Source organism: Phyllostomus discolor, chromosome 4 (genome assembly GCF_004126475.2).
Source record: "Phyllostomus discolor isolate MPI-MPIP mPhyDis1 chromosome 4, mPhyDis1.pri.v3, whole genome shotgun sequence".
Taxonomy (NCBI): Eukaryota; Metazoa; Chordata; class Mammalia; order Chiroptera; family Phyllostomidae; genus Phyllostomus; species Phyllostomus discolor.
Window position 1 is genome coordinate 136,431,932 of NC_040906.2, and position 54,360 is coordinate 136,486,291.

The following is a 54,360-nucleotide window of genomic DNA, read 5'->3' on the forward strand; positions in this document are numbered from 1 at the left end:
TACGGGTCAGGGCTGGATCTGATTTCACTCTAATGATAGAATACAGCAATAGTGATGGATATTACTTCTGGGATTAGATTTCAAAGATGGTCTTCCATCTTGATCAGTCCTCCCCTTTCTCTTATTTGTTCATTCTGTGGAAAAACAGCTGCTGTGTTGTGAGATGACCTTTGGAGAAGCCCAATAGAAAGGAATTGAGGGAAGCTTGTAGTTCAACTAAAAAATCCTGCCAATAATCATGTGAGTGAGCTTGGAAGTAGATCCTTCCCTAATCATGCCTCCATGAGACTGGAACCCCCAAAAATAGCTTGACTGTAACCTCATTTAAGACGTAGAGCCAGAGGCACTCTGGCTCCTGGGTGCCTGATGCACAAAAACTGTGAGAGAATGTTATTTTAAGGCACAAAATTTTGGTATGTTAGGCAGCAATAGAGTAAACTTGTTCTGATTAAGAGCCCTTTAGCAATGAGAGCCTTTTTTTTTTTTTTTTTTAGTAGGACTCAAATATTATGCTCTGGGGCCATTTTGAGAGGTCCTATTCCACAGAAGTATTCCAAAGCCTTTATATTCCCAGTCCCTGACCATTTGAGTACACCAATGCCCAGAAAATGATGTAGATCTTTATCTCAAGTCATATCTCCTTCCAGGCAAAGTGCACAAGATAAGGTGGAAGGATTTTTTTCTCACTGCTGCTCCTTTAGGGTTACTGTTAAATGGGGCTCTAAGTGCCAAAGCAGTCCCTTGACGGCTGGGTTAGTTTATTGAGCAAAAACATATGTCATTTAGCTTTGATTTTTTTCCTCTGCTAACTGGTCACAAAGAACTCAACGTTAGGTGTAGATGTTAGCTAAGGATTAAAAGCATGTATGTGAGCTACCTGCTAATGAAAATTGGTTGGTTTTTTACTATGGCACTCTTCTGTATATACCACTTCCTCTTAGTAAAAGAACTTATCTAGAAGGACCTGGTAACTCCTAGCTCATGATGACAAACTCATTGCACAGCCAACTGATGTCTCATGATCAGACATATATAACAAGGGCCCAATAGCCAGCCAAGAAATTTTCTGAAATGAATTCTGAGGCCTCCATTGTGATTCTGTAAAGGCTTCCACAGGTTACATCAAGTCTCCTGATCTGCCACTTATGCTCCCAGCAAATTGGAGCTGTTGGAATTGAAGGTTCCAATCGGCAGAACGCTTCACAGCAGCCTGGACAAGATGGAAAGCCTGTCTTGCTCTGCACTTTACTCAAAACTCATCTTTCATAAGGTCATCTAGTCAATTCTGAGTCCGGTCCTCCCGGGAACTCAGAACTAACGAATAGGGAGTTCACCAAAAAAGTAGAGATTTAAACAGTAAATAACTGGGAACTGAGGGGAAAGAAGCCTATTACACATACAAAAGAGTAAAAGATACTCTATATTTGCTGTAAAAGATCTTCCAACAGACCTTTTGCCTCAGAGGAATAAACGAAATTATTTTGCTTCATCCACCTATTGCTTCATCTACCTTCAGCCATAATTTGGGGATTTAATTAAGACGGGCTTCAGGGTAATTCGGGTCATTCATGACAAGACTGAGCAGCTTCTTGTTCTCTTTGCCTACAAACAGCCTGGACTGAGAGCGTGATTCCTAGAGCGGGCTGGGGAGGCCCCACCCCTCCACGGAGGCTCCGCCCCTCACGGAGGTCCCGCCCTCCTGGCGAGACGCAGTCCCCACCTCTCGAGAGCCCCTCCACTCCAGTAGCGCGGGCGGGGCCACAGTGTGGGCTCCTTCCTGTTGCGGAACTAGGCGTCATGGCTGTATCCGGGCTCGCCGGGTTTCTGGGTCGAGCTCCGGCCACAGCTTGGAGAGCGGCAAGTAAGGCACTCGGCCCAGGAGTCAAGGTTGCGGGTTGGGTCCCGGCGCCGCAACAAAGGCCTCGCGCGGAGAAAGCTGCATGTATCCCTGGGTTTTAAGGGTGCATGGGGTCTCAGAGATTCTCTTTGGTTCAGCTCGGCTACGGCTTGTTAGCTTGGGCAGGTCCGGTCCTCCCGGGAACTCAGGGGTGGAACTAGAGCTCGAAGATCCCCACAGCCTTAGCCAACAAGGATACCTGCTTCCTTCTGGGTCACTGCTCTTACCAGGAAGGGCAGCGAACGTTCCGGATTGCGTATTTGGGAAACTTGTAGAACGCACTACACTTTGATGGAAAAAAACAAAAAACAAAAACAACAAAAAAAAGGAAAAGTGGGCCCTTTGGGAATAGGAATCGTTCTTGTACTTATTTATTTACATAAAAAAGGAATTGTGTAGTTTACAGTACGAAAGAAATGGGAAAAATGCAGAAGTGGGCCAAAGGCAAGTAAGTATAATAAAAATTAGATGGCGCTAGGAATTGTTAATAAAGTATGGGTGATTCTTAGTAAAAACCAATATTTTAATCCTTTTGGGGGGAAAAATTTATCAATATATTACAGGCTTAACCCACAGAGTATGCTAAGCATAGTTACAATTTAGGATATCTGGGAGAAGTTGTGTTGTGTACATGAAAACAGGATTATTGCTCATAGTAGTGAGTCCCAGATTTCTCTGCAGTTTATTTTCCTTTATGTGACAGTGGTGTCCAACCTTTTGGCATCTCAGCGCCACACTGGAAGAAGAGGAGTTGTCTTGGGCCACACATTAAATACATTGCAACAGGAAATCACAAAAATATCTCAATGTTTAAAGTAAATTTACGATTTTGTGGTGGGCCGCATTCACAACCATATTGGGCTGCACGCGGCACGAAGGCCGTAGGTTGGACACCCCTGAATTTTTCTTCTCCAAACATATTATTTGTTAATTATAAAAAATTTAAATGGTCCAGAAATAAATAATATGGAAAGTGAAAGTCCCACATTATCCAAGCTCTAAGGTAGTAACTCTAAAATTTTGTTGTGTGTATATTCGACAACCCTTTTCACTTGTGCTAAAAACTTAAGAATGAAGTATTTGATACCAAAAAATTACACAACACACGTGTAAGTTATGAAGCAAAGCTAACACTTAGAACCCATTCTTCAGTTTAAGAATATTTCCATTGCCAAGCAGCTAGCTCCCTGTGTGCTGCTTCCTGATTCAATTGTATAACTTTGCATGTTGATCTTTATAGAAATGGTTCCATACAATTTGTATTTATTTTACTTCCTTTTTTCAACTGATGGTGTATTTTGAGATTCATCCACATCGATGTTTGAGGTTGATATTAGTTGCTCAGGTGTGAAAAACATACGTTCTTTTCTTCTCAGTGGACATTCAGGTAATTGTACAAACATCAGGTTTGTCTGCTACACATTTTTTATATGCCCTTGTGCAAGGAATGGAATTCCTGGAACATAGAGTATAGGGCTGTTCAATTTTATAATATGATGCCAGGTATAAAGCATTGTCTATTCTTTTTTTTAAGATTTTATTTTTAGAGAGGTAAAGGGAGGGGGAAAGAGACGTAGAGAAACATCATTGTGTGGTCACCTCTTTCACAACCCTCACTGGGGACCTGGCCTGCACCCAATCATGTGACCTGAATGGGAATCAAACCAGTGACCCTTTGGTTCTCAGGCTGGTGCTCAATCCACTGAGCCACACCAGTCAGGGCACATTGTCTATTCTGGCAACTTCTAGCAGTATATGAGTTCCTGTTGCTCAAAATACTTGCCAACACTCAGTATCATCAGAAAATTTAACTTTTGTGTGTCTGTAGGATATCGAAGTAGTGTCTTACTGCAATTTTGCTTTCCTCTGGTTAGAGAAATTAAACATCTTTTTTTTTAAATATGACATTTTATCTTTTTTAAACATTTCTTGAATTACATACTTTCTCCTTTTTTTAGATTTTATTTATTTATTTTTAGAGAGGGAAGGGAGGGAGACAGAGAGAGAGAGAGAAACATCAATGTGCAGTTGCTGGGGGTTATGGCCTGCAACCCAAGCATGTACCCTGGCTGGGAATCGAACCTGCGACACTTTAGTTCGCAGCCCGCGCTCAATCCACTGAGCTACGCCAGCCAGGATGAGAAATTAAACATCTTTTCAAAGATTTATTAGTTTTTTGTGAAATGTCTTTATTAATGGATTGTCTTATATTTTTACATATATTTGAATACTAATTTTTTAGCTATATAAGTGGCAAATAGCTTGGTTTGTGGGTTATTTTTGTCACTCTTAGAGTGTCTTTTTTAAAAACCACATAAGACAGTAGACAAAATATAAAAGAAGAATGAATCTGCATGTATAATCACATACCTTCAAAAGTCTTGGTTCATAATTTTATTTTAATCTTGTCTTGATCCTTTTGTTTATTATCAGTGTCTTGTGATTATTTCTAATAGAGCCTTCTCTACCCTAAAGTCATAGAGAATTTTCTTCTAAAAGGTCTATGGTTTTGCCTTTCATATTTAAACCTTTATTCTACCAAGAATTGATTTTTGTGTATGGTATGAGGCAGGAAACCAATTTCACTTTTTTTCTGTGACAGTAACTAAGTTCATGTATTGGACCTTTCCCTTACTGATGTAATGGCAGCTATCATAAATCGAGTGTACAGATATAGATATGGATTTATTTCTTGGCTTTCTTTTCAGTTTCATTAGTCTGTCTATTCCTGTGCTGATACCACTTGCCTTTAATAACTGCACCTTTGTAATTAATCTTGATACCTAACACGGTAAGTCCTCCCATGTTGATTTTCAGAAGTGTCTTTGCTGTTCTTGGGTATCTGCTTTCCATATTAAATTCTTTCTAAAAATAAATAAATAAAGTTCCCGGTGGGATTTGATTAATACTGCTCAATATTTTTCAATTATTTTCTGATTGATGATTATGTGTAGAGACACAATTGACTTATTTATTGATTTTGTATTCAGTAACCTACCCAAATAACTTTATTTTATTAATTTGCATAATTTGCAGATGGTAGACGTTATTAGGTAGACACTGATATTATTTGCAAATATCTATTTTTTCCTATTCCAATTTTATATTTTTCTTTTCTCTTGTTTTTCTGTCCTTGCTCAAATGGCCAGTACCATGTTGACTAAAATGAAGATAGCAGGCATACCTAGCTCATTCATGATTTTAAAGGGAATGTGTTCATATTTAATTTTGAGAAATTTTACTTAAATTCATTTTTGAAATATGTGTGCCTTGTGTTTAGTGTGTGTTTGTGTGTGAGATAGATAATACATTACCTTTTTTCTTTTGTTTTTTGTTTACTTTTTTGTTTTTTAGTTTGGGATCATTGAAAACATACTGGTCATTTCACATGTCAATTTGATTTCAAATTTGCTAGGGGTAAGAAAATTATCTCATAACTCACTACATTTATATTTGTGTTTACTTTTTCTTGTTTGTAATTTTTCAATTTGGTATATTTAGGGTGATTTTTCTTGATTAAGTTAACTAATGGTATATTTGTGTTGTTGTATTTTAAGTATATTTCATTGATTATGCTGTTACAGTAGTCCCAATTTTTTTCCCTTTGCCCCTCTCTGACCAGTACCCCTCTTCCCTCTAGTAACCCCTCTCACTTAATTCATGTCCATGGTTTGTGCATGTAAGTTTTTTGACTTCTCCCTTTCCTATACTACTTTTAACATCCCCCTATTTTGTTGCTGCCAATTATGCTTCTTGACCCCTGTGCTATTTCCCGCTTCCCCTCCCAGCTGATAATCCTCCAAATGATCCCCATACCTATGATTCTGTTCTTGTTCTGGTTGTTTGCTTAGTATATTTTTGGTTTTATTTTTTAGATTTAGTTGTTGATAGTTGAGAGTTTATTGTCATATTAATGTTCAAAGCTTTGATCTTTTTTTTAATAAGTCCCTTTAACATATTATTTAATAATGGCTTGGTGATGATGAATTCTTTTAGCTTAACCATGTCTAGGAAGCACTTTATCCGCCCTTCCATTCTAAATGATAGCTTTGCTGGATAGAATAGTCTTGGTTATTGGTCCTTGCTTTTCATCACTTTGACTACTTCTTGTCAGCCCTTCTTGCCTGCAAAGTTTCTTTTGAGAAATCAGCCAACATTCTATGGGAACTCCTTTGTAGGTAACTCTCTGCTTTTCTCTTGATGCTTGTAAGGCCTATCTTTATCTTTACCACTTGACATTTTGGTTATGATATGTCTTGGTGTGGTCCTCTTTGGGTCCAACTTGATTGGGAATCTCTGTGCTTCCTGGTCTTGTATGTCTATTTCTTTCACCAAGTTAGGGAAGTTTTCTTTCATTATTTTTTCAAATAGATTTCCAATTTCTTGCTCTTTTTCTCCTCCTATGGCACCCCTATGATGCGAATGTTGGACCTCTTGAAGTTGTCCCCTAGGCTGCTTATATTACCTTCCTTTTTTTGGATACTTTTTTCTTCTTGTTGTTCTGATCGTTTTGTGTGTGTGTGTGTGTTGGGGTTTTTTTGTGGGGTTTTTTTTTCTTCCTTATGTTCCAAATCATTGATTTGATTTTCAGCTTTAGCCACTCAACTGTTCCCTGTAAATTGTTCTTTATTTCAATTAGTGAATCCTTCATTTGGATTCTGATTGGCTCTTTTGTTATGCTGCTGAGGTCCCTACTAAGTTCCTTGAGCATCCTTATAACCAGTGTTTTGAACTCTGGTAGATTGTTTATCTCCATTTTGTTTAGTTCTTTTCCTGAAATTTTGACTGTTCTTTCATTTGGGCCATGTTGTTTGTCTCCTCGTTTTGGCAGCCTCCCTGTGTGTGTTTCTGTGTATTGACTCCATGGTCATGTGCCCTAAGGTAGTAAGTGTTCTGTAGGGTCCAGTGGCACAGCCTTCTCTATCACCCAGCCTGGGTATTTGAGGCATGCTCTTCATGTGGGCTAAGTACACCCTCCTCTTGTAGTTGAGCTTCAGTTGTTCTTGACAGATCAATGGGGGGTTATTTACTCAGGCCAGTCAGCTACAAGAATTGGCTGTAACCACTTATCACCAACCTCTGCCCTCCATGGAGGATCAGCTGTGCAGGGGCAGGGGTGTGGTGCTCTGACATGGTCTATAGATGTCCACTGGGTACACTGGCCCTGGGGTTTCTCAGGTGGTGCAGGCCAAGGTCAGCCCCCACCTGTGTTTTGTCCAGGGCTGCCCTTCCTGAGCTATGAAGCAATCTGAGAAGGCTGCTACTTGTGGTGCTGAGCTTGGAGATTCCCAGGTGAAGCCAAGCTGTGAATCTAGTCTGGCTGCTGTTAGTGCCCCGCCTGGAGCTCACTCAGGCCAGCTGTTGCTTGATTGATAGGATTTAGAAAGTTGTGAAGCACAAGGCAAGGCCAGTCATTCATTCATATGGGAAAGCAGCTTGGGTAGGCATGTAAGTTGGGTGGGGAGGAGTCTTTGGGCTCTCCTAGGTGGGTTAAACAGTATTAGCCAGGTTAATGGAATCTCAAATAGGGCACCAACCTGTCGGCTCCATGGCTTTGCAGGGGAAGGGCTCAAAAAAGAGACAATGGCCTCTGCTTGTCCTGATGCCAGACACTTCAGCCTCTTTCACTATGCCACTGGTGTCCTTAAAGCTGCTAGTCCAGTGCTGGAACCCAGAGGGAGGGAGTGAGTAGATGAGTGCCTGTGTGGGTTCTTTAAGAGAAATTGCTTGGGGCTCCAGAAGTTTCTTCCACCAACTCAATCCCCACTGGTTTTTGCAGCCAGAAGTTGTGGGGACTTATATTCCTGGCACTGGAACCCTGGGCCGGGGGGCCTGGGGTGAAGCTGGGCCTTCTCCCTCCTGAAATATCCCTCCCGAGTTTTTATCTACTACATGTGGGTGAGAGACTAGCCTGTTCCACACCTGTACCCTTCAAACATCTACTAGGATGGATGTGGTTTCTTTAATTCTGAAATTGTTAGACTTCCATTCAGCTCGATTTCTGATGGTTCTGAGTGTTGGTAGTTCTATATTTTAGTTGTAATTTTGATGTGGTTGTTCTATATTTTAGTTGTAATTTTGATGTGGTTGTGTGAAGAGGTGAGCCATGTCTGCCTATGCTGCCATCTTGACCAGAAGCCTGTGTTACTGTATTTTTAATGAACAATTTATGTGGGTCCTTGTAAAACATACATTTTGTTTTATTATTTATATTACACTATTTCTCCTGGTTTTCGTACATTGATTTTATGATATCATTTTTTATTCAATTCATAATTGATATTTCTTGTTTAGAAATATGTCTTTAAATCTTTAAATGTAAGTCTTTAGCTATCATTAGCCAAACATTTGTTTGTCTTTTGCCAGAACCAGGAGTTTGGAGTTACTAGAATTCCATTGCATTTGTTATCTGTGTTTTGCAATTTGTGTTTTAGTTTTTCTCTTAATTCAGCAGCTTTTTCCCCCCTTAAATTCATTGGAGATTTGGGGGTTTTCTTTTACTATTAAACTAGCTTTTTCTTTCATTTCCATTAGAGAATGTGATTTTACTTTTCGTAAACGTTGACATTTTCTGTTTGTCCTTACTCTTCAAAAGAATAATATATAGCTTTGTTTTCAAACTATATCGGTTTAAATTAATCTGTTAGCTCAAATTTAGCATTATGATGATAGGGTTCTCTATTATATATATATTTTCTGTCCTCACCTGAGCACATTTTTTTCATTGCTTTTAGAGAGAGAGGAAAGGAGAAAGGGAGAGGGGGAGAGAGAGAGGTAGAGATAGAAAAACATCTGTTGGTTGCCTCCCCTTTGCTTCCTGGCCAGGGATCAAACCTGCAACCTAGGTATGTGCCCTGACTGGGAATGGAACCCACAACTTTTTCGCCTACAGGACAACACTCCAACCAGCTAAGCTACACTGGCCAGGGCTCTATACTACATTTTTAATTATTTTGTCCAATTTTCTGTTATCGCTTATATTTTACTCTATTTTCCCCCTTACAATGTTTGCATTTTTATGTGATATTTTACAGTCAATATTCATGGTTATTATATTTTAGCACCCTTTTGTCTCATCCATTGTTTTTGCCTCTGCTGTCTTTTCTTTCCATGCATTCATCATATATTTGGCCAAACTTTTAAATTCAAAATCCACTTTGTATTATACATGTACATACTATTCTAAATACAGTGGTACCTCAGTACTCATTGTCACTTTGTTCCAGAACTCGTGACGAGTGCCGAAATAATGAGTACCGAATAAAGCATTTTCTCTTTGTGGGGCAGTGTCATGACTCATACAAGTTGTAGCAGGTGTGACAAGTCCAGAGCAAGTGCTAAAACAGTTTTTCCTTGTCAAAATCCAATGACTACAGTGTTTGACAAGTTCTGAAACTGATGAGTACCGAGGTATGACTGTATTATTATTCTGTTTTTAAATTTAACTGGGTACATTTATTCCTATGTACATTTATTTATATGAGCTTTATAATCTACCTGTGGTTTTAAAATTATGTTCATTCCCTTTTTATTGAACTTACTGGGGGGACTCTGGTTAACAAAATTACACAGGTTTCAGGTACACAATTCTACAACATATCTGTACACTGTGTATGTGTTCACCACCCCAAGTCAGGTCTCCCTCCATCACCATTTATCTACCCTATAGTCTCCTCCACCACCCCCAACTCCCTCCCCTGGCAGTCACCACATTGTCATCCCCGTCTATGAGTTCTTTCTCTTTTTTTTCTTTTTTACCCAATTCTTCCACCCCCCGATCCAACCTCTGCCTCCACAGCTGTCAGCCTGCTCTCTATGAGTCTGTCTATATTCGGCTTGTTAATTTTGTTCATTAGATTCCACATATGAGTGAAATCATGTGGTATTTTTCTTTCTCTTATTTCATTTGGCATAATGTTCTCCAGGTTCATCCATGCTATTGCAAAGGGTGAGATTTCCTTTTTTATGGCTGAGTAGTATTCAATTGTGTAAGTATACCATACCTATTTAATCTGTTCATCTACTAATGGACACTTGGGCTGCTTCCAGATCTTGGCTTTTATAAGTGACACAATGAACGTAGGGGTCCATATATTCTTTTGAAATAGTATTTTGGGTGTCTTTGGATCAGTTCCCAGAACAGGAATTGTTGGATCAAAAGGCAGTTGCATTTTTAATTTTTTGAGGTATCTTCATACTGTTTTCTACAATGGCCGGACCAGTCTGCATTCCCACTAGCAGGGCACTAGCGTTCCCTTTTCTCCATATCCTCACCTGCACTTGCTGTTTGTTGATTTGATGATAGCCATTCTGACAAGTGTGAGGTGGTATTTCATTGTGGTTTTCATTTGCATTTCTCTGATGATTAATGACTGAGCATTTTTTCTTATGTTTGTTGATCTGTATGTCCTCTTTGGAAAAGGGTCTTTTCAGGCCTTTGCCCATTTTTTTAAATTTCTTCTATGAATATGGCTTTACTGGGCTCTGCTTGGACTTGTGGAGGAGGGGAGGGGAGTTGGTGATCTCACTCCCCCCCCCTCCCCCGCCACTTCCACAATGGCTGTGGAAATCACTGTGTTGTTTTAAGACTCCTGGCTACTTCTACCCAGCTTTGCTGAGTTGTGAAGGGAGATGCCTTTTCCTGGAGGGAAACTGCTGCTGCCCCTCATATGGTCCAGGCTACAGTGTGAGGGCTGCTGCCTGAGTCCTCTTCCACTACCAGGATGCTGGGCCTTGCAGTATGCACCAAGCTGGGTCTGCGGTCATTGTTCCTGTCCTTTCCCCCTGCCCTACTTGTTCCAAATTGCCTACCTTCAAATGTCCTGATGCATGGATCTTTCGGGCATTCTTTTTTGTTGAGTAGGGGAGTCCTTCACTGAGTTACAGTTGTTCAACCTGTTGTAAATTTTAGGGGATAAACCAGTGATTTTCAACCAGTGTGCCACAAGAGTTTTTAAAATATGTGGTACCTGACTCTTTAGTCAGGGGTGCTGACCTCTTTTTCCTTAAATTGTCAAATATAAAAAAAATGACAACAGCCAACACAATGGCTGTCCAGTGTGAATAAATACAAATTGTACCTATTTTTTGTCAGGTCAGCAAACGTATATTTTTTGGTGTGCCACAGAATTTTAGTAATTAGTTTACTTTGTGCCATGAAATGAAAAAGGTAAAAAAAACTCTGGGATAAACAGTGGAGTCTTCTCACTTTGCCATGATGCTGATGTCACTCTCCCTTGTCTTCTCTTTGAGGGGAGATTTTTAATTACTGGTTTCCTTTCTGTAATGGTTATTGTAGTATTTATCAGGGTATCTTATCTCTTCTTAAGTCAGTTTTGAAAAATTAATTTTTCTAAAAAGTTTTTCATTTTCTATACTTACAATGTGTAAAGTCGCTGCATTTTTTTTAAATTTGTGCTCTCTATATAGTTATGTACTCTCTTTAGTTTATTTTTCCTTCTCTTGTTTTTTTTTCTTATTTTTCTCAAAAATTTAACAGTAGTTTTAGTCTTTTTGTTTGCTTGTTTAGTCTTTTAAGAGAACCAACTATTGGTTCTACTGACCCTCTCAGTTTCATGTTATTTTCTTCTCCAACTATAATTATTTTCTTTCCACTTTCTGTGGATCCATCTTAAAAAACAACAAAATAGAAATGGTGCATCTCACATGTCTTGGTCAGTTTGGGCTATAATAACAAATTACCATAGACTGGATTACTTGAAAATGAAAACATCAAACATTTATTGCTCACAATTCTGGATGCTGGGAAGCCGAAGATCAAGGTGCCAGTACAACTAGTCCTTGGTGAGAGCCTGCTTCTTGGTTTGCAGATGGCTGTCTTCTCATTGGATCCTCATGTGGCAGAGAGTGGAGAGCCACAGCAGGTTCTCATTTCTCTTCTTGTAAGGGTACTAATTCCACCAATGAGGTCTCCACCCTTATGACCTAATTACCTCTCAAAGGCCCTACCCCCTAATACTATCATATTAGGGATTAGAATTTCAACATATGAATATGGGGGTTGGGAGGACACAAACCTTGAGTCCGTAATGTTGGTCTTTTTGAAGAAAAAAAAAAAAACACAGGGTGCTTTTCATAGAGTGTCCATATGGCTGGATTATGTGGTGGTGGTGTGTGTGTGTGTTTAGTCTAACAGTCTATGCCTTTTAACTAGAGAGTTCAGTCCATTTACAATTATAATTACTGATAGAATTTACTTTACTTCTATCATTTTTTACACCTTCCATTTCTTGTACTTTGTTTAAATTACACATTCTCTTCTATTTTTTTTTTCCTCTGCTGGTTACCTGAAATACCTTGTCATTTACTGGTTACCTTTAAAATCTAAATGCATACTTAAGGAAATCTAATGTTAATTATTCTTTACCCTCCTCCTAAAAAGTATAAAGCTTAAAAAATGTTTTATATTTATTCACCCTCTATCTTTAACAGTGGAGCTGTTAAGTATCTAAAGATAGATACTTTTAGGCTATTTAGCGCACATGCACCAGTCCTTGTGTATATGTTGGGTTGGGACTGTGGTTTTCATAATCCTACAAATCAATGTTATTATTACTGTTTTATACCATCAATGTATAAAGCTTTTATTTTCTGTTTATTCTTATCTTACACTTCTGAGATTGCTTTCTTTTTTAAAGTATATTTTATGATTTTGCTATTATAATTTTCCTAATTTTTCTTCCCCTTTATCCCCCTTCTGCCCTGAACCCTACCACCTTAGTTCATGTCCATGGGTTATACATATAAGTTCTTTGGCTTCAGCATTTCCTATACTGTTCTTAGCCTCTCCCTGTCTATTTTATGCCTACCAATTATGCTTCTTATTCCCTGTACTTTTCCTCCCCCCCATTTCCCCCCCCTCCCCACTGAAAACTCTCCATGTAATTTCCATTTCTCTGGTTCTGTTCTTGTTTTAGTTGTTTGCTTAGTTTTTGTTTTTGTTTTTTAGGTTCAGCTGTTTATAGTTATGAGTTTGTCATCATTTTACTGTTCATAGTTGTTGATCTTCTATTTTGTAGATGAGTCCTTTTAATATTTTATATAATAATGGCTTGGTGATGATGAACTCCTTTAATTTTACCTTATCTAGGAAGCACTTTATCTGCAGTTCCACCCTAAATGATAATTTTGCTGGATAGAGTAATCTTAGATGTAGGTCCTTGACTTTTATGACTTCAAATACTTCTTTCTAACCCCTTCTTGCCTGTAAAGTTTCTTTTGAGAAATCAGGTAATAGTTTTATGGGCACTCCTCTGTAGGTAACTCTCCTTTCCTCTTGCTGCTTTTAAGATTCTCTCTTTATCTTTAATCTCAGGTATCTTAATTATGATGTGCCTTGGTACATTCCTCCTTGGGTCCAATTTCTTTGGGACTCTCTGGGCTTCCTGGACTTTCTGGAAATCTGTTTCCTTTGCCAGATTGGGGAATTTTTTCTTCCTTATTTGTTCAAATAAGTTTTCAATTTCTTGCTCTTCTCCTTCTGTCACCCCTATGATTCCGATGTTAGAGTGCTTAAAGTTGTCCCATAGGCTCCTAAGCCTCTCCTCATTTTCTTGAATTTGGTTTTTTATTCTGTTCCGGTTGGATTTTTATTTTCTTCTTTTTCTTCCAAATAGTTGATTTGAGTACCGGTTTCCTTCCCTTCACTATTGGTTCCCTGTATATTTTGCTTTATTTCATTTTGGGTAGCCTCATTTCTTTGTTCATTTTGCAACCAAGCTCAACCATTTCTGTGAGCATCCTGATTACCAGTGTTTTGTACTCTGTATCCTAGGTTGTCTGTCTCCTCATCACTTAGCTCTTTTCTGGGGTTTTGATCTATCCTCTCAATTGGGCCATATTTCTTTTTCTTGACACACCTGTTATATAAGGGGGTGGAGCCTTAGGTATTCACCAGGGAGGGGCAACCCTCTAGGTTGCATTTGGCTCTGGGGGGGAGGAAACAATGCCACTCCTTTGCTCCACTGTAGCCCCACTTTCCAACAGACTCTCCTGTGAGACTGTGAGTTTCTCTGGCCGTCGCAACTCTTGCAGTATTTTACAGCTAGAGGTTTTGAGTCTTTCGTTTCCTGTTCAGCCAGCCCCACCTCACCCGCTAGTCTGCCACCTTGCCATGGGTCCTCTCTGTTCAGCTGGCTATCGTCTCCTGTCTCCACCCCTCTTACCAGTCTGGGTGAATGTTTCTATAACTCCTTGGTTGTCAGAGTTCCATGCAGTTTAGTTTTCTGGCACTTCTGGTGGTTTATTGTTTTTAATTTGGTTGTTATTCTTCTGGTTGTGTGAGGAGGCAAAGCATTTCTACCTACACCTCTGTCTTGGCTGGAAGTCCTTGAGATTGCTTTCTTAAAGTACATTGTTTAGAAGTTCCTTTGGTGACAATTTTTTGTAATAAAGGTTTCATTGCTCTTTGTATATGTTTTATTTTTAATCTGAAGATTTGGTTTATTTTCTTTCTCTTTTGTTCTTATTTATTTTTAGAAAAGGGGGAATGGCGGGAGAAAGAGAGGAAGAGAAACATCAATGTGTGGTTACCTCTCACACACCCCCTACTTGGGACCTAGCCTGCAACCCAGGCATGTACCCTGACTGGGAATTGAACCAGTGACCCTTTGGTTTACAGGCCGGCACTCAGTCCACTGAGCCACACCAGTCAGATTCTTTTGTTCTGGATAAGTGGTTTAAATGGGTATATCATTTTCTTACAGCTCTATCTTCTGACTTCTGTTATCACTATTGTGAAGTCATCTAATTTTTTTCCTTTATTAATAATCCATCTTTTATCAGGCTGCTTTTATAGAGCTTCCTTTGATATTGGGGTTATTCCTTTCACTTTGTGTGTAAATATGGATTTTTTTGTTTTTGTTTCACATGCTGTTCTTTGTACTTTCTACACAAGAAGATGCCTGTTTGTTGAACCTCTCCTGGTCTTTTTATTATCACCTTCTGGAACTATGATTGAACAAACATTTGTTAGACTTTCTCATTTTATTCTCCACATGATTTAACTTTTTTTTTAAGATTTTATTTATTTATTTTAGAGGGGAAGGATGTGAAAAAGAGAGGGAGAGAAACATCAATGTGTGGTTGCCCCTGCGTGCCCCCTACCAGGGACCTGGCCTGCAACCCAGGCATGTTCCCGGACTGGGAATAGAACCAGCAACGCTTTGGTTCACAGGCCAGCATTCAATCCACTGAGCCACGCTAGCCAGGACTAACTTCTTTATTATTTTAATTTCTTTGTCTTTATACTTTTTCTGTATAGTTTCTTGAGAACTTTATTCAAGATTACTAATTCTCTTTTCAGTAGTATCTATCCTGCTATGTAGCCCTTTTACTGTGCTTTAAATTTAAATCATTATATTTCTAAATTCTGTGTTTTTAAAAAGTCAGCCTAGTCATTTTTCTCAGTCCTGTACTTATTTCTCCTTTTTGGCACCTTTTTTTTTATTTCCTTTAACACATTAAGTATTTTACGTTCTGGTTTTGGTATTTCAGTATGTAAAATCTTCATTGTCTGGCCCTATTCTCTTGTTTGATGATTCTGCTAACTCTTGTTTGTGATGGCTGGTTACCTTGAATGTTTTCCTAGGATTCTGTGAGACTTTCATGAGAAATGTATTAAGAAAGCATTTCTTCTCAGATAATTTGCTCCTGCCTTTGCCACATGTGTGGGAGCACTTCAGTTGTAGACTCAGGTTTCCTTTGCAGTGAGGTGCTCCTCTTGGGGGTTTTCAGACCATGCAGATAGTGTGTAATCAAGCATAAACACAGGTGTGGTCAGCCAGTGCCCTCAAAATATCAAGAGGGGCTTTTTTTTCTTACATCTGCACTCAGCACCAACATTAAGATGGGCATTTTTCCTTCAGTAACTGTTTTCCTCCTTAACTGGAGGTTTTCTTTTAGCTCCTGGCTCTTTGGACCAGCAGCATGAGCATCACCTGGGAGCTCATTAAAACGCAGCATTTCAGGTTCCACCCAGACCCACACAGAATCTACATTTTAACAGGATCCCCCTGGTTATGTGCACATTTAACTCACTTTCTTTTCTCAGAGCATGAGCCTCCTTGAGTCCTGGCCTCTAATATGTTTTGCTTTGCTCAGGCTCCCTGTTGTTCTAGAAGTTCTATACCCCAAGCTCTAGATCAGAAAAAGACACAGAATATCTAACAATTTAAGTGTGTGTTTCCCTCACTGGACTTCTTTTTTTATTATTGTTACTCACTTTCTTAAATGTTCTTCCTCTGATTTAGAAGTATTTTGTGTATTTTTTGACTTTTTAAAGTGTTTTAGAGCTCTACAGTTTTGGCATCTCTAATTTATCAAATTTCCAGAAACAGAAGTTCCGCAAAGTTGTTGTTTCTTTTTCTTTGTTTTTTAATGATGCTTAACTCTTTTTTCCTTTGCTTTTATGATTTCTTCTATTAGCAGGTCATCTATTAGTAATGTATTTTTAACACAATTCTAAGTAGACTTTGAGTAAGACCAAATCCCCCCCTTGAAGAAGACAAAGTGGACTTTATGATGGTGATTTTCTTCTCAAAAGATGGGTTTTGTTTTAAGCTCATCAGCTATTTCTCAAGTAGTTCAGGAGGTCAGAGGTTTGCTGATGGCCAAAAATGTAATACTAACATTAATATAGCTATTGTTGCTTACTACTTACTATTTGAGAGGCAGAATCCATAGGTGTGTGGCTCTTGGGCCCACCTTCACCTCTCTGCTAATCCTTATCATCTGAGAGACCCTTCTTTCTCCTTATCTGCCCTTGAAGCTTCTTGCAGGTGCCTCACTGTCACCATCCCAGCCAGGCTGCTGTGCATGGATTTGTTTCCAAAGATATAAAGCTTACAGGTGCCAAGGAGCACAGTGTGCCCTATCTGGTACTCTGGTACTCTGCACAAATGAGAGGAGTTGTCGTTCACGTTCTGTCACACTGTTACCTGACTACAAAAATAGCTCTGTTTATGTTCCCAGGGTCTCAGGAGTCCCTTGAGAAAACTGCTTTTTCAGCTTTTCCTCCTAGGCCTTCTTTCTGTAAAGTTCCTTCAGAAGTGCCCAAAGTCAGACTGAAGGACCAGCTTCTCAAACTTATACTTTGCTGCTCTTCTCTCTTCCCCCGGAATACACTCATGTTCCTGTTTTTTACCAAAAACCTCATGCATATTGACTTCTGTGTCCTACAATTAGACTCAAGATAATAATGCACTAAATGTGTGCACATATAGACATATACAGTGTGTCATTTCTCTGAACTACCCTTCAAAGTATGTAGAAATACCCCAGTTTACAAATGGGAAAGCAGATTCAATGAAATACAGTAACATTCTCAGGTTCACATTACTCGTAAGTAGTGTGGTTGGCATTGGAACCCATGTGTGACTCTTGTGCCCTTAGTCTGCATTAAGTTTCCATTGTGTTCAGCAGAGGGCCAAGCTGCTTTGACAGGTCATCCAGGGATGCACGTTCTTTTCATCTTTTTGCTCTGCCATTTTTGTAGGATGGTGCCAAGAGTCAGCCAATATGCACTAGTCAAGTTTTGCTAGTTACTTAAAAGCTGTGTATCTTTTGATTGATTGAACATATGTTCTGATGGACAGTGTCTATAGCATATCATTGTTAAATATTTTAAGTATTACCCTGACTGGGTTTTATCCTCTTCTGTGTAGCTGAAGCTGGGTCACTGTTATGTCCTCATTGCAACTCAAGGGAATGGCAAAAGAAATCAAGGGCGGTTAGCTTGTTGCAAAATTGAGGCAACCTAAAATTTGCACACATGACTTTCAGTCTCATTCTAATGGTCACACTTGGACACATGGCTGCTTGCCCATAGGGGAGACTGGAAAATGTGATCTAAATGTGTGGTCAGTTTAATAGCAAGGGGGATGAGTGGGGGTCCTAGAACTAAATGGGAGAAGGGAAAAGTGGCTGTTTGGGATATGCAGCAGTCTCTATCACCTGTATCTAATGTCACTTTTTCAGAAAATGATTTTGTTTATGGTGAACAGAATTACTGTAAAAATAAAGACAGTTATGTACCTGCCTTGTCAGATTATTGAGAGGCTTAGATAAGGTGCCATCTTTTTAGTTGCTAGCACAGTGCCTGGCACATACAGGCATCTAACACATCTGTTACTTTTATTATAGTTAGTATATTTGCATCATTTAAGAGGTAACATTTTTAGCCTCAGCTTTTGTCTACCTTATAATTGGTAGCCAGGGATATATTTTGTTCTACTTTTTTGAATTTTGCATAAATGCGTAGGAATTTTCACAGATTTGGAACATACCCAAATTTATTTTTACACTGATTACTATTTCACACTTTCAATGAAGAGATTTTTTTAAAAATTGCAATAACAACCAAACCTAAAACGAGGTGCTGATTTTATTGCCTTGAGCCTGAGCACAGAGTATCGAGTGGCTACTTGTATCTATTAAATACTTGCTGGTTTTTAGGCCTCTGAGTTTTAATGTACAATAAAACATACTTAATTAGTAACCAGATGCAGAGACGACTCATTAGCCAAAGTGGATGTAAAGTCTGTCCACATTTAGAATCTAATATGTAATTGTTAAAATTCTCCTTTCTGTATATCTGTGTTGTTACTGAGCTATGATGACTTAGCAATCTTTCTTGCTTGCTGTACTAATTAGTAATATACTTATTTTTTAAAAGATGTTATTTATTTTTTAGAGAGAGGGGAAGGGAGGGAGAAAGAGAGGGTGAGAAATATCAATGTGTGGTTGCCCCTCACATGCCCCCACCTAGGGACCTGGCCCACAACCCAGGCATGTGCAGTAACTGGGAATTCAACTGAGACCCTTTAGTTCACGGGCCAGTGCTCAATCCACCGAGCTACACCAGCCAGGGGTAATGTACTTATTGATGAATATTTAGATGTCAGGTGATTGACAAAAGTTTTCGTTGTGGAATTTGTATGAACTTGTTAAATTGGGGTATAAGATCAAATTATGAAGAATCCTGTATTTCAGATAATGTGACTAATTGGTTTAAAAATTCTTTTTTTTTAAATTCTATTATTTAGACTGAGAAAGTCCTTCAGTCTATAAACAATTGTGCATAGTTTATAATCACCAACATTTTGAATATATTTTCTAAATAATCATCCACAATAAACTAAGATGAAATTATTATATGAAATGTAGTGACATGATCAGAAACTCAGATTTGTATGTTTTTCATTTAATTTCCAAATAAAAACAAATGCTGCCTTATAAGACATTACTGCAGGTTTTTCTCGTTAGCCTTTTAGTATATTTAACTAAATATTCTTATGTGAGATAAGGAAAAGAAAATATGCCTTAGATAGTGAAGTGGAGTTGGAAGACAAAATAGTCTGTACTCCAAATAAATATGTAAAATTTTTAATGGATGAGTGTATTTATTTTAATATGTACAGAAATTTTTCCTGGTTCACAGAATTTTTCTCACCGAATTAGTATCATAAATATGAAGTATTTTGGGTGGGCTGGGATGGGGGAAAGGCAGAAAACCATACTTGAACAACAATTAAAATAAAAATTTTTTTAAATGAAGTATTTTATATCAGTGAGCATTTGTATGGAAGGAAACTATATTAATTCTGAAGATCATTATCATGGCCTTATTAAAACATTAGTAAATAAATTAAAAGTGCATTTGCCTGATACGATTTTTTAAAAATTTTAGTCGGCAGGAATAGTGGACCATCATTAGGATTTACCTATAAGAATACTAAAGACAGCCCTGGCTGGTGTGTCTCAGTGAGTTGAGTACTAACCTGGGAACCAAAGAGTCACAGTTCAATTCCTAATCAGGGCACATGCTTGCGTTGCAGGCCAGGTCCCTGGCTGGGGGTGCACAAGAGGCAACCACACATTGATTGTTTTCCCTCCCTTCCCCTCTGTCTAAAAATAAATAAATAAAATCTCTTCATTCCTCCCTTCCCCTCTGTCTAAAAACAAATAAAATCTTTAAACAAACAAAAAACACTAAATACAGTCTCTTGTGACTTTTAGAGATTTAAATACTAAATATTGTCATTGAAAAATTCATACTAAATTATTCATAATCTGGATTTCTGGCATTTTTGGCATGGCTTCAAACAGAAATCAGTATTTAATATATGTATGTACAATTTTGATAGTGGTTAACTAGAGTATTTCAAAACTCTTCTCTTCAAACTGATAACATTGGTTGCCTGCAAGGAAAGGAAATGGCTGTCTGGAAGATACATGGACAGAGGGAAGAAGTTTCACTCTATGTCCTTTTGTACTTTTTTGAACTTTGAAAGATATGAATGTATGCAATAAAAATAAATTAAAGTCGTTAAATTTTAAAAACAGAATCAATGACCAGCTCCTATTTTTCCACTACCCCACTCTACTAGGATCCCCCCTTCTGTGTCATTCTTTGAGGAAAACAAGTGCTTCTCAAGGAGGAAAATCTGAACCTACCAAACAATCCCTTAAGAAGCCAAAGTTACCAGAAGGTCGTTTTGATGCACCAGAAGACACCTCTTTAGAAAAAGAACCACTAACAAGTAAGTACGGTAAAGCTGCTCACATTTCAAGGCTCTATGGTAACCCTCTTAGTACTCTCTAGCCTCCTGTGTACCTCTGCATCTTCAAAATGGACCATAATGCTTTTCCTGTCTCTACTGACTGCTTTGTCTACATCTTTCTTTAGAGTTTCCAGATGATGTTAATCCTGTTACCAAAGAAAAAGGTGGACCCAGGGGCCCAGAACCTACCCGATACGGAGATTGGGAACGAAAAGGACGCTGTATTGATTTTTAAGCCACATATTCTTTAACTTCAGTATCTTTTTCTGAATACACACATCTGAACTTATTTCTGACTATTTTATTTCTGTATATCCTTTAATCTAATTTTTGTAATGTGTTTAAAAGTATATGATGGATTTGGGAGAAAATACGCTGCTCTAAATGAGGAAAGGGAAAATACTTCTGCATTTGCACATTAATTTTAATGTAAAGGTATTGGGGTTATAAGTGATGATTACAACTGTAAACTTCTTTCATCATGTTTTAGTATAAATTAATCAGTTGCTCATAAAATACAAATGTAAATAAAGCAACTTTTTAAAAATGTATTGCCTTGTGCTAGGTAAGATTGGCTTTTTAAATGCAAGCTAAGTAGTGCACTATATTTCAGAAGACCACAGTAACAGAAACTCTTTAGCTTGGAGCCAGATTACTTGGGCACAAATCCTTGCTCTACTACTTACTAGCTATGTAACCTTGAGTGAGTTATTTAACTTCTCTGTGCTACAGTATCCTTATGTGTAAGTTGGAGATAATACTAGTTCCACCTCACACTGCAGTTGAGAAGATTTAATGAATAAATACCTGTAAACTACTTAGCACAGGTATTTAGTACATAGCACATATCTCTTAGTAAGTGTTAGCTATTCTTAAATCACCAATGTATTTTTCCAAGTCTCTAGGCTTCTGGGCTAACAGGTTAAGAAATCAAAATTTGAAATACTTCAGTTGAAATTGTTTTATATAACTATAATATTAAAAAGCCATTCATTGGTTGGAAAATTAGTGATTATTTGCATAGGTGAACTGAGCTGAAATAGACAGTTTGTGAAACAAAATTCAGGTACTGAGGGCAAATATGAGGAAAGCAGGGCATAGAATGGACCGGCTTAGTTTTGTTTTGTTTTTAATTACTTTATTGTTGTTCAATTACAATTGTATGCATTTCCCCTCAACTCTTTGCCCCCACCGCTTAGTTAGTTTTTATAACTCAGTAGTTCCTACCTCTCTGGACTTCGGGTAACTAACTGGGTCAGGAAAGTCAAGTCCAGTTTACAGATGTGGAATGAAGGGAAGATGAGAGCTATTGCACCTCCTTTAAGGTATTTTTCACTGTCCTGTGGCCTCATTCAGCCAGAGAGATTGGGCCGTTAGCTCTCAGGCTACACTTAAATTTGGAAGAAAGGGTTTGCAAAGCCTACAGAAGACAGGATGCAGTGGCTGATAATTGTGTGATATGAATTATAAGTTTAATGAGAAGATTGTAGGGAGACTTGTTTAAGAAGATAAACTTTTAAAAAAGATTTTATTTATTTATTTTTAGAGAGGGAAGGGAGAGAGAGAGAGAGAGAGAGAGAGAGAGAGAGAGAGAGAGAGAGAGAGAGAGAGAGAGAGAGATGTGTGGTTGCTGGGGGTTATGGCCCTCAACCCAGGCATGTACCCTGGCTGGGAATCAAACCTGCGACATTTTGGTTCGCAGCCCATGCTCAATCCACTGAGCTATGCCAGCCAGGGCTGAAAATAAACTTTTTAAAAAGTGTATTTTCCCCAGAAACTAACTACTATGGTAATTTGCACGAGTCATTCCATCTTTATACAATTCTCTCTCTTAGTCAACATTTGTTCTCTAATCTCAGTTACTGGGTATGCTGCTAAGCAATAACCACATTCATATAAATTATGCTATAATTAACCTTCTATTAGCCCAAATTAGTTAAAGCTTTTACTGAGTTAACATTTCAGAAATACTGTGTGAAATCACATTGTATTGCCTAGTTTCGCTTGGATTTCACACTAATCATCATGACATGTGACAGAAAAGACAATTTATATACTTCAAAAACATAATAGATGTAACTGAAGTGTTGTATTAATATAATAGAATTCTTAATCTCTGTTAATAGTAAGATGATTCATGACAGCATCAAATATATAAGTAAAATTTGGTGACGTGAAAACATTTATGGTTTCTGTGACCACCAAACATTAACAGAAAAGCCTGAAGACTTACAAAAGGCGATCTGGTAGCAATGGAAATGCATCCTTCAAATCCACAGCTGTGGGAAGTAGCATTGGCTGAGAACCCCAGCTGCTGCCCCGTTGGATCCACTAGTGTGTATTTGCTGAGGTCGTGCTTCGTTCTTGCTCTTTCTAGCTGATAAATGAATGAGTATGGAGGGACTACAATGAATTAACATGGTGGCCAACACCCCTGATAAGTGGCTTTGGTCCAAGGACTCCGAATTTGCCTCCCCAGAACGTTCTTAGGACTGTGCTGTTGTCTGAGACTCTTCCTACCCAACCCAGTCCTGCCCTCTCCCCTTCACAGGTGTTAGACTCTGCCTACTCCTTTTCCCTTTATAATTCACAAGGATTCCCAGCAAATCTTTTTCTCTTTTAATCCCATTTCAGCATTTGTTTCTTAGAAAGCTCATACTAACTTGGGTAAGTTTAAAAGAACAATTTACAGATTTTTCAGAAGATGTGATAAAACAGAGCCATTGTCATTCTGGCATAGGGCCTGGTGGGTTTGATTTACACATGGGAACAGTTCCAAAAGACAGCTGGAGAAGACCGAATGGAGTGCAAGTGCCTCTCCTTCACCCCAAACAAACCAAAGGAGACTTTCCAGGTTTCATGAGGCCATTATCGCTTTCTGGGTTTTTAATACTAAAGACCTGGTGTTCACCTTTTTAAATCTAAACTGACTCTGTAAGATACTTACTAATCAGGTTAAATATTTATATTGTGATTGGACTGACCAAGAAGAAGATATGGAGCAAGCAAAGTGATATAATTAAAATTCCTAAACATAATAAAGATTCCTCAAGCCAAGAAGAGCAGTTTTGGTGGGCACGCCTCTGCACAAACACTGGAACTAAAGCTGTCTCTGACTTCCCTAAGCTATGACTGGCTACTGTGAATGAAGTATAAATATTGTACAATTCATGAATAGGAGGGTGTGTGAGTATTAAGAAATATTTATGATTAATAAGTATTCAGTATCAGTTCTGTGTCCTCTGGGTACTTTGTTTTAAGTTTCCCTCAAGATTTTTTTTTTTAGATTTTTATTTATTTTTAGACGGGGAGGGAGGAAGAGGGAGCCAAACATCAATGTGTGGTTGCCTCTCTCACGCCCCACACTGGGGACCTGGTCCGCAAGGCAGGCAGGTGCCCTTCCTCAAGATCTTTCATTTGTAGAAATAGATGCCTCTTTCTGACACTCCTATAGACTCTTGGCCTTGGTTCTAACGTGTGCTGCTTTTTGCATCTCCCTCTCCTTTTTCTTCTTTTGGGGGCAATGCCATATATTGTACCTAAACCAGCTTCTCTCTTCCACTCACCCAAACCTCAGTGGAGAATTAAAAATAGAGCCTTCTCTATTTAGGGTTTTTAAATAAAGCTGACGGGATCTATGTCAGTGGCTATTAACTTTTCCACCTTAGGGTCCTTTTATACTTGTATATATTAAAAAAATTTTTGAGGCCCCTAAATTGTTTAGGACACCAAAGAACTTTTGCTTATGTTATGTCTATTGATATTCACTGCATTATGAATGCAAACTGAGCAGTCTTTAAAATATTCATTTTAAAATAACCCAAATAGTAAATCATTACATACTAACATGAGATAACATTCTTTTGAAAAATAACTGAAATTCTCCAAAACAAAAAGCAATTAAGAAGAGTGCAGTGCTCTTTTAATGTCTAACTTAACAGAAGGCAGCAGTGTTCTCATATCACCTTCTGCATTCAATCTGTTGTGATATTGTTTTGATCAATGTATAATCAAGAAAAGCTGGCTTCACACAGATATGTAGTTGAAAAGGGAGGATCTTGCAGACCACTTGAAAGGGTCTCAGAGATCCCAGGGTCCTTGAACCACACACTTCCAAGAATTGCTGAGCTAATTTAAGTAGGAGGGAAGGTACTAAATACAGACTCTTGGGAAGGGCTAGCAGAACAGGCTGAGTCTCCAGGACCCAGCTGCAGACCGACACAAGAGCCCTGGCTGGAGAAGGAAGCTGCTGCCTGAAATCAGTGAACTGTACCTTTGCAGGCAGCAACCTGCAGCCATCACCACCAGCCCCAGAACCTGTTGACTGCTGCTGCTTGTAGGCAGAATGAAGTCTCAGTAGCTCCCTTTCCTGTCACCTAAATCACTTCTGCATCATTGTCATATGTTGATATATTTGATTGGTGGACCCTAAAGTCAGATGTCTGCACCCTAGTCGAGGCTGAGAATTATACTTCTACAGAATTCTCAAGGCAGTGTTTAAGAGATTTTGGATAAACACAAGTATTACTTATTCACTACCATCATCTAAGAAAACTACTAGTTGAGAATCTTACTGGGGCACGTGGAAATATAAATTATATAAATATAGAACTGTACAAATAAGGCTTAAATAATCCCTGAAACATGTTAGATGTCTATTCCTGCTCACTTGAAGAATGTTTCCATAAAGACTGGGCATTTGAGCCTATATTTTTTCTTATAATTTTATTAAATTTATTGGGGTGATATTGGTTCATAGGGCCATACAGGTTTCAGTTGTACAATTCTATGGTATATCATCTGTATATTACATTGTGTGCCCACTACCCAAAGTCAGATCATCTTCTGTCACCATATAATTGGCCTATAATTAATTTTTATGCTTTTCATATAGCCTTGGTTAATGAATATGAAGATTAGTTATATGAAAGTTGCTTAAAATTCTCTTAACATCCTATGTTCTTTAAGATATGGTTTAGGTATATTTAGCCTGTGTATTTCTAGCATAGTCTTAGCAAGTGGAGTCCTGTCTGAAGCCTTGAAACTGCGAGAACTCCTGATTAGCTGTGGCTGGTAAAACGGAGTCATGGACAGATTTGGAAGGGAGTTGTTGACGCAGGTGTGAGGAGATCAAAAACAAATGAGCTTTCAAAAGCAACTTAGAACATTGGAAGCTGAAAACACCTACAAGGAAAAAACTAGGAAAATGTCTTTGCAGGATTGTTTTTAAGTAGCTCCTTCAGAAAAATCTGGGTTTATAAACTGAAAAGTTATAGACTGGGGAGTATAACCATTATCTTAAAAATTGTATATCCTTTAGCACAGGAGGTCACTATATTCAGACTATTTACACCTTTAAAGATATATAAAATTTGGATTGATTTGCCAGAAGAGCTTCATATTTTGCCTCATTCCTAAGTCAAAGACTCAGGTAGGTCCCTTATTTTTGGAAAGGTTACACAAGCTTTTGTTTGGGTAGTTCTCTCATTTTCATGCTGCTGGTCAGAAATGTCAGGACTTCTGAGTGGATTGTCTCACATCAAATCTGAACTCTTGATTTATGAGTCACAGCCCTCTACCATCATCCATGCCTACACAGCCAATGTTTCAATCTGGCAAAACAACCACATTTTTTTGTTTCACAGCTTCACATAGGTTAATGCTAACTAGAATGTCCCTTGCCCTTCTCTGCCAACACATATTTCTTCTCTCTGCCTCCAACCCTTTTGTCAAATGAAGCTAGGTATAAGTTATACAAATGAAGTACCCCCCTCTACAAAAAAATGTTTGACTCATGTCAGACCTTAGTGCTTTCCCAGCTGATTGATTCTGACCTCTGATCGTGGCTATCATCACAGCATCTCCTCTAGCAGGTGCACCACTGGTGCGCAGATCACTACCCTTGTGCGTAGATGTACCATGGTGGTTGTGATTAAGCCCTTGTCCTCTATTCCAGTTTTCTGGGGAGTTTTTCTGTTCTGTAGGGGTTGGAATGCCTAGAACTATTTACATTAGTAAATAGTTCCAACCCTCCAGTGAGGGTTCTGAGTGCAAGTGAAGTTCTGCCAATGTTAGAGGCACTGGTTGAGGTTTGAAAGGGGCTGTGAGGCAGAGCATCATTCTGCTGCCAGCAGGATGCATGTTTGCATGGTTGGCTGGGACCGAGGTGGAGACTTGAATTTACCAGCAGCAGCACTCCAGCCCTGTAGGGTCAAAGAGGCATTGTGGTAGTGACATCCACCACTCCTGATTCCTGGGCTACTATTGTCTTAGTGTATTCTTGTACTGAACCGTTCCCAATTGGAGGCTTCTCATTCCCAACATTCCTCATTTTGGCAGAGGTGACAGCCCCTCCCCACCCCCAAGAGGCCAGTTTGGTCACAGTTTTTCTTGAAGTTATTCCTGCAAGTTCACTGTAGAGTCTGCCCACCTATCCCTTTCAGAAATATTGCCAGCACTTAAATATCTTTCTATTTAAAATAACTAGAGAGGTCTCTGTGTTGTATAGTGAGCTCTGACTGTCAAGGTATTTATCTGTGAGTAGACAGTCATGGCACATCCTGTTCCATTCCTAGACTCTACGCCCTGTATCTGGAGCTACTTGACCCACCCACATGGTTATCCCTACCTCTGCTGATGCATAAGAGGTCCAGAGAGATAGAGAAATGGGAGTGGAAATTATTAAAGAATCAATACAAGACTGTTTAGTAAAATAAAAAAGGCCAGCCAGTACTAATTCCAAGTTATCATGAAATTGCAGATTATAATTGCAGGATAAACAGTATATCAAAGATCTTCAACAGAAGAGAAAAATGTCACACAGAAACAAAGAAAGGGTACCAAGCTTTCCAACAGAACACAGGAGAATAATAGTAAAGCAATTTCATCCGTATTCTGAGGATAAGTGATTTTTATTTGGAATTCAGGGCAGGCTATATAGTCTCACAATCAAGTGTGAGTACAGACTGTATACCCAGTTAATCAAGTGTGAGAATGGAATAAATATAGTTTCATACAGCAAGAGCTAAGAGGGTAGTGGGGGAACAACTTCATTCCCAGGCACCTCCTCTTAGGAAACTACTGATGGATGTGCTTCTCCAGAAAGAGGGCATGAACAAAAAAGTAAGCAAGTGGAATCCAAGAAGGACGAAATTCAACCCAGGGGTGCAGTAAAGGGAAGTTCTAAGATACAACTGAGCCACAGCCAGAGAACAGCCAGTCCAGACAAGAGTTAATAGTTGGGAGGGGTATGAGGGAGAAACGGGGGAAGGAGGGGAATGGAAATGCTCTACTAATGACTCTGATTGAGCATTAGAAAAATTGTAAACATTTGACAAATGGAGAATTTAGAAAATGTTACCAGGTACATAGAAAGTAATACAAATAAAATATGAGACAATTATTAAATTATTAACTCCATGTAAAAGAAAACTGTACAAGAAAGGACATGTTATTCAGAAGGTAACATTATTACATTCTTATAATAGTTATTAAAACTTCTATTGACTTTTTAAAATTATAACTATATGGAGAGGAAGGCAGAGGATGGTGGTGATAGAGTTGAATCTACAACTACATATTAACAGTAAGTCAAGAAATAATTGCTGAAATTGATAAATTCACAGATAGTGATACATATTTAGAAATATGGAGGTAAATACCAGAAGAATCAATGAGAAGAGCTGAAAGTAGTTGCTCTAGGGGTAAATTGGCTGGGCAGGGAATGTTGTTTTTCATTAGAAGTTCTATTTCTTAAAATAAATATATTGTTATTTTTTAAATTTACATAGATTCATTGGGAACATTTAGAAAACAGTATAAAGAAAACAATTATGAAACTTCTATAATCACTTAACCTTTGGTGTATCTTGCTTCAATACTATTAGTATACATATGTTTTTATATAGCTGTTATCCTAACAATTTCTTAGCCAAAAATGATATTTCACTATTTAAATCTTCACTTTCTTAATCACAGATATTGATAACACTTTTCCCTATGTTTATTAGTCCTTTGCATTTCTTCTATTAATTGCTTTATATTGTCTTTTGCTCATTTTCCATTGCACATTGGTCTTTTTGTTATTAATTTGTATGAGGCTTTGTTTTTCAGTTGTGTTTGCTTATGCAGGAGTTTTCATTATATTTATGGAGTCAATTATTTTTTTTTACTTTGTACAACTTGGCCTCTTTGATCTTAATCTATTAATGTTACTTCAGCAAAAGGACATCAATAAATTAATGTCAGAGATGAAGCCTTAAGTTCTGTGTCCTTCCTGGTCTGGCTTTAGACACAGGACCCACCCAGTCCATTCAGGCCTCACTATTCATGGTCTCTCAAACAGGCTTCTCAATATCTTCACACCTTGCTAGATATCCATGCCTTCTGCCTGAGGTGTTCTTTTCTTTATTATCTGCCTGGAAAATAGCTACTGAGCTATACCTTACCTCCTTCACTATCACTGTGTAATTTCCACAATCAACTATTATAGATGTACTAACCTGTTTAATAATTAATTTCAATTCTGTCTTTCCCATTATGTTGTGGACTTCCTTATGTATCTTTGTATTCCTAATATATTGTGTACCCCCAATTGCAGCACAGTGCTAGGTAATCAGTAAACTCAGTAACTGTTTGCTCAGTGTTGAATAATTCAGCAATGTGAAAGCAGATTTCCACAGTGGCCTCCGGAGTCCTGCACCCCATGTACCTGAGCTGTGTAAGTTCAGCATGGATGAAACCTGTGAATGTGATGAGATAGTCACTCTCTTGAGTAGATTACATTATATAAAAAGGGTGATGGAATAGTCACTCTAGTGGTCCTGTTACCTTTACAAGACTCCACTGCAGCCAGCTGGAGGGAGATTCTTCTGCTGGCTTCAAAGAAGGTGCCATGTTATAAGGGTGTCATTGGCTAGGAACTGACATTAGCCTCTAGAAGCTGAGAGTGATCCCTGGCTGACAGGCAGCAGGAAATCAGGGACTTCAGTCCTACAACCTCAAGGATCTGAATTCTGTCAACTACCTGAATGAGGTTGGAAGAGATGCTGAGCCTCCAGTAAGACCCCCACCAACACCTTGATTTCAGCCTGAGCAGAGGACTAGACTAATTGATACCCAGACTCCTCATTCAAGGAAACTGAATAATAAACTCATGTTATTTTAAGCCATTGTGTTTGTGGTAATTTCATATGCAGCAAGAGAAATCTCATACAGTTTTCAAGCTGCTATTGCTAGGGCATTGGCCTTGAACCTTCAAACAATGATTGGGCTGGTTTTAACACTTAGTAGTTTGGGTAACTGGATCCTTGTTTTGGTTATTTGAATGCAAAACTTATCTGAAACTGGCTTTGCCAAACTCTTGCTATTGCCTCTCTCTAGAGAAATTAAGTTACTGGTCTTGGATTCCTTCCTGCTGTGTTCTTTCTACATATATCACTTCTGTTACTTTGCAGTGAATCTGTCTTCCTTTTGGAACCACATTATATGTGAGCTATCACCTACTATTTATTGTAATAACTTTTGTATTCTGCATTAAGCCTACTAGACTGAACTTCCTTCAACAGCCTACAGCCAGACCATTTTCTCTGCCCAGAGGTAGATATGTTTTCTTCTGAGGCTGTCCCTTCTAATACCAGCTGCTTGGCCTGGTGTCCTGGAATTGGACCAGTTGGGTTCCTCAGGTGAAGTAATATAATCTTAAGTCATTCAAAGAATATTTAAATAGTGCTATTTGATTTAACTTAGAAAAAAATAATGAGAAGCCTTTTTGAAACTTTCAATTGCTGTTAAAATACAAATTTTTTTAGGAATTGATTTATTAAATAAAAATGCATTATGTTTTAAACCACCCAAAATACTATAAGATTTGTAATCTAAGGTTGTTAATGTTGGTAACAGACAAGTACCAAAAGGTTCCACTTGAGTTGCAGGAACAGGTGAATTAAAAAGGTAGGTGCTTTCTTCTAGAATTTTTACAGTTTTGGGTCTAACATTTAAGTCTTTAATCCATTTTGAATTTATTCTTGTATGTGGTGTAAGAAGATGGTCTAGTTTCATTTTTCTGCATGTATCTGTCCAATTATGGTATCACCATTTATTGAATAAACTGTCTTTAGCCCATTGTATGTGCTTGCTTCCTCTGTTAAATATTATTTGACTATAAAGGTATGGGTTTATTTCCAAGCTCTCTATTCTGTCCCATTGATCTAGGTTTCCATTTTTATGCCAGTAGCTTGCTGTTTTGATTACTATGGCCTTATAGTATATTTTGATATTAGGTAGCGTGATTCCTCCAACTTTGTCCTTTCTCAGGATCACTGTTGGTATGTATGTAGGACCTTTTTTGGTTCCATATAAAGTTTTGAAAAAAACATAGGCAGCAAAATCTCAGACATAGCTCATAGCAATATTTTACTAGATATACCTCCCCAGGCAAGGAAAAGAAAAGAAAAATTAAAAAATGGGACTACATCAAATTATAAGTTTTTGCACAGCAAAGAAAAACAACAAAATAAAAAGACAATCCACAGAATGGGAGAACATATTCACCAATACATGCAATAAGGTGTTAATATCCGAAATGTATAAAGAACTTACAAAACTCAATGCCCAAAATATAAACAACCCAATTTAAAAATGGGCAAAGGACCTGAATAGACACTTCTCCAAGGAAGACATACAGATGGCCAATCCATATGAAAAGATATTCAATGTCACTAATCATCAAAGAAATGGAAATTTAATGAGATGTCATCTCACACCTGTCAAAATGGCTATCAATAAATCAACAAAACAACTGCTGGTGAGGTTGTAGAGAAAGGGGAACCCTTTTGCACTATTGGTGAGAATGCAAACTGGTGCAGCCACTGTATAAAACAGTATGAAGATACCCCAAATAATTAAAAATGGATCTGCCTTTTCACCCAGCAATCCCACTTCTGAGAATATATCTGAAGGAACCCAAAACACTAATTCAAAAGAACATAAGCACCCCTATGTTTATTGCAGCATTATTTACAATCGCCAAGATATGGAAGCAGCCCAAGTATCTATCCGTAGTTGAGTGGATAAAACAACTATGGGACATTTACACAGTGGAATACTACTTGGCCATAAAAAAAAGTTTTACCCTTTGTGACAGTATGGATGGACCTGGAGAACATTATGCTAAGTAAAATAAGCCAGTCAGAGAGTGACAAATACCATATGGTTTCACTCATATGTGGAATCTAAAGAATAGACTGAACTAACAAGCAAAATAGAGACAGACTCTAGAGAGCAGGATAACAGCTGGGGTGGGCATGGGTTGGGTTTAGAGATACCCACCTTTTGAGCAAAAAGGAAAAAGGACTCATGGACATGGCCAACAGTGTGGTGAATGGGAAGGAGAGGGGCGTATAAGGTGACTAAATGGTAATGGAAAAAAATACAGTGAAAAATAAAACCCAAAGACACATTTTTTAAAAAAATGTTTAGAAGGTAGGTAGGTAGTGGTTAAGGGTGATGAAGTTGGGGCAGATCAAACCAATGTGTTGCTTGAGAGAAGGCAGAAGGGCTGAGGAGGGTTGGGAAGTGTCAAGTTGGGAGGAATTTAACCCAGTAAGAAACTTGGTCTCAAAATGTCTGAGACTCATTCCGGTGGTAACATTGTTTTTACAAAGGTATAGCTGAGCCATCATAAGACCATTGCCCTCGTTTTCTGTAAATGAACCAAACAAGAATTCCAGGCTGTAGAATCGACTTCACTAACTTTTCAGAATCGTTAAATTCACTTAAACTACCCATATTTTTTGCATTTAATTTTATTAAGAAATCTAAAAAGAATTTACTAGAAATTGGAATCAATCTGTAAGTACAGCAAGTGCCAAAATAACAGAATAAAGACTTTTTGCCATGTTTACATCATTTCCAATATTTAGAATAATTAAAATGTAAAAGGTAAAAGTGGTTTTAGAGAAGAATAATGCTGATGTTTTGACACACGGTGCCAAAGCAGAGCTCCTCTCTGGCACAGAGCAGCCCCACGGAGCTCAGCACCAGTTGGGGGTGAGCAGCTGCTGACGTCCTGCCAAGCCCCTCCCTCCCACCAATCCCCACTGCAGGCAGTCAAGCAGGCCTGTCTGCACTGGGGTCAGCGCTGGGAAGACCCTTAGGCAGGAAATGTCATAGCTATTTCCATAATTAAAATATATTTCCTGTTTTTTCCTTCAAAATGTAACTATAAATTTTCTAGAGCAAACTCAGAACCACTTTAAGACCTACATATGATTTAATTTAAGCCCTTAGAAAACTTTTGTTTTCTCCAAACTTTTCCCACTACACCTTATAATATTCTTCACGTTAGAATCACTCCCAAATGGCTGTCTAGATGCATACTTGTCACAGTTTAAGGCATCAAGGTGCACATTAACATGTGCAACTCATTAAAAGTTGTTAATTACTTTTGATATATTCATTGCCACTTGGCATTAAGCAATCTCCTGTGGAAAGCGATCAGACATATCGTCTTCATCATTGCTAATGCTTTTATTATGGAAATTTTCAAAATACACAAAGGTAGAAAGAGTAATACAATGTGTCCCAGTGTAATGTCACCTAAATTTAAGTTATCAATATTTATCAACAGTTGTTAATTTTGTTTCACTTATCCCCTTACATTTTTTCTCCCCTCTGAGATATTTTATGACTAACAACTTTAGACTGGACATGTAACATTTTTACAGACAAGAGTTAAAGCAGTTTTCAGGGGCAGCCTGCCGAGTTGGGGGCTGACACTAGTGGGGAGTGTCAGCAGGAAGGAGGCTGGGATCCTAACAGGTTAATAAATTTTAATTTATATTTTCTGAGGAAAAAAACTGGTAACCAAACCAACTGACTGAAAACCAAAAAGAAAAAAAAAGACTTGTTTTCTTAAGGTTTTGTTTCATGTTAAGTATAGGAAGCTTATATTCATTTATTTTAGACTTAAAATAGCCATAATTCCATTGAGTTTACACACCCTGTTACAAGCAGAATGGTAACCCACCCATTGGTTCCCAGTTTCCAGCCTACTGTTAAAGACCAAGGACAAGGATTTCATGAATTTTAGGAAATACATTAAGTTCCATCTTTTATAATCAAGAAAATTATTATTATTAGCTGACTTCTCTGATTTATAGCTTATTTCCATTTCTTTTCCTTTAGAAAAGTGTTAGTTGAACTTTGCGGGATATTCTGTTCCTGAAATCTCTATTTCTAAATATGCAACTAAACAGTAGTTTAGACATTTCGTTTTCCTATCTTTAAATGTAAGCGTAACCCAAGTGAAAACCTCCTTCTTTCAGTAGCATGTTTGGGGAACGGGGATTTGTCACAAAACAGTGTGAGCCTGTCCTCACTGCAGAGGCATCCTCCTGGCCCTTGGTATCTCACAGCCCTGCCCCGTCCCCGGGGGTATGGTGAAGCTGCCACCACCCCCTGCCTGGTGGAGGGGAGAAGAGAGGGCCGTGCTTCACTGGACCTCTGTGTCTCTTACAGCCCCTGTTGTTCACGGCAGGCTCCCACTGCCGGTGACTGAGACTGTGTTTGGGACAGCACAGAACAGGGAACACGTGCACACTTAATGTAAGTGTGCTTAGTAACTTAGTAACTTAGTAAGTTACTAAGAAAAAACTCCGCTGGGCTTTTTTCTTACATTATTGGTTTCCTTTCATTATTGTGGCCTTGCCAAGGAAGAATAATTTCTCTATCCCTTCCACCAATCCAGTAAGTATTGTGTTTTTAAGGTCCAAGGTCTTTTCATCTCTCTTACTCTGTCAAACAAGTAACTAGGTATTGTGATTCATGTTCTTTGAGGAAGACTAAACAGAGGGAGGAGGGCCCAGGCTTTGGCTTAAAGGAGGAGGAGTGAGGCCTGTTTGTCCCCACCTCAAGCAGAACCCGTGATGGAAACACCTGAGGAGGATGGAGTTGCAGGTACCCAGAGACGAAATGCCACGTGCCACAGCCTTGAAGGCTGTACTCATTTTTTAGGGCTGCTGTTAAGAAGTATCACAAACCAGGTGGCTTAAAACAACAGGAATTTATTCCCTCACAGTTCTGGGGGCTAGAAATCTGAAATCACAGTGTCAGCAGAGCCATGTCTGTGAAACCTGCTGGGGAGAATCCCTTCTTGCCTCTTCCTGCTTCTGGTGGAATGCCAGCAATCCCGGGCATTCCTTGGTTTGCAGGCACCCAAGTCTAACCTCTGCCTTCACAGTCCCAAGGCATTTTTGTTGTGCATCTGTTTGCACCCTCTTATAAGGACACCTGTCATATTGTACTAGGTTGGCCAAAAAGTCCATATGGTTTTTTCCCATAAAGTAAAAAACACATTTTTCTTTTTCACCAATAACTTTATTGATTTGGATATTTCGAGTATGTCGGCTATCCCCTGCTATTGGCTTCTAGAGGGTAGAGGCCAGGGGTGCTGCTAATCATCTTCCAATGCCTAAGACAGCCCCACAGCAAAGAATTATTTGGCTAAAATGTCAATGGTACCAAGAAACTTCACAAACCACTTTTTTTAAAAAATTTTATTTATTTATTTATTTAAGAGAGGGAAGGGAGGGAGAGAGAGACAGAGAGAGAGAGAAACATCAATGTGCGGTTGCTGGGGGTTATGGCCTGCAACCCAAGAATGTACCCTGGCTGGGAATCGAACCTGGGACACTTTGGTTCCCAGCCCGCGCTCAATCCACTGAGCTATGCCAGCCAGGGCTTACAAACCACTTTTGACACGTTTGATCAGTCACAGCACTTTCTCCATACACTGCACAATCTTTTTTTGTGTGTATCTCAGTTGCATTTTTACTTTTCTTGAAATAATAAAGCATAATATGCTAAAAATGTTGCATTATCTCCTTCCATCTTCAATCTTTTTTTTTTAATATATTTTATTGATTATGCTATTACAGTTGTCCCATTTCCCCCCCTTCTCTCCCCTCCACCCTCTACCCCCCTCCCACCCACATTTCCCCCTTTAGTTCATGTCCATGTGTCATACTTATGAGTTCTTTAGTTTCTACATTTCCCATACTATTCTTGCCCTCCCCCTATCTATTTTCAACCTACATTCTATGCTACTTATTCTCTATACCTTTTCCCCCTCTCTCCTCCTCCCACCCTCCTGCTGCTAACCCTCCATGTGCCCTCCATTTCTGTGGTTCTGTTCCTGTTCTAATTGTTTACTTAGTTTCTTTTGGTTTTGCTTTAGTTGTGGTTGTTAATATTTGTGAGTTTGCTGTCCTTTTACTATACATGTTTTTTCTTTATCTTCTTTTCTTAGATAAGTCCCTTTAGCATTTCATAAAATAAGGGCTTGGTGATGATGAACTCCTTTAACTTGACCTTATCTGAGAAGCACTTTATCTGCCCTTCCATTCTAAATGAAAGCTTTGCTGGATAGAGCAATCTGGGTTGTAGGTCCTTGTCTTTCATGACTTGGAATATTTCTTTCCAGCCCCTTCTTGCCTGTAAGGTCTCTTTGTAGAAATCAGCTGACAGTCTGATGGGAACTCCTTTGTAGGTTACTGTCCCCTTACCTCTTGCTGCTTCTAGGATTCTCTCCTTCGTTTTTACCTTGGCTAATGTAATTATGATGTGCCTTGGTGTGTTTCTTCTTGGGTCCAACTTCTTTGGGGCTCTCTGAGCTTCTTGGATTTCTTGGAAGACTGTTCCCTTTGCCAGATTGGGGAAGTTCTCCTTTATTATTTGTTCAAATACATGTTCAATCTGTTGCTTTTCCCCTTCCGATTCTGGTACCCCTATAATTCGGATATTGGAACGTTTAAAGGTGTCTTGGATGCTCTTAATCTTTTCCTCAATTTTTTGAATTCTTATTTCATCATGCTTTCCTGCTTGGTTGATTCTATCTTCCTTCTGGTCCACTGTATTGTTTTGAGACTCATATTCCTTCCTTTCACTATTGGCTCTCCTCCGCGTGTCTTCCTGCATCTGTTTTATGGTAATCTGCATTCTTTCATCTAAATTTCATCCAAAATCAACCAGTTCCGTGAGCTTTCTGATCACCAGTGTTTTGAACTGCGCATCTGATAGATTGGCTAGTTCTTGGTCGCTCAAAAGGATGAGTCCTGGGGGACTGATCTGCTCTGTTGAAAACATAGTTTTTTGTTTTTTGTTTTTTCCCCCATCTCTCCTTTTTTTTTTTCCGGTCTGGTTGCTCTTGTTACAGTGGGGGGCGGAGCCTTAGGTGCTCACCGGGGCTGGGCACCCCAGTCGCTAGATTGTGACGTTATATGTGGGGGCCGGGTGGGCGGGGTATATATGTGGGGGCGGGGTGGGCGGGGGAAAACAATGGCGGTAGTTCCGTTCCCCTGGACTCAGACCCTTGTCTGGGCTTCTGGGCCGTGAGTTCTGCCCTGGTCCACAATCGCTACCCCTCTGGGTCTGCCAGCCGCAGCTTGCGTACTCAGGGATCACCGCTGCCTTCTTGCGCGCCGGATGGCTTTTGCGCTGATTTCGCGCCAAACCTTCCCCCGACCTCCGCGCGCCGCCGACCCGAGCCAGCCCCGTGCCCGCCGGCTCGTCTTCTCCTACCAGTCCTGATGAACGCGTCTACTTCAACTTCTTGGCTGCCTGACTTCCATTCAGATAAATCCTCTGCCGGATCTGGGTGTTATTCTGATAGTAAATTATTGTTGTAAATTATTGGTTTTCTAATCCTGGTTGTGCGAGGAGGCACGGTGCGTCCACCTATTCCTCCATCTTGCCGGAAGTCCATCTTCAATCTTAAGATGACTGCACAAAAATTCACCAATTTTGATACGTTTTTTTAAATGCATGCTGATATGACAGCTGTCAATACAATCTACAAAATTATTTTGAATGAAGTTAAAGACAACTAAGCACTACTGGAGTCATTGTATAGAAAAAACTAAATGAACTTTTTGGCCAACTCAGTATTAGGAGCCCACTCTACTCCATATGTCTTCATCTTAACAAATTACATCTGTAATGACCCTCTCTTCAAATAAGGTCACATTCTGAGGTACCAGGGATTAGGACCTCAACATATCTTATGAGGGAGACACAATTTTGGGGGGAATACACAATTCAACCCATACCAAGTCTTATATGGAGGATGCAGCCACTAGCCTTTGAATAGGCCAAGTGAGTCTCTTCCCAATTTTTTAATTCTGTGTAAGCATTGAGAGAGTGACACAACTCCAGGAGGGGAAGAAAGCCTCCTGCACTTCACCATCCTGAATGACAGGACCATGTGCATTTCCCTGGGAATGACAGGTTTGGTGATTCTGCACCTGAGTGCATGGGAGCACATTCAGATTGCACTTAGTATTGCCATTCATAACAATCCCTGGGCCATCCCCACCTCCAGTCACTTCTCTCTGGCTGCTCTTCCTCTCCAGCTGCCTCATTCTTTCATTTACTTTCGACAGTTGTCAGTGTTCTACCTTTAGAACAGTTTCCTTTCCTTTTTTTTTTTTGGCCATTTGAAAATTTATGGTATATATACACATAGGCAGAAATACTAAGGTCACTTCCTAGTCAAAAGTGCCACCGGCTCCTGGTTGGCAAGCTTACTAATAAAACATTTTGCAGTTATTATTTTTCTTTAATGTCTCCTATACAAAATTTGTAGGAAGGCCCTGGCTGGTGTAGCTCAGTGGATTGAGCGCATGCTGGGAACCAAAGTGCCCCAGGTTCGATTCCCAGCCAGGGTACATGTCTGGGTTGCAGGCCATAACCCCCAGCAACCGCACATTGATGTTTCCCTCTCTCTCTATCTTCCTCTCTTCCCTCTCTAAAAAATAAATAAATAAAATCTTTAAAAAAAATTGTAGGAAAAAATGAACCATTTACCAAACCCTGTAAAATTCAGGGAAAGGGTGGAAAAACATGTTCCTCTCCTCAAAGAATCAGTCTCTAGGGGTTGAGAATATTGGAGGCTGGATTTTTTTCTTCTAGTTATATAAAAATCAAAGAAGTGCCCTATTTCTGCTCAAATTCATTTGAGATATCACTACTCTGACTTTTCCTTAGTTTTAAAATCTGTCTACAATTTTTAAACTCCATAAATAGCAACCTCCCACTCAGAGACAAAATGGAAATTTTGCTACAGTGCTCTGTAATCAAAGCTTCTTCCCGTAGTCGCAGAAAGAGAAAGAAGAATCCAACAAATAAGGCATCAACGGACAAACTATATTAATAAAAATCATATAAATATTATGTAAAAACACTTTAGTTGGGTTTAGTAGTGCAACAAATTATTGATAAAATATTACTAAACCACTTATAAATACTTTTTAAAAATTCCTCTTTGAAACAAAGAGAAAGTGGGGCTGTAGGATGTTGCCTTAACTCTCCCTTAACAGGAAATCATTAAGGTAGTTTTAACAATCTGGATGCTGACCCATTTTACAGAGAAGTCAATTTATTTTTTAAAATATATATACATGTAATTTTTCTTCAGGGCTTTGTGTATTTGTGATTTAATGTCCAAATACATCCATAGGAACAGCCTGAATACAGCCCAGGGAAACTTATTGTGATTTGCGGACTCATTTACCTAAAGATTTATTAGCCATGACCTTTTAAAATGTAAAAGAGGAAAGGATGATGCCCGGATTCTGTTGATTAAGAACGGAGAGCAGAGCACCTGCAATCTGTAGTTGACTCTACAGACCCAAGATGACTCTATCCAGCAAAGCTATCATTTAGAATGGAAGGGGAGAAAAAATGCTCCCCAGACAAGGTCAAGTTAAAGGAGTTCATCATCACCAAGCCCTTATTTTATGAAATGTTAAAGAGACTTATTTAAGAAAAAGAAGATGATCAAAAATACCAACAGTAAAATGACAACAAACTCACAACTATCAACAACCGAACCTAAAAAAACAAAAACAAAAACAAACTAAAGAAACAACTACAACAGGAACAGAATCACAGAAATGGAGGGTTATCTTTGGGGGTGAGAAGGGGGAGAATGGGGAAAAATGTACAGGGAATAAGATGCATAAATGGTAGGTACAAAATAGACAGGGGTAAGTTAAGAATAGTACAGGAAATAGAGAAGCCAAAGAACTTACATGCACGACTCATGGACATGAACTAAGGTGGGGAATGATGGTGGGAGGGGGGTGCAGGGCAGAGGGGAATAAAGAGGAGAAAGAATGGGACAACTGTAATAGCATAATCAATAAAATACATTAAAAAAACAACCTCTAGTGGGGCAGGTGCTGTCTTGAGTAAGGTGATCATGTGTTTGAGGAAGAATGGGGGATGCGGGTAAGTATTTATCTTAGAATCATGGCTATTAGATCCTGACCATAGGTATTAGATCTTGAAGCACAATACTTAGAGCTCTTCTAGTGTTCAGCAGAGTAAGCAGAGATGCAGAGACCAGTAAGTGACCCAGCTGAAGATCACCCTGCTGCTTAGAAGCCCCCAGGCCAATACTCAGGTTTCTTGACTATTTCCAAGTCAGTGCTTTAACACTCCCCCTCTCACCTACCTCATTGCTTCTTCTGAAACTAAATTTAAAATGTCATTAACTTAAAAACGTTTGAATTTGTTTATTGGAGTAGTATAAATATTACTGATGAAATATTTACCTCAACAATTAGCCATTTCAAAGTATAACAATGTAGATGATATTGATAGTGAAGCAAATACCTTTTTAATATTTTTTATTTTTTATTGTTATTTTATTACAATTTTCCCATTGCCCCCCTCCTCCAATCCCACCCCACACTCTCCACTCCCACAGTCAATCCCCACACGGTTGTCCATGTCCATGGGTCACTCATACATGTTCTTTATCTAGTCCCTTCCCCTTCTTTCCACCATTATCCTCCTCCCTCTTCTTTTTACCTTTAGAAGAGAGTTGCTAGCCTCCATTCCAAAAGGTCTCAGCAAGTCTATTTGTTTTCTTAACTGTTTATAGAACTTAAAGAGGTGCAGTCAAAAACAACATTCTCTGCCTACTTGGCTGACTTGATTTTCCTGGCCTCCAGGTTCTGTAAAACTATTACTGCTTAGCTGTTTGGATTCATTTCCCCCACACCATCCGTTACCTTCTGAAAGGCGTTTGCAGTACATCATACTCTTAAAAACAAGAAGTGCAAGCATTGACAGTCTGATAGCCTTACTACACCAAGTTTGTCAGTTCCATAAAGTTTATCAGTTATTTCCTAGTTTTAAAAGGTATTGAATGTACTAAGTTATACATCAGTTCTAAAAGTATTTATACTACCTTACATATTGGTAATTGCTTTTTACAAAACCATGCATTTCCTTTATTTAATTATCTACTCCCAAGCAAACAAACAAATGTACTCGTTACATTTTTGTTGAGTCAAATCAAGCTGTTAACAAGGCAAAGAGTCAAAATGCAAAGTATTCATTGAAAATTATATAAAGCCACCCCTAAAAATATTAGTGCAAATTCATTTGTCATTCATATTCTTGAGAACAAATAACTGGTGAAAATTAATGATCAACTCTTCATTCACCACCTATAATTTTTGTAGTAACTAAATAGTGCAAGCATTTCAACCCCTCACCTTCACCTTCCCGGCACCCATACTAACTAAGGATGGAATTACTGGGAACTGACTAGTGATCATGGGATGTAATAATACAGTGGATTTTCGGAATGGCACATTTATCAGCTTCTCCATGATGACTGATTTTCCTTGGAATTGGTCTCTCTCCCAGGACAAACATGCCATTTGTGGACAGACAGCACTTGGCCGTCTCGTCAACATCAAAGTGCTCACAATAAAGATGCACAAAACTTAACCCAGACTCACTCCCACTCAGGGCTCTTGGCCATTTCACTCAACATCCTTGCAAACTTTGTCTCTTACCTCTGTCGTGGGGACACGCCCCCTGCACACAGGGTCCAGGCCCTGGAGCATGTTGCACCAACATTGTGGGAAGCTCTGCACTTTCCTGCGGCGTGTGTGGCTGCTTCACCTCCTGTCCCAGAGGTGCCACCAGCTCTGGTCAAGTTAGAAGTTAGAACCAGACACTGCCTGTTATAAATTCCAAATACTATCAAGAGCAGAGAAGAATAATTAGCAAATTAAGTAATTTACATGTAGACATCTGTTTATGAAACTTACTCCTTCAGTGGTTATTGAGAAGCAGCTGTACTAAATAAAGAATATGATCTATGCATGAATTCTCCATTCAATTCCTCCAAACCAGGAATTTGGATTCATCGAACTTTTTCAGGAGGTAAGATCTCTGATTAATGTGGAAGTCTTATTTAAGGGAATAAATAACCTGAATGGTATAAGACTTATTGGCACCAGGAATAAACCACAGAATTGCTGCTTTTCGTCTTTGTATTTCACAGGTAAGGAATCTGAGGCTCAGAGCGGGTAACTGTAGAAAACACAAGATCACGCAGGGAATCTCCCACCCTCCAGTGTGAGACCACGGTGACACAACCAACCAAGCAGCCTCACTCGACTCAGTTCTCTTTCATCAGCGTGTCCGTCACCAGGGTCAGAGAGGGGGTGAGTAGTTAGTTATCTACCAAGAAACTGGCTAACCCACATCTCAGGAGCTTTCAGAAACTTGACTGGGTGCTAGTCTATTGATTTTGTCCTGTACTTATGAAATAGCCCCTTTTAAATAAAAGATGGACATATTTGCTTACCAAACTGATACGTAGATTGACTTATTATTTCTGCACAGTTTAGAAACAATGGTGACATTGGCCTTCATTACTCAAGTATGTTTGGGAGGATTCTCGCAAATTGGAACAGCAAATTATCAGTCCAAGCCAAAACATTCATTAACTCCAAGCAGAATGAAATCTCAGTTTGTTAGGGTGAAAATATTAGCTCTAAAACATGATACACTAAAATTAAAAAACAAGAAGACTTCTACTTTTACTTTAAAAAATACGTTTATTTAATTTGTTTAGAGAAAGGGGAAAGGAGGGAAGAGGGGTGGGAGAGAAGCATAGATTCAAGAGAGGAACACTGCTTGGCTCTTGTACATGCCCCGACTGTTACTGTGCCCACAACTCAGGCTTGTGCCTGACCAGGAATCAAACCAGCACCCTTTTGCTTTGCAGGGTGATGCCCAAGCAACAGAGCCACACCAGTTAAGGCTACTTTAACTTACATTTTTGTTTTTAGAATTACAAAAAAGGAATGTTTTTGATAATTTTTCTCTACCAATAATGTCTATACATATGCACGTATAATACACATACTCAAGCGTGTAAAACAGATAAATACACATATATACATACATCAGGAGTAGAAAAGTAATATTGTTTATACATACATATGTATATATGTACATATATATAAGATTTTATTTATTTATTTTTAGAGAGGGGAAAAGAAGGAAGAAAGACAGGGAGCGAAACATCAATGTGTGGTTGCTTCATGCACGCCCCCTACCGGGGACCTGGCTCACAACCCAGGTTTGTGCCCTGACTGGAAATCTAACTGGCACTCTTTGATTTGCAGGCCAGCACTCAATCCACTGAGCCACACCAGCCAGGGCAAAAAGTAATGTTCTTAAAGCTGAGCAGGGAAGTACTCTTAGGCAACAGTACCCTCTACTCCCATCCCACCCACATGTATTTAGTGGATAGTCAGATAGACCAGTACCTGCTGAACTGATAAATAATCCTTGGGTTGGGGGCCCAAGGTCCTTTTCAGATGCCAACAATCACAAACGTTTTTACCAGGATTGCTATTTGTTTGATATTACCACCAACTCAAAAACTTAATTGGCCCCTTCCTCCTTCCTTTGGCTGGGATGGGGGCCCTCAGCTGATGTAGTCAGTGCTCAGGAGGGCTGAAGGCAGGGTAAAAGGAAGCTGGTCAAGGTAGTCTGAGCTCCCAGAAGAGCCAAGGCCAAAGATACCACCTGAATATTTGGAAGTCTGATTATATATGGCGAGATTGAGCAGATTAGTAAATATGTCAAGGATAACAAGGGTCAGGCTTCTTACTGTTAGAGAGAGGACTGACCAATCTGGAACAGGAGAAGGCCAGAATAAATTTTGGAGTATTGAATTGGAATTGGAGGTGGAGGTATCAGTGTAAACATTTGGTTTTCAAGGTAGTTAGGCAGACGACAGGTAGGTATTTGTGAGCATGTCTGTGAGTGTGTACACCTGCATATATCATTCAGCCTTTTCTGCTGACAGAGCCTAGAAGAAATGATACTCCTGTAGCGACAAGCACACTGAAGCCCAGATCTTGGTTTCACTGTACCATTCCCTATTCAGGGAACCAGAGCTTGAATAAATGGCTGTCAGACTGAGGCAAGGAAAGTACAAAATGAGCCTGGAATACCTAGTTTTGCCAGAAAGTAACTATGTGTTCAAAGAATGATAAGCAAAAGGACATAGGAACCAGTCTCAAAGGTCTCCTACTGGCCAATCTGAAACATTTTCAGGATAAATAGTGACCCATGTTATTTTGTGGCAAAACATGTAGAAAAATATGCTACTGTGTCAGATAACTTGGCAAGCAGATGTGCCTCTAGACTTTCAATTTTAGGGAAAGAGATTAGTTAATATTTGGCGCACTTTACAAGTTACCACAAGACCGATGCATCCATAAATGCCTGGCTAGATTATAAGCAGTAACAAAAAAGAGAGAGTCTAGAAATTCAGAACTTGTAACACTGAAAGAAATAATTGCTACTGAACTCCAAATAGTAAGTGATAAAAAATAAGAAACATACTGAGTTTGTGTCAAGGATCAAACCAAGAATGTGGCTGTCAGACCCATGGCCTACACCTCTGAGTGGATGAGGTGGCATCAAATGAATTCTGCCAGTTGGAGAAAAGGGATCAGGAAAAACAGACTCAAGTGTGGCTCCGTAGAATTCCCCAGTGTTAACTCTTCACCACATCAGCCTGATCATGTTTGCTGTCTCTCTGCTCTCTCTGTAGGCATGCACACGTGGCCACACAGACATACTCACCATAATTACTTTCCTGTAACCTTTGAGACATTGCAGACATGGTGCCTGTTATCCCGAACACTTCAATGCTAATCTACAAACACCCCAAAGCTAACACCATCCTAACTGATGAGAGACTGAGTGCTTTTCCCCTAAGATCAGGAAAAAGGCAAGGTTGTCTGCACCTGCCCTTCTATCCAACAGCACTCTGGGAGTTCTAGAGAGGGCGATGCACCAGGAAAAAGTGATGGAAGGGGTAACCAAATTAGAAAGTAAGACATAAAACTACCTCTTCTCATTGATAATATAATTGTGTACTTAGAAAATCCAAAGCAATCGACTAAAAAACAATGAGAACTATTGATAGTTAACAAGTTCAAGGTTGAAGGACACATGATCAGTGTACAAAAATTAATTGTATTTTATATATTAGCAATGAACAAACCAAAATGACATTAAGGAAACAATTTCATTTACAGTAGCATCAAAGAGAATATAATACTTACGAATAAATTTTTTACAGGAAGTAAAAACTGTGCTCTGGAAACTACAAGACATTATTGATAGAAATTAAAGAACTAAATAAATGGAATGACATCCCCTGTTCATGCACTGGAAGACTTAATGTTGTTAAGGTGGCAGTACTCCCCAAATTGATCTGTATGTTCAATACAAACTCTATCAAAATATCATCTGCCTCTTTTGAATAAATTGAAAGCTGACTATGCCAAATGTCGAAGGAAATGCAAGACACCCAGACTAGCCAAAACAATTAAAAATAAAACGAGACAAAGCTGGAGGATCCATACTTCCTGATTTTAAAACTTACTGAAAGCTATAGCATTCAGGAACATAGTAGTGGCATGAGGATAGACATGTAGACTGAAAGGATAGAATTGAGAGTCCAGAAATAAAGCCTCACATGGTCAATTGATTTTGTGACAAGGGTAGCAAGATGACTCAATGGAGAAAGAATAATCTTTTTAACAAATGGTGCTGGGACAACTGGATATCCACATGCAGAAGAATGAAGTTGTACCTGACCCTTATATCACATGTACAATATTAACTCAAAATTGATCATAGGCGTGAATGTAAGAGCTAAAATCATTAAATCCCAAAAGAAAGCAGAGGAGTACATCTTCCTGACCTGAGGGTAGGCAATGAACAGTTTCTTAGATATGACACTGAAACCACATGCTACAAAAGAAAAAATAAACTGGACTAAATAAAAATTAAAGCTTTCATGTTTCAAAAAACAACATCATGAAAGTGAAAGACATCCCACAGAATAGGAGAAAATATTTGCAATTTGTACATCTTACAAGGGACTTATATTCAGAATACATAAAAAATACTTAACACTCAGAAATACAAATATGCAAAGGATCTAAATACACATTTATCCAAAGAATATGTAAATGACCAATGAACATATTCAAATGGGGTGAAAACATTCAAATAGGGTAGGAAGTTATATAGTATGCCTATATATGTATTAGAGGGTATTCCTCCTCACCTATCTAAATTTTCTCTCTATGTATGTATTACCTTATCGATTAAAAAAAGAGCTCATTTAAAAAGGTTTAAAAGATGTAAATCTCTTCAAGGCCCCAAGTTTTATTATATCATCATTCTGCATAACACTGTTCAATAGAGCATCTCCAAGAATCTATTATAAATGAACATTAAAAAATGGTTGTTTCTATGATTTGAGACTTACTGCTGAATATCCTGTAAACCATGTATCTAATTTTGTCACCAGGAAACTGGATATCATTCAGTGTGCCATAGAATATGCCTGGCTATTTCTTTCCTAGATGAAGTGACTAGTCCTCAAAGGCTGGTTTCTTGAAAACAGTGAGAGAGTTTCAGATGGATGCCCCTTTCCCTAATGTAGAGAAGGTGCCATGGCAGGGTAGAAATACACTGCCGTTTGTGTCAGCCTAATGTTTGAATCACAACTCACACTTCAATTCTGTATGACCTTGCACAAATCCCATTATCTCTTGATACCAAAGATTCTTCTCGTATAAGGGGGGAGTTACTTCTGCCTGGCCGGTCTCAGGAAGGGCTGTAGGGATGTGGTGAGATTATGGATATGGGAAGCTAATCAAGTCAAAGGATTATTAGGAATTTCACTACTCATCACATGTAGGCAATGTTTTGAAACCATCCTAAAAAGGAGTAGCTAAATATTCAAGTGTCAGCTTTCTAAAGTTTTCTGAAAATACAGAACAGGTGAGCAGCGAAGGTGGACTGGCTCAGAACATCTGGGGGTGTATTGCTCTCTACAGTGTGTAATGGATACCTTAATTAAACACGTGAGATGAAGCTCTTTGTCAGATGTCCAATTTTAGAATTATGGAGTGGTAAAGAAATACTCAGGGTAAGACTTGAGGTACTTAAATTACAGGGAACTCAGCAACTCACAGTTGTTGTGGCAAATGTACTATTGCTTCTTGCTTTGGGAAAATTTGTCTTTTCGAAAGCTGGTCCAAGAAGGGTAGAGAGAAATGGCTTAATTAAAAGGCAATTTTAACTCATAACTCAGATTAATGGTTGGGAATGTCCTTCCCACATGTGATTCCAAAGGAAAGGAAGAAAGGGAATTCTGCTTTAATAAGGCAAATACCTCAGGTAGAACAGAGCTATCCTGGGTGGTTCCTGAAGGCCTCAACAAGGCGGGAACAGGAGCATGGGACAGGTATTCCCACACAATTCACAGGAGCACACTCACACGGAACCCTGTACCTCCAAAGATGAACTCAGCTTTTTTGCAGTAAAGAGGTATTAGTATGGCAAAAAGGTATTGCTTAATAATTCAGCATATGCATTAACCTAAGAAGGGTTTAAAAGTCACTTATTGGAAAAAGCAACTTATTGTCAGCCCATTTTCAATTGAGAATTTTATTACCATTTTATGCTAAAGGTTATCATTTCTCTTTTTTGTTTTCTTTTATATTTAATATTTTGTGAAACAAATACATCATTGAGTATTGAATTATTTTTCCCCTTTCTGAGTTTTCTCACTCCTCTGCTCTTCCTTTCCCCTGGAATATATAACAGTTTCATTAACTAAAAATTAAACAGGGGTTTTTAAAAAGTATTACTTGTCTGATTGCTTCTTGGCCTTTTGGCTAAGATCAAGTATAGTATCTGTTCTTATCAAGTTTAATAAAAATATTACTTGTCTGATACAGGTTTATGATAGGAACTTGTGTTAAAAAGAAAGTGGTGACTGGATATTAGTGACCAATGAGCTTAATATGCACAATAGAATCCCTCTCTCCTCTTTGCCAGAAGAGATGCTTTAAAACACACACAAACACACAAAAAAGACAAACTTAGGTTCCATGAACGGAAATAAAGTGCTTGGAGCACAGAAAAGTTGTAGTTCTGTTTTCTGCTGATCAAACCACAACTGAGATAAAGAGTTAAATTTAGAAAAACATAATATAGGAGAAATATGAAGGAGGGCCACCAGAACAGAAAGAATATGGAAACAGTCATATTCTTCCATGGGAGGAAGCACAGAAGGCATTTGGGAGGATTGGCCTGAGGAAGAGAACAAAAGAGGGAGATAGGAAAATAGTCTGAAAATAGACAAAGAGCCACTAGGTAAAAGAACTTGTGAATTTGTGTTATATTTATCCAAAGAACTAGGATTCTTATGCAGAAGTCAGAGGAAGTACATTAAGGGTTAAATTATTCAAAATTATGTTCTAGCAAATAGACCTACTTAAAACTCAATATGTTATTTTGGAAAGTAGCCATTTCCCCACCATTCAAGTAGAAAATAAATGGGCATCAATCAGGGACACTGTAGAGCAGCACTGTCCATGGAATTGTGTGCGGTGATGGAAAGGTCTTAGGTCTGTCCTGTCAAGATAGGTTGCTTTAAGTAGCTCAGTTGGTTAGAGCATTGCCCTGATACGCCGCCAAGGTTGCAGGTTTGACCCCTGGTCAGGGCACATGCAAGAATAAACCAATGAATGCATAAATCAGAGAACAACAGATCAATCTCTCTCTCTCCCTCTCCCCCTCCCGGTCTCTCCCCCCTCCCCCCTTTATCTCTCTAAAAGTCAATCAATAATTTTTTTAAAAAGGTTGCCTTAGACATGAACCCACATTATGCTTTCACTCCAACAGAAGGGAAGGCAGAGAACACAGCATGGGTGCAGGTGAGTGGAGAGTTAGGGGTGGTGATGGCATTTGGAAGTTCTCTTCAGATTCATTTTATTTTCTTAGTGAAATAAGAAACAAACCATCTGCTGAGAGCTGGAAGGGACAGACAGTTGTTGAAAGCACGAAGAAAGAGAACATGTGAAATAGTCACCTTGAAAAGTGAGACAGTGAGATTTTATGGAAAATTTTAGCTCCTGGATCACTGCCAGTCTCTCCAAAGTAGTTCTATAAAATGCAATGATTTCAGTATCCATGTAAGCAATCCTTCTAAAACTCTGGCCTCTCGGTTTCTTGCTCTCTGCTGTTCCAATGATCTTTCCCTCCAAACTATGTAACTTTTCTCCAATTAATATCCCACAAAATCCTAGACATTATCATTTACATAAAATGGCCATTTTCCCATAATTTCAAATTCAATCACTTCACTTTTTTTGACACTGTCTTCCAAGTTTCCAGCTTATTTCTTCTAGAGCCCAGAATCCAGCAATTCTTCACTCCATCCCTACAGCCTTTTCGCTATCCCTCATTCCACTCCATTTTAGTTGCCCCCACCTCTTATAGCTTAGATGCTTTGGTCAACCATAATCATTCTCTTGAATATAGCCTTGACTCCTTGTCTCCTGCCTATCCCTTCTCACTGCTCATGGATAGCACTCTAGCAAATTCTCCCATCTCTTGTTTTGTTTTGTTTTGTTTTTTTAATTTCCTTTCTCTTCCTGACTTTTCTTTCTTTATACAATACATACTATAATTTCTCCCATTTTAAAGTAGATTTTATTGATTATGCTATTACAGTTGTCCTACTTTTTCCCTCTTTGCTAGTACCCCCCTCAGCCCAGGAGCCCCCCTCACCCCCCGCCCATTCTCTCCAGCAATCCCCCTCTAGTTCATGTTCATGCATCATACATATAAGTTCTTTGGCTTCTCCATTTCCTATGTTATTCTTAATACCCTGCTGTCTACTTTGTACCTACAAATTAGGGCTCTTAATTCCTGCATCTTTCCCCCATTCTCCCTCTTCCCCCTCTCAGCTGATATCCCTCCAAATGATCTCCATATTTAAGAATCTGTTCCTGTTCTAGTTGTCTGCTTAGTTTGTTTTCACTTTTTAGATTTAGTTGTTGATAGTTAATGAGTTTGTCATTTTATTGTTCATGGTTTTGATCATCTTCTTTTTCCTAAATAAGTCTCTAATATTTCCTGCAATAATGGTTTGGTGATGATGAATTCCTTTTACTTTTTACCTTACCTGGGAAACACTTTATTTGCCCTTCCATTCTAAATGATAGCTTTGCTGGATTCAAATTCAAGATAGAGTAATCTTGGTTGTAGGTTCTTGCATCTTTATCAATTTGAATACTTCTTGCCAGTCTCTTCTTGCCTGCAATATTTCTTTTGAGAAATCAGCTGATCAGTCTTACAGGAACTCCTCTGTAGGTAACTCTCTCCTTTCCCCTTGCTGCTTTTAACATTCTCTCCTTATCTTTCATCTTGGGTAACTTAATTATGATATGTCTTGGTGTGTTCCTCCTTGGTCCAACTTCTTTGGGACTCTCTGAGCTTCCTGGACTTCCTGGAAGTCTATTTCCTTTGCCAGAATGGAGAAGTTCTCCTTCATTATTTGCTCCAACAAGTTTTCAATTTCTGGCTCTTCTTCTTCTCCCTCTGGCACCCCTATGATTTGGATATTGGAGCTTTTAAAGTTGTCCCATAGGTCCCTAATCCTCTACTCATTTTTTTTTAAATCCTTGTTTTTTCATTCTGTTCTGGCTGGATATCTATTTCTTCCTTTTGTTCCAAATCATTGATTTGAGTCCCAGTTTCCTTCCCTTCACTGTTGGTTCCCTGTATATTTTCCTTTATTTTACTTTGTATAGGCTTCACTTCTTCCTTCATTTTGCAACTGAGCTTAATCAGTTCTGTGAGCATCCTGATTACCAGTGTTTTGAACTCTGCATCTTATGGGTTGTCTATCTCCTCATCACTTACTTCTTTTTCTGGAGTTTTGATCTGCTCTTTCATTTGGGCCATATTTTTTTGTCTCGGCACACCAATCTAGATGAATGTTTCTTTAGCTCCTTGGTTGTTGGACTTACATGCAGTTTGATTTTCTGGCAGCTATGTTTGTTTTTTGTTTTTAAATTGGTTCTTATCCTTCTTTTGGTTGCAAGGAAGCAAAGCCTTTCTACCTACGATTCCATCTTGACCAGAACCCTAATAAAATATTTTTAATAGAGAAAGCTTTATATTTTAGTACATTTAACTGCACTTTTCATGCTTTTTGAAATAAGTAGACCTGTATTTTCATTTTGTATTGAACACTGCAAATACTTAGCTGAACCAGAGTATGAGAATGAGCTGTTGAGGGAGTCCAGGCCTGATATACTCAGGTTTCTTTTTCTCTTTTTTTTTCCTTTCTGGAAAGTTGGAAGCAAGAAGATGGGAGTGGGATTGGGGATTAAAGGAGGATGGGTTCCGAGTATTGGTTCCATGGAGAGTTTTAAAGGTTTAAAATGTTCTGTGGGAAATTAGTAAGGTAATGTAGCACTTTTCTGAGGGATTTTAAATACTTTGAACACAATAATTTCCATAGGTTTTAAAAAATTATGACATATATAAGATTCATTTTTTGACCAATCATAAAGAAAAGTACATTTGGGAATTATCCTATTTCTATCAAAATATTTGCTGGGTTTAATATCATGTTGTGAAAAGCAAGATAACACTTAGCTTGACTTGATATGAAATAAATGATGTGCTAAGGCCTCAATTACTATAGATGATAGAGAATAAATATAAAAGTATCATATAACTAAAGCATTAATAGGCTCTATAGTCATTGAATTTAGTTCTGGTAAACTATAAAATATGAATTTTATTGTGAAAATGTATTTTGGGGCATTGAGGGAAGGGCAAAAAAGGTGAAAGTTATTAAGAAACACAAATTTCCAGTTATTAAAATAGTTACAGGATATAAAGTATAAGATAGGGAATATAGTCAATAATATTATTATAACTATGTATGGTGTCAAATGGGTACTAGGCTATTGAGACGATAACTTATAAGGTATTTAAACAGAAATATGAAAAGATTCTCAACATCACTAGTTAAAAGGGAAATGCAAATCAAAACCACAATGAGATGCCACCTCGCACCTGTTAAAATGGCTATGATCAACAAAACAAGAAATAACAAGTGTTGGAGAGGATATGGAAAAAAAGGACCCTTCACACACTGCTGGTGGAAATGTAAGTTGGTGCAGCCACTATGGAAAATGGTATGGAGGTCCCTCAAAAAATTAAGAATAGGACTACCATGTGATCCAGCAATCCCTCTTCTGGGTATCTACCTCAAAAATGTGAAAACAGTTATTTGTAAAGGTATATGTACCCCTATGTTCATTGCAGCATTATTCACAATAGCCAAGACATGGAAATAACCTAAGTGTCCTTTAATGGATAATTGGATAAAGGAGACATTGTACATATAAACAATGCAATACTACTTAGCCCATAAGAAAAGATGAAATACTGCCATTTGTGACAACATGGATGGATCTTGAGAGGATCATGCTAAGTGAAGTAAGTCAGACAGAAAAGCACGAGCACTATGATTTCACTCCTATGTGAGCTATAAAACTGAAACTCAGAGATACAGATAGACAACAGTATGGTGGTTCCCAGAGGGAAGAAGGTGGGAGGTGTTGGAGGATAAAGGGGGCCAAATATATGGTTGTGGAAGAAGACTTGACTGTGGGTGGTGGGCACACAAGTGCAATATACAGATTATGTACCACAGCAATGTACGCTTGACACCTCTAGGACCATATTAACCAATGTCACACTGATACATTTAATACAAATAAAAAGATAAGTAAAATTTATTAAAATGGAAATGAAATGAACAAAAGAACAAACTCATAGATACAGACAAGAGAATTATGGGTACCAGAGGGGAAATGAGGGTGGGGGAAGAAGAAGGGGTAATGGGGGTCAAATACATGGTGACAGAGGAGACTAGACTTTGAATGGTGAGCACATAGTGATGTATACAAATGTTATAAAGTTGTATACCTGAAATTTATGTTATTAACTAATGTCATCCCAATAAAGTTTAATAAAAAGAAAAAACATTTAATCACTATATTGTATACCTGAAAGAAATATAATGTTGTATGTGAACCATGCTTGAAAAATAATGTTTTAAACATATACTGTTGTTTATTTTTAAATGTGGACCATTTTGAGATGATAAAATTAGCATATGCTCTGTGAAAATTTGAAGTGTTTTTTACAAAGAGAAAATAATTGCTCATCACTCCTTTTATAGTCTACTACTGTTGTGACATATTTTCTTCCAGATTTTTTCTCAACAAATTAGAATATAATTATGATTATATAGTTACATGTTATATAAATTCCACAAATAACTCATTTTAATATTTATATTTATAGTCTATTATGTGACTCTGTCATACATGATATATCAATTTACTTATTGATGGACATTTAGGTTGTTCCAACATTTTTGTAATTTTGTATAAATACATGCAGATTCCTCATTGAACTAATTTCCAGTTGAAATATTTCTAAAATTAAATTTAATCATATTCAGTTTCTCTGCCTATCTTCCCTTCTCCCTCTCTTTAATGCACAAAAACATGAGTCACTGACCTTATTTGTTTTTTTGTTTTTTTACTGACCTTATTTGAATCTTAGTATGCATTACACACACACACACACACACACACACACACACACCTGTCTGTCTATCATCTATCTATCTATCTATCTATCTATCTATCTTCTTGGAAGGTGAAAAAACACTAAGGCTAACCTCACAGGAAATTACCTTTGTGAATTTATTGCCTGTTAAATGGCCTCGCAGTTGAAATGCCTGAGAATTTGTTAGCAGGGAGGAAAAGCAAAGGTTCAGTTTTTGCACAATCCTGAAATAATCATTGCTGGAGAGAGCTCAGGCCAGAAACAGGTGGAGGATCCGTGACAGATGTAATGAGCTGTTTTCTGTTACCTCTGAACTATTTAAATGTAAATAGGTCACTTGGGAGCACATTTAGATTTTCCCAAATGACCACTATGACTAGAAATGTTTCACTTGCCCTCTATTCAATTTAATCTAACCATTTACTGGCTGTTTCGAGATATTTGTTTTGTGAACAGGAGACTTGAAAGAGTTAACTGTATTTTGCAAATGCCTTACTTGTATTTGGGATTAATTTACTCCCACAGCAGGATCTGGCTTATTAGAGCTTCAGATATTTCTAAAGAAAATTCTATGTTAGATGCATCACTGAAATGTTTGCTGTCTCCCCAGGAGTGCACATGAGAATAGTTTGGTGGAGTAAACTTATTTTTGTCTTTTTATTGCCATGAGTTTTCTACAAAACAGCTGGTCTTTTCTGAAGTGAGGTTAACCAACCATTTACAAGATTTGAGAAGGGTCTAATTAGTACTACAGGTTGATTGCAGAATATATACATTTTTATTTAAAAGATCACATACCAAGAAGCATTTGTTTGGTAGCTTGCTTGTAAAATTACTTGTCACTAACCACAGTGTTAACAATGTGGCTATCACATAAGAACAAAGCCTGTAATTCTTTATCACTGTTTGAAATTGGTCTCATTGTAGTTGTTGGCACTCAACTACCTGATTTTACAGTTTTATAGGTTTAAGCAAGAGAAGACAGAAACTCTGACTTCTCGTTTTCACAGATATGCCTTT

The 54,360-nt window shown here is 38.5% G+C and overlaps 1 protein-coding gene and 1 pseudogene across 2 annotated transcripts; both read left to right on the forward strand.

The window, feature by feature from the left end:
- The first annotated feature begins 1,713 nt into the window (after positions 1-1,713).
- Positions 1,714-21,029, forward strand: SDHAF4 (succinate dehydrogenase complex assembly factor 4). Of its 2 annotated transcripts, none has more exons than XM_028509996.2 (3): positions 1,714-1,861; positions 20,305-20,457; positions 20,604-21,029. In XM_028509996.2, the coding sequence occupies exons 1-3, from the start codon at positions 1,798-1,800 to the stop codon at positions 20,711-20,713; spliced, it is 327 nt and encodes a 108-aa protein (XP_028365797.1). In that variant the 5' UTR covers positions 1,714-1,797; the 3' UTR covers positions 20,714-21,029. The 2 variants fall into 2 exon arrangements, with proteins under 2 accessions (XP_028365797.1, XP_035880214.1); XM_036024321.1 differs by lacking the exon at positions 1,714-1,861 and adding an exon at positions 3,200-3,284.
- A 26,518-nt stretch (positions 21,030-47,547) lies between these two features.
- LOC114495933 lies at positions 47,548-47,720 on the forward strand (annotated as a pseudogene).
- The last annotated feature ends 6,640 nt before the right edge of the window (positions 47,721-54,360 follow it).

Bases quoted from the DNA above. Each gene is read 5' to 3' on its own strand.
- SDHAF4 (XM_036024321.1), top strand. From the start codon at position 3,215: ATGTTTGAGGTTGATATTAGTTGCTCAGGTGTGAAAAACATACGTTCT. The intron at 3,285-20,304 runs GTAATTGTACAA...CCACTCTACTAG, and splicing joins TCTTCTCAGTGGACATTCAG to GATCCCCCCTTCTGTGTCAT. The intron at 20,458-20,603 runs GTAAGTACGGTA...ATCTTTCTTTAG, and splicing joins AGAAAAAGAACCACTAACAA to AGTTTCCAGATGATGTTAAT.